Raw genomic sequence first — 60,948 nt, 5'->3', positions numbered from 1 at the left:
GTAAGGGTGCATAAAGTCCACTCAGCCTTCCAGCTGACCTTCCCGCTTCTTGGCCTTTCACCATCCACAAGTAAGAACAGCCAAGGCTTGCAAGCAGAACAATCGCACATCAGGCTCGCTTCTCTGTCCCTTCTCCTGTGTGGGACCAGGCTTTTGCAATCACAGCTGCTGACAAACCCCCTCACTTCAACTGTCACCAGCTCAGGCCTACAGGGCTGCCCGGAGCTCCTCCTCTGCCTCAGTTGGCCACCCTCGGCCGAGGGGCTTAACTTCCGCCTGCAGTGCCGAGGGCCGTCAGGCAGCCTTCAGGATGTCGCACTGTCTTCCTGCAATCCCTTGCTCTCCAGCATCTTGACCCTGGCTGTCTCCCTGGCTCTCTGAAAACTTCACACGTGTCGCTTTCTATGAACACTCCACTCACTATCTGGAAACAGAATTCCTCGTTTCTCCTTTCATTTCATGACTCTATGCCCCTTCACCTTAGAGATACATCATTTGTGGTTTTAGTCAACCAGCTCTCTAGATCTGGCCTGTTTTGCACAGCTAAGGCCAGAGTGAACAGTCCTCTGTGTATGGCTACACACACGTCACTCACTGTTGACATGCACTCCTACAAGTGGGATAGCTCGCCAGATCGGAGGGTTAATGCATACGGAATTTTGCCAGGTACTGCCAATTTCTCTTCATGGAAACTATTACATTGCGCCTTCAGCTGCTGTGTAATAAATGCCATTTCCCAGAGTCTGACCGAAAATTTCCATTGTCAAACTTTAGGAATCTGGTCGGTCCAAAAGTACAAAAGAATGTCTCATAGTCTTGGCCTGTATCTCTCTTTTTATAAATTCTCTGTGCATCCCCTTGCCTTCTGTGGGAGAAAGGGAAGGGGCCTTTATTTCCAATCTTTTTAAGTTTTTTTTTTTTTTCCTTATTTATTTGGAAGGCAGATTTTACAGAGAAAAGGAGAGAAAGAGAGATCTTCCATCCACTGGTTCACTCCCCACATGGTCACAATGACCAAAGCGGAACTGATCCAAAGCCAGGAGCCAGGAGCTTCTTCCAGGTCTTCCACGTGACTGCAAAGGGCAACCTCTGCTCTGAGGAAGCTGGAAGGGAAGTGGAGCAACTGAGATCCGAACCAGCATCCACATGGGATTGCGGAGCCATCATGCCAGCACCGATTTCCAATTTTTAATAAGCCCTACATACATTAGCATGTTAATTCCTTGCAATGCAAGTTGCAAAACATTTCCCAGCTTGTGATTATCTTACGACTTTACTCATTTTGGGTTTTTTTTTAAATATTGTCAAACTTACTCGTCTTGCTTTATCAAATCTAAATCTTTTAAAATCGTAGCAAAAAGTTGCCATTCAGGTTATAAACATAAGATGCATCTGTTTTCTCCCAGTATTTGTACATATTTGGGCAATATTTTTACTTTTGCTTTGGAACTCTAATACATTTGCAGTTTATCATGGACTACATTATTGGAAAAATATTCCGTTTTCTCTTTTGCTTTACAGCTAACGCCGCAGCCCTGCCACTGCCGCCCAGCGCTCACTTCACTGCTTCGGGGTTCCTGTTGTGGTACCCCAGCATTTCCTCCACTCATGCAGGGCCCTGACACCCAAGGTCCTTACTGCTTCAGTCCAGAACAGGGCCAGTGTCTCATCAATCAATCCTGGTTTTCCTGGGCATTCTCAATTACACGCTCACCCATATGAACTTTTCAATTAAAATGTCTAGTTCTAGGAAAAAAAAACAAACTTTGAAAGCAATTTTGATGGAGTCTGCATTAAATTTATAATTAGCATATTCATAACATTTTCTTACCTGAAAATAGTATCATTTTTCATTTGCTCAAAATTATTTTTAAGTTTTTCTGGAGTGTTTTCTACTATCTTCATGTATTTCTCATTGGGATTTTATCTGTGTATCTAAATCTAATACTTAAAATATTACAAATGCATTTGAAGTAGTCTATTCAAAGTATTGCAGTTTATGTATTTGCATATTAATGAAGGCTGCTGATTGCTGTATGTTAATTTTATCAGCTGTTACTTCATTATCATGGTTGATAGTATTTTTCCATTGATTCTTTCATGGTTTTCAAATCTACACCTGTATTTTCTACAAATATAGCTTACTTCTTCCTTTTTACTCTTTTAGTATTGATTTGTTCATGGAGCAGAGAGGAGAGGGGAGAGAGAGAGAGAAAGAGAGAGAGAGAAAGATTTCACCACTGACTCCCTCCCTAAATGTCCACAACAGCCCCAGATGGAGCCAGAGTCTAGAGCTCCAACCAGGTCTCCCACGTGGGTGGCCGGGGCCCACCTGCTGGCGTCCGCACCAGTTGGCTCCCACAAGACGCATCAGCAAGAAGCTGGACGTGAAGGCTGGACCAGGACTTGAATTCAGGCTCTCGGCTATGGGATGCTACATCCCAATGCACATCTTCACCACCAGACCAAAGCCTGCTCCCTCCCCGACTCTGACTAGCTCCAATGCAATGCTGAACATTGCACCGAGTGGGCGTCCTCACCACGGCGTTTGACATTGGAATGTTGAATAAGACGCTGGCTCTTTGGACTGTTATCACACACACACACACTTCACTAGGTGAAAGAAGCACCACCATGTTATTCTTTCAGTTGGAGCCAGATAAGCATTTGTGGCTTTTTTTTGTGGTTTTTTTTTTTTTTTTTGAAGTGCTGCTTGAGGGCAAGGACAACATACCTTGCTTACACAAGAGAGAAATCTTGCAGCGTACATAAAAGTCCTGGGCACTATTTGCAGTCCACACTGATGCTCTTGTAGCGTTAGCGTGTCAGAATTCCTGGCCTACTGAATCACCGGAGGAGAGGCTATGGCACTCAGTTCCAGTGCACGCTTACGTCAATGGGCCACACCCGAGAGTGCCAATCCCAAGGGGGCTGGGCAGCCTGACAGCGTTGGTAGATCCTGGTCCATAACCAATGTCAATCTCTTGGACACTGGTTCTATTTCCTCACAGCCCCACTTCCCATCCAGCTCCCTGCCTGTGGCCTGGGAAGGCAGTCAAGGACGGCCCAAGGGCTTGGGACCCTGCACCAGCTCCAGGCTTCAGGTCAGCGCAGCTCTGGCCGTTGCAGTCGCTTGCAGGGTGAATCAGCAGACAATCTGTCTCTCCTCTTCTCTGTATGTCTAACTTTCTAATGAAAATAAATATCAGCAAATAAGTACATAAATAGAAACAGAAGTTTTTAGGGTTAGAGTTGTGTTCTGGCAAGTAAAGCTGTTTCCTGGAATGCCAGCATCTCCATGAGCATGGGTTCGAGTCGCTGTTGCTCCACTTTGCATCTAGTTCCCTGCTAATGAGCCTGAGGAAGCAGCAGATGATGGGCCAAGTGCGTGGGCCCCTGTGCCCACGTGGGAGACCCAGATGAAGGTCCTGGCTCCTGGCTTTGCTCTGACTCAGCCCTGGCTAGCGCAGCCACATGGGAGGTGAACCAGCAGATGGAAGAGCTTTCCATCTTTCCCATTTTTTCCTCTCTCTCTGTAACTTTGTCTTTCAAATATAAAACAAGGGCCCAGCAGTGTGGCCTAGTGGCTAAGGTCCTCACCTTGAATGCGCTGGGGTCCCATATGGGCACTGGTTCTAATCCCGGCAGTTCCACTTCCCATCCAGCTTCCTGCTTGTGGCCTGGTAAAGCAGTCGAGGAGGCCCAATGCTTTGGAACCCTGCACCTGTATGGGAGACTGGGAAGGAAGGTCCTGGCTCCTGGCTTGGGATCAGTGCAACACCGGCCGTTGCACTCACTTGGGGAGTGAACCATCGGACGGAAGATCTTCCTCTCTGTCTCTCTTCCTCTCTGTAGATCTGACTTTGTAATAAAAATAAATAAATCTTTTTAAAAAATCAAATATAAAACAAAACAAAAAATAGAAACACACAAATAAAAACCAAACCACATTTCTTTACAAACAGCTAACAGTATCACGTTTATATGCGAAGAAATAACAATATTTGCTTTCATAAGTGTCTTTTGGAGTGGCATAATTTTATAGTCAAATCTTGCCTTTTGCCCAACAGACGTGTCACCTAGACTCCTCTTTGGCTTATCTTCTGACTCAGAAACATGTTATTCTTTAAGAAATAAACATAGCTCTCTCCTTAGAAAATGTGAAGCCATTTTCTAAATTGGTTTGCTACACGATTGTTCGCCTTAAAAAACAAGAGCATTAGAAAAAAAGGAAAACAAAGAAAGGGAGGGAAGTAAGGAGAAGTGGGGGAGGTACGGAAAAGAGGAAGGAAGGATACAACGCAGCAAGAGCAAGCCAAAGGCCGTTCTAACAAACGCGACCGTGGCTCTGAGCAGACTCTATATTTTCCTGGAACTTTAGCCTTTGATTTCTCAACCTCATTTCTTGCATGCACACTAAGTTCTCTCAAAAGCATGCCTCAACGGTTTAATGACTCCACTTAAGAATTTGACCCAAGGACTTTTGTTCCAGTTTAAAATACAGCCACTTCAAAGCTGCCGAGTCCCTCGGGCAGGTGGTTGGGTAATATCACTGGAACGGGATCTGACATTGAATGGGAACTGCCCGTGTCGACACAGCCCCTGGGGCGAGGAGGCAGACAGGGACTCGGTGTATGCAGGGCCCCGAGGTGCTGCACATTAGGTTTACCAGTGTTCACAGTATATGCCTGTAATTGGCAACCTCTTGGGCCAATGTCATAGAATACAGAACGCACAGCAGCCATCACTTCTACCGCAAACTCGCAGAAGAGCAGCCGGAAGTCATGCACTTCTGTGATGGGGCAGTATTCGTAAGGCAGCTTAGACACAAACCAAAACAGATAAGAGGAAAAGCCTGGGAGATGACCAGGAGCCAGGAAGACAGAAATCAGATCCCGCATGCTAAGAGCACCTTGCTGCAGCCTGGTGCCCGTTGTCACCAAGGTCACACCGGCTGGGCCATGGAGCCACGTGCTGTAAGAGCCCTCATGGACAGGGCGTTCAGGAGACAGAGAAATTGGAACCAAGCTGGAAGGAATCTGGAAGGAATCACTTAACTTGGTCTATGGAAGGAGGTCTAGAAAATTCTGCCCCTAGATTCAGAAAAGAGGCAAGAAGTTTGGTCAACATCGCAGGGACTAGGTTGGCGGAGGGTGGAGGAGGGAAACATCTCTTGATTAAAATTAAAAGGTCAGGGATCTGCCTTATGTACATCATATAAAAAATAAACCCAAAATGGATGAAAGATAACTATGAAGTTTAAAAGTCTCCACTAAAATACAGGCAACTATTGGCAAAAGAATAAACTCTAACAACTGAGTTAAAGACTTTAATTGGCTGCTTTTTTTTCCAACTCTAGAATCAGGCATTCATTGTCTGAACGATATCAAGTGTTTGGGGCTGACATTGTGGGGTATCAGGTAAAGCTGCTGCCTGCAATGCCAGCATGCCATACGGGCGCTGGTTCAAGTCCCAGCTGTTCTACTTCTGCTCCAGAAAGATGGTCTAAGAATGCACTCCTGCACGCATGAAGAAAATCCAGAGCCTCCTGGCTCCCATCTTCACCCAGGCCCAGCCCCAGCCACTGCAGCCATTGCAAATAAAGAAAGAAATCTTTCCCAAAAAAAGGCTTCTTTCTTTTTTTTTTTTTTTAAGATGCTTTTATTTTTATTGGAAAGTCAGATTTACAGAGAGAGGAGAGACAGAGAGGCAGATCTTCTATCCACTAGTTTGACGCCCCAAATGACAGCAAGGACAGCAGCTCAGGTGATCCGAAGCCAGGAGCCTCCTCTGCGTCTCCCACAAAGGCCCGGGGTCCCAAGGCTTAGGACCAGCCTCCACTGCTTTCCCAGGCCTCACGCAGGGAACTGGATAGGGAATGGTGCAGCAGGGACACAAAGCAGCACCAGAATGGGATGCCCGTTCCCGCAAAGGGAGGATTCGACAATTGAGCCATCACCCCAGGCCCTATGAGAGGGGGCACTCGGGGCTTGTTTTCAGTGAATGTGACCACTAACAAGCATGAATTAACTGCATACCACTCAGTGCGAGATTCGGATTTGGTTTGTGTCTAAGCCAGGGGAAGTGAGACTGAGTCTACTCAGCAGGAATGGTGAGACAGTCAGTGTCAGCCCTTCCCAGCAAGACTCTCTGTCTCGCTAGCACTCAATCCAGCAAACTCAGTGAAAGCCTTTGTTCTCAGGCCATCTGAGCTCCCAGGGAGGTGCTCATGAGACATGCCCATGAGGTCCCTGCTGCTCTCAGCATCACTCCCCAGGCCCACGGAAACCATAGAAAAATTAGTCTGCAGTTTCTAGAGCCAGAGCTTAGGGTTAGACGCCAAGTATCTTCAAGCCATCCCACCCGAGTTGTGCCACTGCCCAGGGCCAGCTGAGCTCAGCTGCTCTCAGTCCTTGGGAGTCCCCTGCACATGCCTCTTCCTGCTCAACCCTTGGCTCCTGCTATGGCGTCACGCAGAGGCATATTCTGCCACGTGACTATGCTGGAAGGGGTGGGAGCCTTGGGAAATGCCACCTGGTGGAAAGCAACCTGAGCAGGGTCACCACGTTGCCCACCACCTCCCAGAAGTGGATTAGATCCCGTGGCACTGGGTGAGTGACCACAAGAGCAGGTTGTTGACAAATGAGGCCACCTCATGTGCGTAGTCACCGCTATACGTTTCACTTTCTCTTCCATCTCTCCACCACATTGTGACACAGCCTGGGAGCCGTCGTCAGATGCTGGCACCACGCTGCTTGGACTTTCCAGCCATCAGAAGGATGAGCCAAATAGACCAATTTTTGGGCCCAGCGTGGTGGCCTAGCAGCTAACGTCCTAGCCTTAAACACAACCGGATCCCACTTGCCTGTCGGTTCTAATCCCGGCAACCCCACTTCCCATCCAGCTCCCTGCTTGTGGCCTGGGAAAGTAGTCAAGGATGGCCCAAAGCCTCGGGATCCTGCACCTGTGTGGGAAACCTGGAGGAAGTTCCTGGCTCGTGGCTTTGGATCAGCACAGCACCGACCACTGCAGTCACCTGGGAAGTGAATCATCGGACGGAAGATCTTCCTCTCCTTCTCTCCTCCTCTCTGCATATCTGACTTGGCGATAAAAATAAACAAATCTTTAAAAAAAAATAGACCAATTTTCTTTATTACCTGGCAACACAACAGGGACCAAGACACAAGTCCTCCATCTGTGTTGGATCACCTCCATCCCAGAAGTCCATACCTGTTGAGTCCCAGCAGAGGGTGGAAGGCAGCACCGGGGTCTATAAGGCTGCGAGCTCTGCTGGAGGAGTGGGGCGGAAACGGACGGCAGCAAACAGCCCAACTGTCTCCATGAGTTACTCTGCCACGCGCTCTCACACAGCTCCAGTTTTCATCTTTGGCTGCATCCAAATATGTTTGTGCTGTTTTAAACTAAATGGCATAAACTGGCTTGAAGGTTTCCCAAAAAAGGAAAAACGCATTTCCCTTCTCTATGCAATAAAGCAACCCCCACCCCGAGTTTGGCATTTATCCTGTCTATGGTCAAGCTTCTTCATTTTTGGGTGGGGGGAAAAACGGATATTGAGAAATGGGTAGCGAGAACAGCAGGTGGATCTCCACTCATGGGCTCTCCCACTCTCCAAGCACCTAGAGCGGCCGATGGCAAGTGGTTGGAGCCAGGAACCAGGAGCTCAATCCACAGTCCCCAGATAGGCGACAGGAACCCAGCTCCTCAACCTATCACCGCTGCCTCTCAGGGTCTGTTTGGCAGGAAGCTGGAATCAGAAGGGAAGCCAGGACCTGAACCCACACACTTTGATGAGGGAACCAGGCATTTCAACCACTAGGTCGAACTGAACCTCAAAGTCTTGACCCGTGTCTCAGCCACGATGGTCCTTCTTCCGCCCTCTCAGAGCTGTGGCATTTGATGAAGGCAGCATAAGGTTGGCTCAAGAGATCCTGGGAAACAAAATTGAAAGATATTCTTGTTGCAAAAAAAAAAAAAAGTTTTGAGGTCTACACATCTGGTTTTCCAAATCCGAGCTTTCTTTGAATCTTGCTGAGGACTCCTTAGATATAGAAAGTGGACTTTACAAGGCGAAGTCTCTACGCGCCAGAAATCCCTTGAATTTCCACAGGAGCTCTGCACTAAGGCAAGATTCCCCTGGCTCCCAACAGTAACCATGTGGGCTCTGAAGCACCATCTTTGCAGCTCTATTCTTCTGAAACGATTCATTTTCTGAAGTCCTACACTGGGAAGTGGAGCGAAAATCCTATTTAGGAGTGAGGGGAGAGAGGAGCGCATTTTTATCTGATTTTTATCTGATTTTTTATCTGATTTTTTATCTCTTCCTAGGGAGGCAGAGGGACTATAAACCTCGCCCACCTTGGCCTTAGAAGGAGTGAAAGGATATCTTTATACGGCCAACACAAATTCGGTTCACACCTGTCATCCTAGCCCAGTGACTAAGCGAGCTGCCTTCCTCCCCTTCACTCTCCAAAATCTTTCAGTTTGATCAACAATTTTGCATGCCCACCCTGGCTGCTTTCTCTGTCATTAAACAGGATGCTATACAATCACCCAACCCCACCCTATCAAAACTCTTTGAAAGGAACACACCTCTCATTTGACCTGAAAGGAAATTGACTTCACCTGTTAACACTTGAAAACTGTCGCCATCTTGTGGTCAAAAGCTGCTGTTTTGCCTGCATGGGACAGGACCCTTTGGCCTTTTTCAGAATAGGTGGAAGAATAAAAGGGACATGGAAAATGCAGAAAGGACCAGAGAGCTGTAAAATGCACATCTCATTAGCATGCCCTCTTGAATTTGTTGATGAAAGAAAATGAGAATCATTTTAGGAGATACTAATGAGGCAGGAATCAGGCCTCTGCTTTTAGATGCTCTGATTTCAACAAAGAGATTAAATATAGGCAGCTGGCAGGTGAAATTGTCTAATGTTTAATTCATTCAGTCTAGCGGCGATGATGGTATTTAATTACAATAAATCCATTAACAGATATTTAATTCGTGTTTGGGATCAGAGCCCTGAAGGAACGCAAGCCTACTGAAGGAGAAGCAAAGGACAGGGTGGGGGCATTCAAGGAAGCTTCCTTAAGAAAGGGACTTGTAAGCGGAAATCAGAAACGTGACTAGACAATCAGGAGCGGAGGGCGACTCTGGGTCAGGGACGGAGGCGTTAGCCACGTTTGAAGAACTGGGTGACTCACAGCTGTCGTTGTAGGGAGACGGGTGATGGGTCAGCGCTGAGAAGGTGGCAAGTGCAACCTGGCAGAGTGTCACAAGGTGCTCAGGCTTTCTTCTAGGATCAATGGGCAATCTCTCACATGTGACGAGCCGAGATGACACACTGCAGTTTGGAAAACATTGTCCTGGTGGCAATGAAAGGCTTGCAGAGACAGCGCTGCTTCCGGAGTCTGACTGAACGTCGTGATGGTAAGAAACGAGCACAATTCTCTCTTTCCCTCTGCAAATCTGCCTCTTAAAAATGTAAATAATTAACTTAAAAGCAGACAGGGAAATAGAGAAGGAAACATAGCCCTGATTGTGGAATGATAATGGTTGAAGACACAGTCCTAAGTGCCCTGTGTATTGACTCATTTCATCCTTGCAAGACTGCTGTGAGATGGATACTAACAGACTCAGAAATGAGGTGCACAGGAGACAAACACCAGAGGCCATCCCTGTGACCCCGACACTGCACTGCCAGCGGACAGAAATAAGAAAACGGAGAAAGTGTGTGGTTCTCAGAGCTGTCCCGGAGGTCAAATCCGCAACCTGACGACGCGCTGACACAGGGCACTAGAGATGCGCCAAGGATGATCACCAAGCTGCCAGCGTTAGGACCCTGGAGGCCCGCTGGCTTGAGAGCCATCCGTTTGGCTCTGCAGATGTTGCCTTGAAGCAGTAATTAAGACGGCCAAGAGCAAATACGGAGAAGGCAGTGGCTCAAGAGACAGGGCAGCCGTGTGGACAATCACTGTAGCACTTAGAAAGCCCTCATGTCATAGTAGGGTGTCCAGGGTCAAGTCCTGGCTCTGCTCAATCCCAGCCACCTGCTAACTCAAACCCCGGGGGGCAGCAAGGTGACACCTCAAGTCCTTGGGACAAACCTCCCAAAGGGGACACCCAGTGAGTCCGTGCCTCCTGGCCTCATCGGTGGATAAGTCCTCTCCCTCCTTTTCTTTTCTCTTCCAAATAAAGAACGTGAGGTTGGCACAATGGCTCAACTGGCTAATCCTCTATCTGCAAGCACTGCAATCCCATATGGGTGCTGGTGAATGTCCCGGCTGCTCCACTTCCCATCCAGCTCCCTGCTTATGTCTTGGGAAAGCAGCAGAGGATGGCCCAAAATCTTGGGACTCTGCACCTGCATGGGGGACCCAGAAGAAACTTGGGCTTGGCTTGGCTCTGGCCACTGAAGCCATTCGGGCAGTGAACCAGCAGATGGAAGATCCTTCTCTGTCTCTCTTTCTTTCCACAAATCAGCCTTTTAAAAAATGCAAACAACTAACTTAAAAGAAGATAGGGAAATAGGGAAAGAAACGCAGCCCCTCATTGTAGAGAGACAGTAAGATTAGGAGACAGTAAAAGGAGATTAGAACTTAGCAGGGGGCAAGGGGATGCTGGCATTTATTTGAAAGATAAGCCTATGTAAATAAGATGACGATGTGATCAGATAGAAATAAAGTCAGCAACTCCAAGAGATGCTTCCAGAAGCAATGAAGAACCACGATGGGTGATGCGTGCTGTGGGGTGATTGCGTGAAGTGGAGAATTGGAAAATGTGTGTGGCATCCCAGAGTAAGCAGTGAGGGAGGTGTGGTGGCAAGGCCTGGAGGGGGAAGGAGCTGGCAGCAGAGAGCAGGGAAGGACAGTCTCCTGAGCATATCCGACTCAAATTTTTGAGAGGCTAGTGTTGTGGCAAAGTGGATTAAGCTGGTGCTTACATTAACATCCCACAGTGGAGCACCAGTTCATGCTACTGGCTGCCCCACTTACCACCCACTTACCACCCAGTCCCTGCCCATGCACGCGGGGACAGGAGACACGTCCTTGGGCTCGTACTGCCCACATGCAGTTGCTGCCTCCTGGCTTTGACTCAGTGCAAACCTGCTGTTGCAGTCACTCAGGCAGTAAACCAATAATAGCTAGCTAGCAAAACTTGTCGAGGGCCTGGCATTGTGGCATAGCAGCTTATGGGCACCAATTTGATTCCTACCTGCTCTCTGATGTGGATCTCTTCTGATCCAGCTCTGCTAACGCAGCTGGGAAAGCAGCAGTAGACAGCCCACACCCCTCTGCTCCTGCACCCATGTGAGACCCAGACGAAGCTCCTGGCCCAGTCCTGGCTACGGCAGCCAACTGGGGAGTGAACCATCTCTCCCTCTCTTTCCTTCTTTGTAACTTTACCTTTTAAATAAAATTTAGTTTTTTTTTTTCTTAAATAGCTGAATGCTTTGGGAAAAACTGATACAGGCAAAAATGCTACACTTCCTGTCCATTTAGGGACAAGAGGCATACATACATATAATAACCTTGCACTAAACAACTACCACACACTGCATGTACGGCAAAATATAGGACAAATGTAGTAATAGATTAGTGCCTAAAGTGCAACTCTGTACTGTGCTTAGTAACTATAGGAAAAATCTGTTATGCAAGATTACATTTGTGCTCCAATTTTAAGAAAACTAAACCATAAATCACAGATGTCTGACTTGTACAAAGAGAGTAACAGGCAATTCCAGAGAACCCACGGTCAGTGACTAAACCATTGGCCTTATCTTGAGATCGGGATGGATGAGAGCGCATTTTTGGTGACTCCTCATTTCAACTGCTTTCTTCATTGATGGAGGACATCTGGACCAAGGTGCCATCAGCAGGCAGCCATCCTGACAAAAGCGGCCCTCCTGATGCCTTTCCCAGTTCCTTGGCTAAATGGGTTTCTACTAGACCCTTGGAGACCTTCACCTGCTGTATGCAGCTACAACAGAATGCCCAAGAAGCGGTAAACAGATTCTCTCAGTCGTGCAGGCCAGAAGTCCACGGCTGAGGCACTGGCAGGTTCCTTCTCTGATGCCAAGATGACACCTGCTTGCTACATCCTCTGGAGACTCGAGAGAAGCCTCTCCTCACTCCCATGAGCCCTCTGTGTATTGGTGATAATCTGCTTGTCCTAGCAGGGCTCTCACAGACCCAATCACCTCCCCAGAGGCCCACCTGCCCAACACCACTGCGCTGGGGATTCCGTTGCCAACACGTGGATTTTGGAGACAAAAACGTCTTCGTAAGAGCAGTGCCACCTGCTCCATCCCCTCTCCCAAGGAATCCTATTTTTGCCTACTTCCTCAACTGCATCCATACGTACTGATGAACACCTAGTCTGTTTTACTATTCTCTCAAAATACTCCTCTTCCACATGGAAGAAATTCCTTGCAAGGGCCACTGGATATTTCAGATCCGCACCAGAGGACACTACGGGGCCCTGCAGTAGGATCTTTTAAGCATAACTTGGAAGGAGAATGGCAGCTAAGCATCAGAGAGCAGGGACAAAACCCACCAGGGGCCCAGAATTAAAATCCTATCTGATCTGCTCTTCAGACAAAACAAAAAAAAACCCCATCAGAATGGTGGATATAGGCAACTTCTGTTTTTCTATTCTGATAAAAACAGAGACTCCAAATGGGGCCCACACAGTTGGCTTGCTGAAGGCAGTTTCTGGGGAGAATGACTCGGATCTAACACTGGATGTCCTTTGGTCGTTCCTGGCACTAAAGCACTGATTGCCGTTTTCTTGGTTCTACGAGAAATGAGGTAATGTGTGGATCATTCATAAAAAGAGTCATAGCCATCATAATCAAAGAGACACAAACAACTTTTGCTTTCATTTTAATTTATTCTGTGCATTTTCAAGTTAAAACATTATAAATCACAAAAGCTCTAGCTAGGGTACTGACCAGTCATCATGTTACACGTGGGTACTAGTAACACATTAATAACACACAGTTCTAAATCCTCACAAATCTACTTGTCCAGCAGCAGCAGCGTGCCAATGCCTCAGAGCACAGGACTCTTCCTTTAAGAAACCACAGCCGCAGTATCTGGTGACCAGTTATGCATAGAACCGACTTGGAGGGCAATGGTACACATCGCTCATCCAACAGTAGTATGTGTGCACCAACACACGGTACAGGGAACTTATATTAATCTAAGATAAAATATTACTTTCCATGCTTTAAGTTAAGAACTCTAGGACGCTTAGGGGACAGACACTGGGTGCTTGAATGCTATCCTCCGCGGCAGAGCACCAGCTCCAGCGTCTGTAACCATGGTAGACCGCTCCGTAGCTTTTAAAGCCAACTTCAACTGGGAAAGCACCACAAACTCATCAGTCCATTCCTAAAGTTACACTGCAGGCTACACTTTACATTGAAACACACCTTTTGAAAACAAAACAAAACAAAACTGGCTTTTAAAAAGATGATATCTTTACTTTCAAAAGTTGTTACTTCACAAGTAAAAATAAACTTTTCAATACTGCAAGATGTCATAGTTTGTGAATCTATCAACCCTACGTTTTCCAAACTTTCAAATATTTGAAAACTGTTTTTAAACCTAGTAACATCAAAGAAATGGGTCAGTGTGCCTTTAAACGGCTGTCTGGTGTCCAACTTGTGTTTGCACTATGAAAATGTCATTACAAAACTGAGTTCTACATCTATATGAGCATTAAAAACTTCATTCAACAGTGCTATACAATATTTTAGTGGCTTTGGCATTTAAATTTGATCAATGTCACTATACAGGTAATTTCTACAAAGAAAGTTTAGCCTAGAGGAGGACTGGGCAGCGGGCAGCCGGGATGGAAATGAAACCATCTCCCGAAGCCCGCGAGGCAGCCTACTCCATGACCACCACGTTCTGTGAGCACTGTAACAAGACTTGATGCTTGCATGCGTTTTAACTGCTGGTAACCTTTGAAACCTCCAAGCCAACCACAGACGAGGCTAGTCTACCTTCTACTGAGAGACTGAAATGCAGTTGCGCTGTAGGCCTGGTAAATCCACTTACCTCCCCCACAAAACTTAAAAACAGCAAAAAGAACAAATACACAATACCACACAAATAATTCTGCATCGTCTGTCTTTCCTTAGTGGCTGTAGAAATATCCATCACGACTAAGTGTGCAATAGAATGCACAAAACAAAGATTAGTTTGTAGGCTCCTTATACTGGCATTAATTTCTCCTTACTCTCCCTAAGGGCTTGTTAAAACAAGGCAAGTATGAGTTATTAATATACAATTAGGTCTATTTCAAGTAACTTACACAGGAAATTTCTTAAAATTCTATAAAATGAGGCATGCTTTGAGGCATAAATGTTAACAGGTAATGCTAACCTCAAATGGGTTCACTGACGTCAACGTAGGCTTGAGCCCTGCGACTTCCACCAGCCATCTCTCTCTAACACTGACATGACCGAAGCTGGCCAGCTGCTTATAGTTTTTCAGCAACCATAAAGCAGAATCCACAGTTTCAAACAAAACTTTAAATAACTTCCTAGGACCTAGATATCTAGGGGGCATCTCTCCCTTAAGTGACAGTCACTTCGATGTGACTCTAGGAACCGTCATAACGAAAATACAACACTGCTTCCAACAAGGAAATGAAGGGCACTGAACTCCCAGTTGCTGGAGTTCTCCCTGCACAAACACACAAACACTAAAGTTCTGTTCTGTGAATTCCCTTTCTATAGCGCCAAAGAGCTATACTGTGACCAAGGAGGTGTCTGTCAGGAATACAACTTAGGGCAGGGCCAGCACACTGTTCAACCACCCGAGCAAACCATCGGCGTGAAGTATGAGGTATCAGGCACAATCACACACTGTCGTAAAAGAGGTATGATGGGTTGTCGAGACAAAGGCTGAAAACATTAAAAACTTGGGTTGACTACATGAATTGGCTTGGCATCTCATTTCTGCACACAGCAAGTGTAACACTCCACAGGCAGACTCCTTCACCCCAATTCCTCTCCCCTTGTAAACACTCCTTCCGAAGTTCACTTCAGACAAACACAGAAACCCTGGCAAGTCATTTCCGAGTTCAGAGGGTGTTTTTACCCATTGTTTGTCCCTCAGTATGCTGCATACCTCTGAGGCCTTGTCACTGAATTGCTGTTGTCACCTCCGGCAACACGCATGGGGCGTAGTTCTCCCATGCAAAGGGAGGAGCCACTCCTACTCTTCTTAAAGAAGACAGTTCTTACGCTTCTAAGCTTCTGCTCTTAGTCGTGGAATACGTTCAGCCAAAAACATATTTCACAGGCGAGAACTATTCTCCAATAAAAACTGGCTATCTTGGGAGGGCAGGAAAATTACCACTACTCTTTTATTAACCGAGGATTCCAGCAATAGTTAGATGCACCAGACGGGATCATTAGGAAAAAAATCATTGCCCGTTCAAGTGCGACACAAAGCTTTCCCATCACAGAAAATGTTTATTTCACACGTCTTGAAATCGCTTTGAGGAGTTACAGATTTTTATCACATCGCCCTGTGAATATGTAATGAAATGTGTGGAATAATTTGGTTCATATTCTGAGTCCGGTTCTTTGGAATCACTTTTCATATTGCAGTCGACACAGGCATCTTCCCACGCCCAGCCCAGAGGCTCAGCAGGAGCGACAGGGCCGCAGCGCTTCCTGGCACCAAGCTCCCCCACTGCACTCCGCCTCACGGCAGCGGGAAGTCTGGACAAGGCCATGCTTGCTGCCTTAGACAGTTCCACTCCAGCACGAATCAGTCACTGCGGCCTCTTGCTGCTCTGAACTTGGCTTCATGGATGTCAGGGGTTTTGGCAATTTCTCCTGCCTTTAGTTACACCACTTGGCGTGTGACACATGATCCTTTGGTACGTGCCTCATTCACAAAAATGCAGTAAAGCTTCATCTACTTTGGGCTATCTTCATTTCTTAGGCCCTGTAGAGCATTCTGTTGTTGTCGTGCAAGAAAATACGGGATTCGCTCATTCCTCCAGCAGCAAATATTTGCTTCACTAACATCAGATATTCGCCCAACTGCTCTGTTTCCATGCTTTCCTGCACACACAATAACCTTTCTCTTCAACACTAAATCATCGTATAATCTTTTTGGAGACATCTTTAAATGCCAATTAAACCTGACACATTTGCTACCAATGACACACACGTTGCTTAGGGTGATGACATCATGACAGCCGATTCACACATGCACCAGCCTGCGTGACAGTAATCAGATGCGTTCCAATGTCAGGCATGTTAAAAATGCAAAAAGCGTACATTTTAGGACTCAGAAAACACAGGTTTTCAAGCCTGTCACACCAAAGCAAAGAATAAATAAGCCCAGGAGCCAAAAAATGAATAAGTAAAAAGCTAGTGAAGCAAAAGGTTATCTAGAAGATGAAACTTGCAAGGGTCCAACTGGGTTTAATTCCCTTTATTTTCATATGGCTTACATAGACATCTTCTCATGGATAAAATCCAAGTACATGTGTTCTTCAGCCATTCAGTATATTCCCAAGCCAAGTCACCAAGCAGAGGCTTGCAACTGCCCTTCTTCGGGTGCTATTCCAGGGCGGCGTGGGGGTGGTGGCCTTCGTCGGCGGGTGCCCTGCGCTGGCGAGCAGATCGGATCCTGTGTGGAGATGCAGAGGCGTCCTCTTCCACTTCCGACCCTGGTGGCTCGTGATCTCCCTCCTGGGACCCCGTGTCTCCCACCAGCTCTCGCAGAAACTTGAATTTGGACAGAAACAAGTGCCATACAAAATACCAACCTAAAGAAAGATGGAAACATTAAGAAACGTGATTATAATGTAATCAAATCAAAACATTATGGTTAGTTCATGGGGAGAGGGTTAAATCACAAAACAGTATACGTTAATAACGTAATAGCTACTATATATTTTTAACACTAAAGCAACTTAAGCATTCCCAATGTACAATGCACAAGCCATTATGAATAACGAATGAACTGCCTTGCACTGAGTAGTAAGCAATTTGTAAAATGTTCAACTGACGAAAGCTACTGTTAATTCTTTGCCAATGGGATCTGAGGTGACTTCCATTGTGTTTAATTTGTCATATATATATGTAATTGACATATCACAAATCCAGTATTTTCAGTATTGTCAGAAGGCTATGCAACATCACCAGTAAGTATGGAACATTTTTATCAAGCCCCGAAGAAAACCATAGTCACTTTATTTCACACAGGAGAATTTGCCACCAGGCAGTTATAATCCTGTTCAAAGATGCTGGTTTTGATCTAACACCCAGGAGTCCACCTGTCGCTACAAGGTGTACAATGGTCATAAGGAAGAGGGAGGGTGGCTAGTGCCACGGCTCAGCATCCTAACCCTCTGCTGGCAAGTGCTGGCATCCCATATGGGTGCCAGTTCGCATCCTGGCTGCTCCACTACCCATTCATCTCCCTGCCTGTAGTCTGGGAAAGCAGTAGAAGAAAGGCCCAAAGCCTTGGCAGCCTGCACCTGCATGGGAGACCTGGAAGAAGCTCCTGATTCTGGCCATTGTGGCCACGCAGGGGGTGAACCAGTGGATGGAAGATCTTTCTGTCTCTTTCTCTCTCTATAAATCTGACTTCCAAATATAAATAAATAAATCTGAAGAAGAGAAGGAAGAGCAGGAGGGGGAGGAGGAGGGAGAAGAGTGAGGGAGGGTGACAGTGTATGAGCCAAAGAGACCACGGTGAGCTCATCCAGCACTGGGGCAGTTACCATGAAACACTCCCCTCTCTCTGGACCGGTACACAGTCTCCCAGAAGAGAAATCTACAATAGGCAAACAAGGATAGCTATGGCTGCCAAAGCCTTGAGATGCCAGAGCAATTCTATTAGACTCTCTCTTTCCCAATTTTAATAAACTAAGACCTTTCCTTCTTCTTCTTTTTTTTTAAATCACTGCTAGTAATCAAACAATGTTTAAGAGCCTCAGTACCAAGTCAACAATCAGAACCTGAGGTTCGACGTTGTGGGATAATCTGTCAAGACCTCACGTGTAATGGCTGCACCCTGCACCACCAGAGTGCCAGGGCCTGAGTCGGATCTGCCTCGCGTGCAGCTTCCGGCTATGCACCTGCGGGCAGCCCGGGAGCTCCCAAGCACTCACGTCTCTGCCACCTGGCTCCTGACTTCAGCAATGTTTGACCCCAAATGTTGTGGGCATTTGGGTCATGAAAAGCAAATGGGAGATCTCTCTCCCTGTGTTTATCTCTCAAATAAAAATCAATGAACATTTTTAAAACAAAATAGAAAATCTTCAAGTCAAAAACGTCAGCATGTGGTGCCAAGAAGAGAACTCCAGAGTCGCAGCGGCAGAGCTCTAGTTCCTTTGTCTACCTGCTCCAGGTAAACCGAGACTCCGCAACTCCAACTGTGCTTCCAAGATTTAGTTCTTTTCACATCAAAGTCAGATATACAGAGAGGAGGAGAGACAGAGAAAAGGATCTTCCACCCACTGATTCATCCCCCAAGTGACCACTGGAGCTGAGCTGAGCCGAAGCCAGGAGCCTCTTCCAGGTCTCCCACACGGGTGCAGGGTCCCAAGGCTTTAGGCCGTCCTTGACTGCTTTCCCAGGACACAGGCAGGGAGCTGGATGGGAAGCAGGGCTGCCGGAATCAGATCTGACAGGCAAATAGGATCCCAGCAAGTTCAAGGCAAGGACTTTAGCTGCTAGAGTTGGGCCCCACCACTGACTTTTATCTCCAGATCTGAAGATATGCAAACTTGAAAAGTGGGTCTAGTTCTCCCTACTCTAGCTGGGCTTAGTCTGTGTGAGGGTTAGGAGGAAGCAAGAGATAAAGATAACCACACCCCACAAAAGCCTGTGAAGTTGAGAATTCCATTCATGGAAAAGGAACAGACGTGGACCACACTGTTTACAGTGACTCTGTAACAACACGGTGGATGTGCAAGAAAAAGAGAGAAAACTGCAGTGGTAGGAGGAACGGTGGAGGAACTCACTAAACTGAGGGAAGCTCAACAAAGTGGCCTCTAAGTAAAACGACTGACTCCTTACACAGTGCAGAGCTGAGGCAGAGGCGGCAGGCAAGCCTCCAAACCACAGTACACAGGATGGGCAAGATCTGAGGCCGCTAGGGACGCAGACAGAGCAAAAACTGCACCAGCCAGAACCAAGGCTGAGACTATCAATGCCAGGTGGTTTCTTGCAAAAACTATACACATTTACTTCGGAAAAAGGAACTATGATTAATACATCAGGAAAACTTATGCCTTAGAAAATGAGAAACTAAAAGGCACTACCATGTCAGATAAGCAGGTAATATTGAATGGTCATGGTAATTAGATCCGAGCATAACTGCTTGGCTGAGCATGGTGGCACAGCCACACCCACAGCCCTGTCAGCGTGCCAGCTGAATCCTGGCTGCCCTACTCCTGATTCAGCTCCCTGGAAGAGCAGGTGATGGTTCCAGCACACAGTGGGAAACCGGATGTTCTTGGCTCCTGGCTCCAGCCTGGTCTAGCCCCAGCTCTGTAATCATTTGGTGCTGTGACTCAGTAGACAGAAGATCTTTCTCTGTCACTCTGCCATTCTCATAAATAAAACCTTTAAAAAAGAGAGAAAATGCTTTGCATACATCTAATAGCCAATGTATTCTATTAACTGCACTGCCACATCATATATTTCTAGTATGTCACATTCCTTTTAGCTGATTAGTAGAACTCTGGTACATCAGTGGTAATTAAACTTCTTAACCTGAGTCGTTCCGTTGGATAATAAATTCTATTGAACTTAACCTTATGTTTAAAGGCATACTTTTCCCCTAAAAGGAAATGACTCCTAACCTCATCTGACCCCAGCTAGCCCCACTCCACTCTGTTCTGTGCTCCAGAGGTCAAGGACCTATCAGAGTGGACAGCGATCAGGTTGTGTTACCTCTTAAAGCAAGCAAGGCAGATCCCAGGAAGATGGAGAGTTTGGCCAAGAACTGTGTGGCTGCTGCAGTGGGGACCACCCATATCCCTTAATAATGGTCAAGGAGACAAGTGCACTAGGGGTTTTTGTCCAGGCTGACAACCATGCCTGCTCAAACTCTGAAAGCACCATGCAGGAGTGGGCCCTGCAGCCAGCTCAGAGTGCCTCCTCCCAGCCCCAAGCAACGAATGCATACTGGTCCTAGGGCCCACACTGACTTAATCTGAGACAGAATCTAGACTGGGGTTGAGGATAGGGGCAGAACGATCTTAGAAAGCTGGGGAAGGAGCCACAGTGTGCAGACATGTAGGAGGGGAAAGCAGGGAAGAAAAGGAGACAGAGGATGGCCTCTGCTTGACAGCCTTCTCTTCTTCAGTGCCTGGGAAGCCTGCTGTCCCGGCCGCTCCGCTTCCCATCCAGCTCTCTCCTGTCCCAGCCGCTCCACTTCCCACCCAACTCTCTGCTGTCCCGGCCGCTCCACTTCCCATCCAGCTCTCTGCTATCCCAGCTGCTCCACTTCCCACCCAGCTCTCTGCTGTCCCGGCCGCTCCACTTCCCACCCAACTCTCTGCTGTCCCGGCCGCTCCACTTCCCACCCAGCTCTCTGCTGTCCCGGCCGCTCCACTTCCCACCCAGCTCTCTCTGCTGTCCTGGCCGCTCTACTTCCCATCCAGCTCTCTGCTTGTGGCCTGGAAAAGCAGCAGAGGATGACCCAAAACGTTATATCTCTTGGAGACACCAAAGAAGCTCCTGGCTCCTGACTTCTGATCAACTTAGCTCCGGCTGCTCTGGTCAGTGAGGAATGGACCAGCAGATGGAGGGTCTTTCTATCCTTCTCTCTATAACCTTCTCTGCCCCAGGAGCACACATGCCACAGCAGGTCCTGAGATGCAGGAAATGAGAAACGGGGGTGGGGGGGCATGGAGGACAGAGATATGACACGCAAGGGACCGTCCACAAGGACACAGACCCATCAGCAGACACGGACTGTTAAACCAAGTATTGACTGCGGTTTGTTGAAAAGCCACGTCCACGCCTTGCTGCAGTCTTACACCACGCGAGCGTGTGTGCTCAGATAAACCAGCACCACTAACGTGTGCACCAGTCACGAAGCACTAGGCCAACGCTGAATTCCATGGACCACAAGTACGCTGCTTCTCTGCGCAAGCCCAGCGTGCGGGCAGAAGGCAGGGGATGGCAGATGAACACCGCCCTCAAGCACACCGCAAACTCAGGAGTCCAGTGTGACATCTCCTTCAGCGACACAGTTCTCAGATCAAAAGCACTATGACATTCAACCTTTCACTTAACGCTCACAATCCCTCAGAATGAATGAGACTGGCCACCATTATGCTCATTCTCAAGATAAGAAAAGACAAGCTCAAAATGACACACAGCTACAAAAGAGCCAGAGCAATAGATTTTAACAGTGTATTAAGTGTCTTGGCTATTCAAGTTGAGACCACGGCCAGCTGTTAGGACTATCATATTTGCATTCCCTCCAATTGACAGACCACTCTCTTCAGTCACAGGAGCTAAGATCTCTCTCTCACCTCTCCCACCCTGCTACACTACCTTCCAAATCAATAAGGACAAACTTTATTTTTTAAAAGGTCAATAGTTTGATATTTGCAGTTCTTTCATAACTTGTTTTCCGTGAACTTTTTGATAATCTCTTGTATGCACAGATTTCAAAATCTTTTGCAGCAAAATAAGCCTCGCTTTAATTCCACTTTCCCATGAACTTTTTGAAAGATCCCCAGAGATAAGCAAAACGTAACTAATCTTCAACATTTTCAGCTGCTCTGCTTCCCACCCAGATCCCTGTCTGTAGCCTGGGAAAGCAGTACAGGATGGCTGACCGCCCTGGGACCCTGCACCGCATGGGAGATCCAGAGGTGGCTCCTGGCTTCAGATCAGCTCAGCTCTGGCTGTTTTGGTCATTTGGGGAGTAAACCCGTGGATGGGAGATTTTTCTCTGTCTCTCCTTCTCTCTGTAAATCCACTTTTTCAATCAAACCTAAATGAATCTTAGAATGCTGAGCTACCCACTGGTGAGCTCTTACAGCCCAGTCTCCAGTCCCCCGCCTCCCTGGAATAAACTTGAATGCGGTTGCGTCCTAATAAAAGCCTCTCCTTTCACTCAAGCTAGTCCAAGATACGGGGTTTTGTGCCAGAAACCAGGGACAAACGCCAATGACATCCACTCTTTACTGCATCACCACAGACACGCACTCATGGCTGGGTGCTCCAGGAGGCCGGAGCTAAAGAGAAGGCTTGCCTCAGAAAGGAGGTGGCACTTGCAGGCCTCTCAGCGGACAGAGCTCTGCAGCTCCTGCAGCTGGCTGCTCAGGATCAGCTAAGCTGGAGTCCTCCTTTAGAGCTGGACAGAGCCAGATTTTTCTTTCTCAGGCCAGGCTTGCAAGAGACGCCCAAATATTCATGGTGACTGGGTATGTGACATGAGACCCAGTGAACGGGAATGGATGAGAAATGTAAAATAATCCTGAAGGGTTTGTACATCAAGAAGAAATGAGATGAGACGAGCGAGTTTTAGGGGAAGACTGTGAGACAAGAGAGAAGGAGGGTTTACCAGATGGCTTGTACCGTGGGCGTGTGCTCTGAGTAGCCAGGCCTCAAGGACAGACACAGGGCTGTATTCCACTTGGGACACCTGAGACCACTACCTACAGCAACTCGCCAGAGCTCAGCAAGAACACTTTACCAGAACATTATTGTCAGGGTTATCCATTTTGAAACAACCCTGGTTTGGACCATACTTTACACTGTGATAAGAACTTAATAATTAACACTGAACTCTCTCTTCAATTTATACTTGCAACTCATGAGGGTCTACCAGGTGCCAGGCCCTTGATCCCAGGGTCTAGGGAGTGAGCAGCGAGCAGCTCAGATGGTGTCCCAGAATTCCTGGTGCTTACGTTCTTACCGGAGGTGCTGACGAAAGCTACGAGATCCCACACAGAACAGCTTCACTCACACCAAAGTTCTAGGTCACCTAGCTGTTTAGCTGACCTTCTAAAAACTCAGCATGAGAGAACAGTCAGATACCCCAAACACACTGGTTTCAATTGGCAGGATCCACCTCAATCCTAATAAAAGGGAAACGCAGGGTAGCCTGATGTCAGCTACTCAGTTATTCTTCTACTGTCCTGACCCCCCTGTACCTGCCTTCAAGGAAAGCCACTTGGAAACGACCAGATCCCAAGGGACGGAGGTCCATGATCAGTTCTTTGGCGTCCGCTTCCTTCAGCCTTTCTCCGGCTATCAAAACAGCCCCTTTTAGGATAGTCAGCACAGTTATTCAGTTTCAGGGAATGAGGCACTGCCCAATTCTAGAACTGAAAATAACGCCAGGGAAGGCCCTTGCATTGTTCTGATTTTGTCCTTTCCCGGGGTGGGGGGGGGGGGGGGACAAACGGTCCAATTCAAACACTGCTAAGTGCCCTGAAAACTCAACTTTAAAGGTAAGCGAGATAAGGTCGAGTAAGTAGGTGTCCAGGGAGATGACAGCCCGCAGGAAGCTGAATGCGGAGGAAGAGCCACAGGAGGGGCTGCAGGGGACCGAGCCCTAGAAGGTTGGTGCTGGGGCCACAGAGGTGATGTCACAGAGGGGGCCTACATCACTGAGCTCAGTCAGTCAGAAGTCCAAGGTGCACAATAAGAGAAATGTGGGGCTTTGAAAGAAAGCTGGAGATGTGTCCCTACAGATGACTCTGGTGGCTGGTCTAGCAAAGCAAATGAAAAAAGATGCAGCACGTGAATTGGAGCCAGTTCAGCATCCAGGGCAAGACAGCAGAGGAAGCAGAAAAGACTGGTTGAGAAATCTACTGCAAAGGCAACCGAATTACAATAGCCAAGGAGAAAACAGAAGTGCTGTAAACAAATGATACTAAAAACCGGGAATGCCTGGGGAGAAAGACAGCACGCTGGACTCGGCATGGAGTGGGGAGCCCAGACCTGACCCAGCAGACTTATCATCTATTACCACATCCATCATTACACCATAGATCACATCTATCACTACTGAAACAAACAGAACAGATGACTAGACGTTCATGAGAAGCATCCAATCAGGGGCCACTATGACACTTGTATCCTATAGATGCTGGTTGGTGCCCCCATTGCGCCACTTCCAATCCAGCTCCCTGACAATGCAGCTCGGAAAGCAGCTGAAGACGGTTCCAGTCCTTGGGCCTTTGCCACCAGGTGGAAGACCTGGCTGGAGTTCCGGGCTCCTGGCTTCAGCCTGGCCCAGCCCTGACTGTTACAGCCACTTGAGGAACGAGCTAGCAGCCAGATCGCTCTCCCCGTGTCTAACTCTGCCTTTCAAACAAATAAAATTTTCTTTAAATATTCAATCCAGAGACGACCAAAGCAAATAGGCACTTCGAAATAAACACCTTTATTAAAGTGGAAGACAGACCCCCTCCCCTCCCTTCTCCTGCCTCTCTCCTGTCCGCCATCCTGCCCCTTCCCCTGCCCTGGCAAAAGCAGCAATAAAAAACAAACAAAATAAAGTAGAAGACAGAAAAGTAGTCCCTCCAACTCGTCCAGCGTCAAACTTGAGGACTTTCAGAAAATTGAGGGGGAAAATTATCAAAAATCCAGCAGAAAAATTTCCCAGAAATGAAGAGGGAAAAAAGTTCACACACAGAGCCTAGAAAAATGAAAGAGGAAGCGACAGAGATATACATGGAATATCAAAATATTCCAGAATACCAAGAAAAAAGGCTACCCATAAGCCATCAAGGAAGCAAATCCAAGTCACGCACAAGAACAAGAAAACAGAGGTGTTACATTTCTGGAAATCAGATATGGAAGCTAGAAATCAACAGAGAAAACTTTTCAGGCGTACACAAAACACGCCTGCCTCCCCAGATCCAATCAAGTAAGCAAATGTTTAGGCAGAAACAGACATTTTCAGATGTAAGCCTAAAACCACCCTCTAGAAAATGCTACAAAATGTGCTCCAATAGGACAAGAATGAACACTGACAAAGGCGACGGCGTGAGACCCAGAGAACGGGCTGCAGAAGAGGGCAGCGGAGAAGGCACAGCTCTCTCCTGGGGCAGAAGAGCCGTGTCCTCGAGGAGGGAGGACTCTAAGCCTGGGAGGGGAAGACCGGGAGGAGGCTTTGCTTTGAAAACACGGAAAACAGCACGCACGGCTGTGTGGAAGAGGTACTGGAGCAACTGGGAGGAATAAACAGGTACGTATCCGAAAAAGTAATAGTAGGTAGATATAAAAACCAACAGTGAACTTCCAGAACGTGGAAAACCACGAAGGAAAGATGTCAGCAAATTCTATATTCACAAAGTCCAAATACTATTAAGAGAGCCAAAAGCTGCTTTATTAATGGCAAGAAATACTCTATCATACTAAATGTTTAAAGTTGTAACATCAAAAAGTGATTTGTGTATTATTTAGAAACATGAAAATAAATAGAGTTGAAGAAAACCACCTTCTGTAAGTGCCAGTCATTTGGAAGCACATTTTTTGTTTATTTTAGATTTTTAATAAAATATTTGCTTAGGGCCCCAGCAATGTTTCAGTGGCTAAATCCTCACCTTGCAAGCACCGGGATCCCATACAGGCACCAGTTCAGGTCCCAGCTGCCCACTTCCCATCCAGCTCCCTGCCTGTGGCCTGGGAAAGCAGTCAAGGATGGCCCAAAGTCTTGGGACCCTGCACCCACATGGAAAACCCAGAGGAGGCTTCTGGCTCCTGGCTTCAGATTGGCTCAGCTCTGGCCACTGTGGCCACTTAAGGAGTGAACCAGCAGATGGAAAATCTGTCTCTTGTTCTCTCTGTGAATCTGCCTTTCCAATAAAAACAAATCTTTAAAAATAAGCAATAGAAAGCTAAGGAAAATAAAAATTCTTGGGGACTGGGTTTCCTGGTCCAGGTCAGTTGGCCTTCCTGCACAGTGGGAGTTGGGCCCGTGAGATCCAGGGGGCAGGGGCTCCGGCGGGGACCAGGTGATCTGGCCTGAGTCCTTTGACCCATGTGCAAGGAGGGAGCCAGGCGGGTTTGCTCTGGAGAGCCCCCCAGCCAACACTGGCCCAGGTCTCCTAGCCTGGGGTGCCAATGTTGCTGGGTGAAGGTCACAGGCCACCCTGTGGCATGCTTATGGTGGCTTGGGGCTGTGGGCTTGCCAGGGGTCTGAAGGACAGCACGGGTGCGAGGCGTGAAGGGACATGAGGGTGGGGGGGCTCAAGTCCAGGGTTGGTGGACTGACGAAGTGTATGTGTCAGAACTGTGCCTTTACAGTGGAAAAGATGGAGAAGTGGATGCAGGCTCAGGTGCACATGAAGGATATGGTGGTCCACTGAGACTTACAGAGGACATTTGGTACCAAAGCAGAGGAAGGAGAGCAGAACAAATTGGACAACTACACCAGCCAAATGATGACAGCAAATCTCTGGGCAAATGGAGACCGTAAGGTGGACTGTGTCAGCCAATGGCCCTTGGAAGGATTTCCTCATCCTTGGATTAGCGAGATTAATAGCATTCCAGAACTATCGAAACCACTTAAGCAGAACCCTCAGAGCATGCTCCACATGGCGAACCCTGGGTACTGGGGCAGTTGGGAGCTGGGTATGGCTTCTCCCCTTATTTCTTCCCTTCCCCCAGATACAGGAGGAAGAAAAGAAAATTTGGAAACAATGGTCTCATTCACTTTCCCCCTTTCCCCTAACCCTTGATCCGTCCCACTCCAATCAATTATGTTTATGCAAAAAAACCAAAAAAAAAGTAAAAAATATTTTTTCCCTTAACTTTAGTCTGGTTACCACGTGAAATGTGAATACAGGGTTGTCACAGTAGTGCTGCATGGTAAGCTGCCACCTGTGACATGGACATCCACAATGAAGTGGACAGAATGCTGCTCCCAGTCCTGGCTGCTCTGCTCTGAAACCTCTGCTTCCTGCTGATGCCGCTGTGAAGACAACAGAAGATGCCCCAAGTCCTTGGGGCTCCAGTCATCCTCACGGGTGATCTGGACACAAATCCCGGTTCTGGGGATGTCGTGATGGCTCCATGGGCTAACCCTCCACCGGCAAGCTTGGGCATCTCATGTGGGCACTGCTCAACTTCCCATTCAGCTCCCTCCTTGTGGCCTGAAAATCAGCAGAAGATGGCCAAAATCTTTGGGACCCTTCACCCACGTGAGAGAGCCAGAGGAGGCTCCTGGCTCCTAGTTTCGGATCAGCTCAGTCCAGCTGTTGAAGCCATTTGGGGAGTGAACCGGTGGATGGAAGATCTTTCCTTCTCTCTACAAATCTGCCTCTCAAATATATAAAGACATAGATAGACAGACAAGTATAAAGGATTAAAAAATAAAACTGGAGTCAGTACCGAGGCAAGTGGGTTGTCATCTCGTGTGATACTGGCATCCCATGAGCACCTGTTGAGCCTCTGCTGCTCCACTTGTAATCCAGCTCCCTGATAACAGGCCTAGGAAAGCAGCTGTGCTTGGTCCCCTGCCAAGGTGGGAGACCCAGATGGAGTTCCAGTCTCCCGGCTGGTGAGGCCAGCAGGTAGGTGGCCTCTTCTCTCTTTCATCTGCTTTCCATAAAGGCAAATACAGTAAAGCAAAGATTAGAGTGGTGCTGTTCATGGAGGACAAATCATTTTTAAAAATTTTAAAGAGTTAACTTGCAAATATTTGCACAGGGAGTTGCTGTGCCGAGAAGGACAGGGGGAAGGCAAGAAGGCCCCAAATCACAGATGTCCAAGTCCTTGGCTTGAATCTCTGAGTGGAAGCAGGTAACACTCCAGACGGGACACAATGGAGGAAGAGTCCTGCTTCTCATGCATTCAGTTTCAGATGTTTGTTCTATCTCCATTGGGGGGATGACAATGAGGAACTTGGATGCAGGACGCTGGGACTCAGAAACGGACAGTTGGAGACATAAATCTTACGAGAGCCAGTACCTATAGTATTGAAATCTCCGTAACCAGCTGCCATGAGGAAAGAATGGGCAGAAGAAAGTAAAAGCAGAAATACAGCTGTATTCTAGAAAAACACGTAAGCATTACAGTTCGCAAACACACAAAGTGACACACGTGATTCCTGTACTTACGGAGCCACTGGGAATAATCTCTCTACTCAGTTGTGGTTGAAAAACAGTTCTGGGAGATGCACAACCAAGACTGTAGTCCTTACAATAAAAGAACACGGTGGAAGCACAGTGTACCACAGGCAAAGGAAACACTTGGACAGAAAAGACTCAACTTCCAAAACGAGTATGACAGGTTAAGGTCGCTGAGTACGGACAAGCAACCACCAGCTAGGTACTACCGAAGCCATCAATGACTGCCTTGTTCAGCGCCAGAGTTGAGAAAGCATTTTCGAATGACTGAAGAGTGAGGAGGCAGGTGTAATAAGATCCTGAAATGTGACAAGCGGGATTCACTAAGTGAAGGAGTCTGGCAGAGTACAAGGAAGCTATTAGTTAATCCCTTGAGGCACATCCCAGCCGGCGCCCAGCAGGCAGCACTGAATGAAGGCAGTGAAGGGCACAGGCTCTCCGACAAGCGCGCTGCCCTGCAGGCTGAAGGAAGCGGAGTCTATGAGACCTCTGAAATAAGGCTGGGGGAGGAGTGTAGAAGTGCTGTGCCATCTTTTAAAAACAGGGCTCCGACCCTCCAAAAGGCCTGGGACCCTGAGGAAGAGAACAGCAGTCCTTTGAAGGACCCCAGCTGAGGACTGAACCGTGCAGCCCCCACTCCCTCCCAAGCCTACTATGCTTCCCCACCCCCATCTCCAGGGAATGGGATTCTGAGATGAGACTTCCAAAGACAGAATTAAGTTCAATGAGGTCATCAAAGGGAGGGTCTAAGCCAATGACAGGTGGAGGGAGATTAGGACAGAAGAAAAACCACGGGAAGAACACAGGCTCCCTCTGGCACCTTAACATCAGCCTTGAACCCCCAGGAATGGTGGGGAAAGTACTGCTTAAGCACCTAGTCTAGAGTGCCCAGCACGGCAGCCCTAGCAAAGCCTGGTACCAATCTTACATCCCTCTCCCCTGCTCCATCCCCAGTCTAACCAAAACCCAAGGCTGCCGCACAAGCTCTCAGTTCCCAGCCAATCTCAACCACAACACAACCCCTTCCTCCACATATCCCACCTTTTATCCCACAATGAAGGGATGGCATTTTAAGAAAAACGTGTTAAAACAGCTATAGAGAGGTGAGGGGAACCAGGCATCCTGACACCCCTAGGTTAAGTTTGGCAAACATTTTATCCAACATACAGCGTGGTCTGTCCGGCTCACTCCCACGCCCAGGTCATTCAGGCCGCTCCGGGTTCGAATCAGAAAGGATAACACATGTCTTCCTCCTTCCCCACACCCACGCAAGTCAGCAAGTCACCAAGAATCCGGTTCTTGTTACTTAATGCTAGACACAGACAATTACCCTAAGACGCTGACATCACAAGCAGGAAACGGAGATTATTCGATAATTGCTTTATGTCATCAGAAAAAACTATGAGAAGCTTTACCCGTGGTGTCACGCAGTAAGCCAAAAAAAAAAAAAAAAGTCAAACAAATTTACAAGTATATAAATACCTATACAAGTCCATGCACAGGCTGTGTGCGAATCAGCACACGAATTGTGTAACAGCAAGCTCTTCACCGTTTATGAATTCAACCCACACTTCCGTGTTGTCCATCCAAATAAACCCCCTGACGTTTTTCAGATTTTCACGACTGTTCGGCCTCTTTGTCGGGAGGTCAGGTCAGACATATATATATATATACATATACATATTTCCCAACAATGCCCACACACGGCCTTCAGAAGGAAGTTTTAACACCTTTTCATTCCAAGAAAGGAAATACCCGTAAGACACAGAACACAGGTGGGTTACCTGACCCTGCCAGTTTAATATAGCTGGTGTTTCTGAACCTTCTGCCTGGCCTCAACATCTCTGCTTGGCATTCCGTTTCCCCCTGAGCTCGAAGTAAACAAACAACTTCATGTGTACTGCCAGGAAAAAAATTTTTTAAAACGACTCTGCTCCGATCCCTGATCCAGTGAAGGGAACTAAAACCTTACCGTTTAAGGTCCAAAAAGAAAAAAGAAAAAATAGGAGGAAGCAATCGCTTCACCTTCTCATACAGGCCAAGGTTAAAATCTCGGCAGCCAGTGGTGGTGAAGAGGGCGGCCGCGGAGGCGCTCGCTGTCCGGGCATGACCCACCGGCGGTCGGGATGCCCAGCGGGGGACCCAGTCCTTCCCTCTCCGCCAGGCCCACGGGCCGGGGGTTCGGGGCCACCCTCTCCTCCCGGCCCACCCCCGACAGGTCCGGGCACTGCAGGTGGCCCTCGGGGGTGGCCGTGCCTCCATGCCCCGTGCGCCCGGCTCGTCCGGAGCCAGAGCGGAGCGGAGCCAGGGCTCGGGGCTGGGGGAGACGGGGCGAGGCACCCCACTCACCGCACACCATCAGCAGCAGCACGATGAGCAGCGTGGCCACGAACACCAGCAGCGTCAGCCCCACGTTGTGCCACATCTCGGCGGGGAGGACGGCGGCGGAGTCAGGACGGAGGGGCGCGCGGGAGGACGGGCGGCCGCGCTGTTAGCAGCGCTTTTAGCGGCATGGGGGGCGGGCGCCCCCAGGGACGGGGCGGCGGGGAGGCGAGGCCCGACCCTCCGACCCTCCGGAGCGGCAGCCCCCCGGGGCGATCTGGGCGTGGGACGGAGGTGGGCCGCGGGAGGCGTCCCCTCCTTTATCCCATCACCGCTCCGGGGAGCCGGGGCCGCGGCGCCTGGAGACGCCGACTGTGGCCGGATGCGCTTCCATGGAGGACGCTGCGCGCCCGCAGAGAGGACGGCCGCTGAGCACCAGGGCACTCGGAGGCCGCAGGGCCTTCCTCGCCAGCCGCCCGAGGGTCTCCCGGTCACCCCACACCGGGGCACCGAGGTCAGCGTCTCTCGGCGGCCGCCACAGCTGCCCCTCGGCCCCAGTGCCCTCCCCCTGCGGCAGCTCATCAGCGAGCGCCGCCTCCATTCGCCGGCTCTGCGGCGCGGGGATGCCTGGGAAATGGAGTGCGGCGCCAAGCGGAGATGGCAGGGCGCCGTGGGTCGCAGGACTACAACTCCCAGAAGGCACCGCCCGCTCGAGGGCAGTGCTGTGCCCACCCGCTTGTGTCTGTCTCAACCCTCGCTTGTGGGCTGGTGTTCTGGGAACCCGCGCCGCGGATTTAGTTCTGGGGCCCTGAGCCAGGCGCCCAGCGGGGTTTCAACCAGGTGTTTCTCCACACACGAAGTCGTTTGTTTGAAGCCGAGGTCCACAGCCTCCCTGGGCTGGAAAGGGGGATCCCATGCCTGAAAACTGGTTGCACGTGGACCCAGCCGACTTGCGGGCGGCGGCGTAGGTTAAGTGCTGGGGGCTTGGGAAGGAGTACTGGAGCGCCTGCCCGCGTTTCCGGCTGGGCTGCTTCATCTCATTTTTCCTATAACGAATGCTGTGTGCTGCGTTTTCGTAGGTAACGCATCCCAGAAATGGCCCAGGGTGAATTCCCTGCTAAGCCCTCGTTCTCCCTCCTGAGTTATAAGTTTGCAGCAGCCGGTTCCTGGACACCAGGCAGCACGTGGTTGCGCTGGCTCAGACGTTTCTCTGAAACAGCAGTGCGCCTCAGGATGAAATGGAAACTCCCCAACTTCCCCCCGATGGCATTCATTCCTTAAAGAGGCGCCCTGGAAGACAACGGTATAAATCAGTCCCTTCTTTTCGTGAGGAATCAGCCTTTCCGTTTTCCTGTGACTCCTTGAAATTCTTTTTTACTCCCCTACAAATTCTTGTTCACTGTTCACTTCAGTCTGCAAAAACAAAACTTAAGCGGGTGTGCCTTTTGCCCGATGAACCTTGAAGACCCCCAGCTGCCCTGACTGTATGGTCTACGTTTCCAGAGAAAAGCCTTTATGAACAAATACGGTGTTGAAAACCCATGAAGAGATAATTACTGACATTGCAGATTATTATTTTTTTAACATTTGTTTATTATTTTTATTGGAAAGATATATAGAGAGGAAGATCTTCAGTCCACTGATTCACTCCCCAAGTGACCGCAATGGCAGAAGATGAACCAATCCAAAGCAGAGAGCCTGGAGTTTCTTCGTGTCTCCCATGCAAGTGCAGGGTCCCAAGGCTTTGGGCCGTCCTCAACAGCTTCCCCAAGCCACAAGCAAGGAGCTGGATGGGAAGCGGACCTCTGGGATTAGAACCAGAGCCCATGTGGGATACCAGGGCATGCAAGGCGAGGACTTTAGCCATTAGCCACTACGCCAGGTCCCGTTGCAGACAATTTAATATAGAGTTCCTGGGAAGAGTGAAGAAAGCTGGTACAACCAGCAGATGGTTACCAAAAAACAAACTATTTATGCTTTTTTTCATGGACAGATCAATTCTATTTCCAAAATCAGATGTACTTTATTGAAATCTAGTTGAGAAGAACAGAAAGCTTTCTTTTAAAAATGTTTTACTGACTTATTTTCAAAATCAGAGCGACACAGCCCTTCCATTTGCTGGCTCATGTTCCAGATTGGCAGCAATGGGACAGGCCAAAGCCAAGAGCAAAGAAGAGCTGCATCCCAGTTACCCACATGGGTAGCAGGGGCCCAAACACTTGGGCCTTCTTTATTTAAAAAAAATCATGATATGATATATTTACCTGAAAGTATTTAGAGAAAGATCTTCCATTCGCTGTAAACCACAATGGCCAGATCTGAGCCGGTCAGAAGCTGGGAGCCAGGAGCTTCTTCTGGATCTCCCATGTGGGTGCTAGGTCCCAAGAACTTGAGCCATCATCTACTGCTCTCTGGCACATTAGCATGAAGCTTAGTTGGAAGTGGGAGCAGCCAGGACTTGAGCTGGCAGCGGTATACTTGATACTGGCATAGCAGACATGGTTTCATTCTCTTTGCCACAATATCATCCTGAAAGCATCTTTTTTAGAACCTTTTTAGAACTTCACTCATGAAAAAAAAAAAAAATTGAATACCCATAAGTACCAGGTGCGCAGTTCCAGGACTCTAGCACTGAAGAAGATGAATAAGTGCTTACAGGTGGAGATGGAAACAATAAGCATCAACAGGAAAACAGATTAGCAGAGAGGAGAGGCCAAGAGAGAGCTCTTCCATCCTCTGTCCACTTCCCGAATGCCCGCAACAGCCGGAGATAAGCCCGTCTAAAGACAGAAGCTTCTTCCATGGGTGGCGGGGCCCACAGACTTTAGCCGTTCTTCTCTGCTTTCCCAGGCCACAAGCAAAGAGCTGGATTGGAAGTGGAACAGCTGGGGCTGTCTTTTAGTTGAAAGACAGAAACAGAGAGAGGTAAGAACTTGTAGATTCTTAAATCCTGCTGGTGAGATCAAAATGGGGGTGTTGGTTCAGGGTGAGGAGATCAGGGAAGACCTATCTGAGGGCATGACAGTTTAGCCTGAAGGACAAGAAAGATAAAGGGAAGATCTCATGGGCGCGCATATCACTGTACCTGGAGCAGTGAGTGGAGACGTTGTGGGAAGTCATTCCTCTGAAGTGTGGGCAGTGCTCTCAGCCCTGAGGGCACAGTGAAAATCACCAAGGGCAAACGTAACACTGCAAAAGGCAAGACCCTACCCCCACACCGGGTGATCCTGAAACTGCAGGTGGGGCCCAAGCCAAGATTTAAAAGCTAGATGGTAGTTCTGACGTGCATTCAGATGCATTCCACAACGGTGGTGCACAAAGATAGGTCACAGGACCAACACCATCAGCACCACTTGGAGGCTTATTAAGAATGTGAATTCCCATGGCCAACACCATGGAGTAGTAGATTAAACTTCCCTCTGTGGTGCCAACATCCCATGTGGATGCTGGTTCGAATCCCAGGCTGCACTCCGAACCAGCTCCAAGCTTATGGCCTAGGAAAACAGCATAATATGGCTCAGGTCCTTGGACCCTTGGATCTACATGGGATTCCAGAAGAAGCTGTTGGCTGCAGACCAACCCAGCTCTGGCCATTGCAGACATTTGGGGAGTAAACCAACAGATGGAAGATACAGGAAAAAGAGAAAAGACGGAAGGGAGGAACATGGACTCCTAGATCCTATGCAACCTCTGTGGTTCTAAATGAAAGTGGTTCTTTGGATGGTGATACTGATCATGGACCTGGTGAAATGAAAAGTGGACAGCTAACAGGATACATTGTGGAAGGCGGAATCTTTTGGGTTAGCTGATGGGTGAGATGTGTGAGGGCCCGTGAGGAAGAAAGAAGATGTGGAGAAAAAGGCACATTTATGTATTATTGTGAGAATGTAAACTAGTAGAGCATCTATGGAAATAATTAGGGGATTCCCTAAAATATTAACAACTTGGGTATACGCATGCGTGTGTTAGAGATGTGACATACACTCAAAGAAAGTGAAAATGCAACCTTTAAGAAAAGTTTAAGAACGAATGAAATCCAGTCATTTGGAACAAGATATATAAACCCAGGGGCATCATGTAATGTGAAACAAGCCAGGCTGGAAAGACAAAGACTGCGTGACCTCATTCCTACATGGAACTGAAATCTGGAAATAGTGTCATGGTGGTTATCATGGACTGGGGAGCGCAGGGTGGGAAAGTGATCCATGGATGGTGAGAGGCTAGTCCAAGGATACGTGGATACAGTCAGGAGTAAGTTCAGAGACCTTATGCTATATGGTGTGGCTACTGTACAGCTAATGATAGCATCTCGCATCCCTGAAAGCACAAGTAAAATGGGTGCTAAGTGTTCTTGCCATAAAAACGCAGAATGGGCGCTGTTGAGTCGGACTGCTGCTTGGAATGCCAGTATCCCATATTGGAATACAATTAAAGTCTTGGCCACTCCACTTTTAAAATTTATTATAGAAATTTGTAAATTTTTATTGAAAAGGTAGATCAACAGAGAAGGATAAAAAGATTTTCCATCCGTGGCTTCACTCCCCCCCCCCCCCAAATGACTACAACAGCCAGAACTATGCTAATCAAGCGTCGGGAGCTTCTTCCAAGCCTCCCAAGCAGGTGCAAGGACCCAAGGCTTTGAGCCATCTTCCACTGCTTTCCCCAGGCCACAAGCAGAGAGCGTGAAGTAGAGCAGCCAGGATTCGAACCAGTGCCTATGTGGGATCCTGGCGGTTGCCAGGCAAGGATTTAGCTGCTAGGCTATCGTGCCTGGCCCTAAATGTTTCTATTTTTTCTTCTGTGTCTTTGTAGGAGGAAGGAGAGGGGACCACTCCTTGCTTTCAAACCACATCTTTCACCTGTGTGTTGCTGGACAGTTACTTGATGACACCTTAGAGACCCAAATGTGGGGAAGAGTGTTCCAAGGATGTTACTTAAGTAGTTTTAGTGGTTCTGAGACATCAATGGCTTTGTTGCAGAGTTGAGAAAAATATCTCAAAGTCTGTTGACTAACCAAGTCCACCTTAGTGCATCCACAGGCCCAGGAACATGTTGCAATATTTGGCCAGGAGACTGGTGTAACCTGTTCTACTTTTCATCCTGTGACAAGGCAGTCAATGTCCCTTGCTGGCCTAGATGAGCTGGCTGTCATATCACCTGTGTACATCTGGGCATGCTGTCTACTGCACAGGCACCAGCAACTGAGGAGGCCCAATCCTGACGCATGTTCTCTAAAGTTAGACCACAGTACATACTGATTTTTCCTGTGGCTGGGTTTTGAGTCCAGCCATCTAGTTGGGGAGTGAGTCCCCCAAGAAACCTTGCCTGGGGTGACTTCAGACTTGTGTGTGTGTCAACCAGTGCAGGGTCAGGTGTGGCCCACTCCCAGTCTTAGCTCTTGCCAGCTGGTAAAGCACCCTAGCCCAGTCTGTTCCACCTCCAGCACTCAATGTGAACTGGCAGGTATTGTGAGCCAATCTGGCCTGGCCTGAACCCCATCCTGGTTCTCGCTCATGCCGGTGTGTGCTGTGGACTGGCCTAGTTCAGCCCGCCCCCAGACCTGGCATACAAAAATGCTGATACTTGCTGCAGCCTTGCCTGGACTGGTCTGCTTCCAGATCCAGCTCTTGTGCTCCCTGATAGGGGCTGTCACCTAATAAAGGAGTTCCCCCAGTTCCTCTACTGGCCCACTCCCGGCCCTAGATCTCATGCGTGTCAGTAAGTGTCATGGCCCTATTTGGCATGATCTGCCTCAGTCCTGGCCTTTGCCTGTGCCAGCAGATCATGCTACATCCTGGCCTAGCCTAGTCCTCTGTCAAGTGAGTTCCGCAATCCAGCCTGACTCATGCTGTCACCAACCCCAGCTCTCCACAAACTGCCAGGTGCCACAATCCCACAGAGGCAAGTCCACAAGTCCTCCACAGAATCTTCCCCAAGATGCAGTTCTCTGACTTGGCCCAACCCTGCTTGCGTGTAGATAACTAAGCTAGCCAGGGCCCTAGCTTTTGCATGGGCCAGCAGGAGGCGGGTGATGCTATTTAGCCTAGCCTGATTTCCTGCCTTTTAACTGCTAGATCCCAGCTCTCTTGCCCACTTACAAGTCCTTGAAAGACCCCAGAAGTCATTCCTACCTTGTCAAACTTGCCCTCAGCTGCTCCCACTCCTATACATCTCTAAACACCTTCCCCCAGGGCCAATCTGTGGCCCCTCCCTGGCCTGAGGTCAGGGGTAGCCTGTCCACTTGGCATTCCCTGCCTTCCCCACAAATCTTTTTTCTTTTTTAGTTTTTGTACCCCACATATTGAAATGAATGAATAAACAGAATAGGCAACAGTGCTGGCACACTGGTATAATTAACATAATGCCTGCCAGCTATTGGCTACTTTTCTCTCAATAGCTTTTAACACTTGTCTCAGCTGTGATGGACACTCCACTTCGGGTCCAGATTTCTGCTAATGCCTCCTCGAAGGCAGTAAATGATGTCCCTAGTACCTGGGCCCCTGCCATCCAGATGGGAAAACCGGATGGAGTTCTTGGCTCCTGATTGGCCTACCCCCTGGCTGTTGTGTGAGAATTCAGGGGTTACAGCAATTGATAAAAATCCCTCACTATCTCTATCTGACTTAGCTCTCAAGTAGATGAAAATAAACTCTTTTTAAAAATCAAAACTATGTGTGACAACACACTAGTTAATTAGCTAGATTTAAGTACTCCACCATGTGCATATATTTCAACACATCATAAAGTTCAGCAGGGTCAATATGTACAATTTCAATTTCATCCATCAATTGGGATAAAAAAAAAGATTCCCAGGGTTTTTGGTTGACCCTCTTCAGTAAACAGTTGTGCAATTTCCTAGCTAGGAAAAATGCAACCACAGCGATCTGGGAACTCCCATCTTTATAAAGGCTGATCTGTAACAGAGAGTCTTATAGGCTGAAATGAAGGATGTTGTGAGTGGGGCCAAGTCACACAGCCATGAGCCAAAGTCTTCCTGAGACTGGAAAGTCCCATGACATGCTGTGCTGGGTCTTCTCATTTGCTGTGGCAGCATAGGATGTTTTCCCAAGGATTGATTGCGTAGAGGTATTTCTGAGATGACTGGAGATTGCTATTTGAGCTGCAGCTGTTTCTGGATCCTCTCTCCTAAGTGCTCAGCCGCCTCCTCTGTCATCTGCACCTCTGGGCGTCTGGTCACGTTCCTCCCTGGCAGACCACTCCAATGACTGCTCATGTGTTGCACTGGAGTGACCCAGAGACCTTTAAAGCCAGTTTCCCAGATTCCAGGTCAGCCATGCTGAAGGTGGGGAACAGGGCAATTTTAAAATGTTCTCCAGGTTCTAACAAACAGTAGTGTGAACTAAAGGCAGCAAATATGAACCTGAGCTGTGATGGTCCCTGGACTGGTTTAAACACTGTGTAGCATTTCATCTATATCTCTGTAAACACAGAAGCTGTTAGTCAGTCTGGGCTGTTAAACAGGATACTCAGGACTGGGTAATTTGTACAGAGCAGCAGTGTGTCGTTCACACTGCTGGAGGCTGGGAAACCTGAAGCCAACAGATTAGTAGCCTGTGCTTGGTCAGTGGTGCCTCCCCTGATGCTGTGATGCAAGGGAGATCCTGCCAGGTAAGTGTGGGGTCCATGAAGGGTGCGAGGAAGATCACACCACACAAGTCCAAGGTGCATTAAGGAGTCTTTATTAACCAAGCTTGGCAATGGCAGTGCCCACTAGAAATTAGCAGGTGACAAGCCCATGTGGCAGTCCAGTCTGATTCAGATCCCTGAGGGGGACTGCCATCTAGTTGGTGCATTTGGGAACAATAACCCAGGCTGGCTGAGCTCCACCCTGTTGGCATTGGTCCTCAGGCCTTACCTACAGAGGCCATCAGCAGGCAGCAGGAGGCCCACCCTGATCTTCACCCTGGGGTTTGATTAACAGGCCTGACCGGCTCTTGAGAGTTATCATGAGTCCCCTGGCATGGCCTTTATTGTTAACAGAGGTGCTAATTTTGCTCTGCAAATGTCTCACCCCCTTTTAGAATTTCTCAGATGAGTAACCTCGTTCTCTTATTCCCTCTTGCAATTCCAGGCTGCCTTTAAGGCAATGAAGAGAAGGAGTTGTGAATTGAACATTTGTGTTACTGCCACATGGGAGAAGCTTGTCAAATGCTGGTCTCTGCAACTTGACAATAAGCCTGAATTTTAGCCATTTGATCACTAACTACTGTGGGAAGAACGGCAGCAAGTACAGGGTGAATACAAGGTAGGCAACATTCTTTCCTTCAAGAAAAAGTCAATCCTACAGCAGGTGCTCTTCAAATGCCTCCTTTGGGACAGGCCGTGTGTTGATCTATAACAACGCAAAAACAAAATCTTACAGCACATAGCCCAGTGTGGATCAGTGTGTGTCAAGGCTGACCCACCTGTAATTTTAAAAGATCGGTTAATGCTTCAGGTTGAGCACTGTATCATAAGGGATAAAATACAAAAATCGCTGTGTGTCACAAGCAGTGAAGCAACTACTAACCATGAAACTTTTGTTTGAGTTATCGTTGGTAGAGGAGGATTATTTTTGAATATAACTTTTTTTTTTAACTTGAAAAACATTTACAGGAGGAGAAGGAGAGACAGAAAAAAAAACTGGTTCACGCTCTTGTTTTTTTTGTTTGTTTTGTTTTTCTGGTTCACTCGCCAAATGGCCACAATAGCTAAACCTGGGCCAAGCTGAAGCTAGGGGGCAGAGCTTCTTCTGGGTCTCCCAAGTGGGCACAGGAGCCCAAACTCTTGGGGCATCCTCCACTGTTTCTGCCAGGTGCATTAGCAAAGAGTGTTATGGAGTGTGAGTGAGATCACACTGGACCCAAGTGTAGGATGTTAGTCTTTATTTCCCAAGTTTGGTGACAGCAGCCCCTACTACACTGCAGGAGCCACTGCGCTGAGTGGCAAAAGTCAGGGGTTTTTAAGCTCTGTCCTCCAGTCAGACTGAAAGCCACACAGTACAGAGTTTCAGGCAGCAAGGCAGTTATCAGAGCCCAAAGTTTTCCTATAGTTCTCTGACCTAACTTAGCCCAACAGGCAGCAGGATGAGCCAGGTGCATGGAGCCTCGGGAATCATTTCCACCCTGTCAGTTGTGAATGGTGGGGAAGGCAGGAGGGGCAGGGTGCGCTTTTCGCACCTTCAGTTAACTTGAATGGCACGAGAGGAGGCAGGAAGGGCGGGGTGCGGGATGCATCCTATCCGCTGTCACTGAACCTGACCAGCGGTTGCGAGCCATCAATGGCTGCACCCATTACAAGAGCTGAGTTGGAAATAGAATTGCCAGGACTCAAACTGGCACTCGTATGGGATGGCAGCACCAAAGGCCATGATTTAACATGCTGCAACAATGGCCCCAGCCCAAGGATACTTTCTGAAGTTTGTGGAGTTGCTGGTAATGTGGCATAATGCATTAAGTCTTTGCTTGCAATGCCAATGTTGCATAACAGAGTGCTGGTTTAAGTCTCAGCTGCTCTGCTGCTGATTCTGCTCCCTGCTACCATGCCTAGGAAGACAGTGTGTGATGGCTCAAGTGCTTGGGTCCCTGCTGTCTTATGGGAAATAACAGTGCAATTACTGGCTCCTGACCTCAGCCCTAGCTATCATGGCCATTTGAGAAACAAACTTCTCTCTCATACTCTGCCTTTCAAATAAACAACATATATATTTTTTAATTATGAAAAAAGAAATTAAAAGATAAGTTTATTTTGATGCAAAAAAGTAAGTTTATATAGTTTTTAATAGTCTGCATTTTCTATAATTTTTAAAGATCCCTATTTACATGAACTTTAAAAATGGTGTTCCATAATGTCTTAATTTCATTTTCCATGAACTGTGAAGTTCCTTTACTTGTATTTGTTTTTTTTCTTTTTGTTTGTTTATATTTTTAGATTGTATTATTTTTATTGGAAAGGTAGATTTACAGAGAAGGAGAGACAGAGAAGTACCTACCATATGCTGGTTCACTCTCCAAATGGTTGCGGTGGCTATAGCTGAACTGATCTGAAGCCACGAGCTTCTTCCAGGTCTCCGGTGTTGGTGCAGTTCCAAGAATCTGGGCCATCCTCTGCTTTCCCAGGCCATACACAGGGAGCTGGATGAGAAGTGGAGCAGCCGGGGCATGAAACAATGCCATGTGGGGTGGGAATGTCAGCACTCACAGGTGGCAGATCAGCCTGTTAAGCCACTGTGCCAACCCACATAGTTGTATTTGGAAGATGTGTATGTGTGTGACTGTGAATTGAGTTGCAATGTAAAATATACTCTTGCTGTAGAATATAGTTCTTCTGCAATTGAAAACCCATGGTTTTCAGGATGAAGCACAGGTCATGCCGAGCTAGGCTCTTGCACCTACGGGTCTGCATGAGCCAGAGATGCTGAGCCACAGAGTCAAAGGCAGGGGTCGGGACAGGTGAGAGGCTGTGCCAAGCTGAGTCAGAGCAACCACTGGCATGGCTGGGAACAGGCCCGGTTGGAGAGCTAAGGGGACACCCTAGCTGTGTTGAGGTTCTCACCAAGGGGCGCGTGGCCTGGAATGGGAGCTGTGTTCTCATCAGGATACGGTTGTAGTCTCCCTTGGCACAAGTGTGGACTGGGACTGGATGCACCAAGCCAAGCTAGACTCCAACACTATCTGGTGTCCTGGAGGACCAGGGTGGATGTGGGACGGACTAGGCTAGGTCTCAACCCCTCCTGAGCCATGTGTGAGCTGTATGTGGGTATGGACGAGCCATGGCTGGGCTGAAACATCCAACAGCAAGAACTAGTTTGAGTTGAAGGCCAGTCAGGAAAAGCCACTGTCCCTGCTAGGACAGGAGGTGAACTGAGTAGTGCTGGCTCATGAACCCACTAGTATGTGCAAAATCTGGCAGTGGGAGAGGTTCTGGTGGAGGAGCCTGGGCAAACTCCTCTGGCAGGACACAGACCTGGCAGGTAAGTGCAAGAAACATGATAGGAGACAACTCAGAACAGGCCATGGAAAGTTTCTCATTGGCACACAATTGGCAGGGGTCAGGGATAGACCAGGCTCAATCAGTTCATGTCATTCACTACCAAATCCAAGCACCAAAACAAAGTGGGTCGAACCAGGTTCAGTCGTGACAAACACCAGTGCACATTATGGAATGCCAAGGTGAAGTTACCTGTACCGGATGTGACCACAGTGCCCAACCAGCACATGTGAGAACCAGGAAGGGAGGGGGCGGAACCAGCAGAGGGAATATAGGGGGGTTCCCTTGTTGGACAGCTACTCCCTCTGGAGAGCATGAGCTGGGATGGGGGCAGACCAGACTAAGCAGGGCTACAACACCTATGTGCCTCATGTGGACTGCTAGATCAGGGAAAAGCCAGGCTGGGCTGATTGTTCCTACTGGTACAAACAAAATTAGAGTGGGTGAGGGTTGTTTGGGCTTAGCCACAGTATCAGCTGGTAGAAGCTGGCACTAGGGGCTAGTTCTGTCAAGTTAAACCACAGAACCACCTGGAGAGTGCATAATCCATGAGTGGGAGAGGCCTGGGAGGGAAATAGTGGGCTCCTCCCTCTTGGGTTACCGCTCCCATGCGTGGTAAGACAGGGCCTGGGGTGGCTAGACAGAAAGGCACCCAACAACATCTGTGTGGGCTGGATAGTTGAGCTGGTTAGATGGAACTAGGCTTCAATGCCCATTGACATGTATGAGAGCTGAATGGGATGTGGGACAGACTGGACTAGTCTGCTGGCAAAGCAAGGTAGGAGGCAGGTCTGGTGGGGGTTAATGAGGGTCGCTCCAACTAGGCTGCAGCTCCCACCGGTTTATGTGAGGGCCAAGTGTGTGCTGGGCAGAACCAGGCTGGACTGCAACACCCATTGGTTCCTGTGGAAATCAGGACTGAAAATAGAACCAACCCAGCAATTGCAACTACCAGCTGATCAGGGCGATGGACTGAGCCGGGCCCTGTACTTGCTAGCACATACAAGAACCTGGTCTGGGATTATCTCAGACAAAGTCTCTTTGGGGATCTCCCCAATCGAACTGACGGACTCAGAACCCTAAACCATGAAATGACAGAGGACAGAATAAGTCAATCAACCACCTCAGCTATATGTTGGCAGTGAAAAACTGGGCAGAGACTCTATGATGGACTTTGTCAATCAGTGGATTCTTCAAAGACCTCATCGTGCTTGGAGTGGCAAGATTGGCAGCAACTCATAATTGTTGAACTATCAAAACCATTTGAGCCAGACCCTCGGAGCATGCCCTACATCGGAGACCTGGGGTGGGTGGGAGACTGGGTGGGGCTTCTCCCTTAATATCCCCCTTTACCTCAGATACATGAAGGAAACAATATGGAAATAATAGTCTTACCCACTTTCCTGTAGCCCTTGAACCTTTTTACCCTAATTAACTATGTAAAGATTGTCAAAAGTATAATAAAAAATGGAAAAAGTTTAAAAAAAATATCCATGATTTTGCAGAAGATCTGGATATGTATGTAAGTGATTGTGTTAAAAAAAAAAAGTGTTTGGTTCCAGCGTGGTAGCCTAGTGGCTAAAGTCCTCACCTTGCATACACTGGGATATTAGTGCCGGTTCATATCCTGGCTGCTCCACTTCCCTTCAAGCTCCCTGCTTGTGGCTCAGAAAAGCAGTAGAGGATGGCTCAAAATCTTGGGATCCTGCACCTGTGTAGAGACCTAGAGGAGGCTTCTGGCTCCTGGCTTAGGATCAGCTCAGTTCAGGCCATTGTAGCCACTTGGGGAGTGAATCAGCAGGTGGAAGATCTTCCTTTCTGTCTCTCCTTCTCTTTGTAAATCTGACTTTCCAATAAAAATAATTCTTTTTAAAAAAGTGTTCTACTTTAATAGTATACGATTTTGACAAAGGACAGAACAAATTGATCAACTACCCCAGCCAAGTGTTGACAGTGAAAATCTGAGCAAATGGAGACTCTAAGGTGGACTATGTCAGCCAGTAGGTTCTGGAGAGATTTCATCATGTTTGGAATGGCGAGACAGGCAGCAATTCAGAACAGTTGAACTATCAGAACCACTTTAGCAGTGCCCTCAGAGCAGGCTCCATGTCAGGGACCCTGGGATGGGTGGGAGGCTGGGTGGGGCTTCTCCCTTCCCCCAGATACAGGAAGGAAAAAGAGAATGTGGGAACAATGGTCTTACCCACTTTCCCGTAGCCCTTGACCCTTTGAGCCCTAATTAACTACATAAAGATCATCAAAATAAAATTATATATATGTATATGGGGGAAAAAAAGAATTGCCCTCCAGAGTCAAGTCCTAGTGAACAAAGAAAATTAAAGGACAGGCAAAGGATGGGTGGATGCTGAAGGTACACTTCTTGCTAGTCAAGCACAGCCCTTTCAATAAGTGATGCAAAGAATAAGGGTTAACCGGAAAGGAAGTCTTCCTACCAAAATGACTAGCACCTGTTCTCAATTGATTATCTGGGATATGGGAAGTAATATTAATGATAAGCAACAATTACAAGTGAAAAAACATACTCTAAGTATTTGAAATGAAACCAGGTAAAGATGTATGTATTCATTAATCTATAAATGCAATTTTTTTCCCCGTGAAAATTATTTTGCTGGTTGTTAGTCCTTTTGGATTAAGCCACATCCGTCATGTATGTTCCAAAATTTTCATGATTTATGTCAATAACACGAAAATTTCAGACAAGAAACTAAAATAAAAATCCTAGGACTTTGTGCTTACCAAAACACAAACAAACAAGCAAAAACCAAAAAAAGGACGGGCATAGGCAAAATCTTGAAGTCAGCAGCAGACTTGGAGGAAGGGAGATAATGGTCCGTAAGATCCCAGGGGAAGACACAATTCTTTGGACTTCTAAGAAATTGGGGGATAGAATCTGGTCATTGAGAGTTGCATCCTGTATTTAACTCTGGGTTTAGATGTACACTGAGTTGCATCACTTCACTTCTCTCACCCTCTTTTACCTACGTTTGTAAAACAGGTATAATGATGGTACGTTCTCCAAGGGTTGTTTTGAGTTCAACGGGTGAAAATTGTATGTACAGAGTTTATTTAGCATAACACACTGTACTTAGCAGACCTTCCACAAAGGCCCACAATCCGTCTTTATTCCATATATTCTTTTACGGTTTGGGAAGACAGAGCGATATGGATCTCCTATCTCGTGGCCCACAGCTAAGGCTGGGTCAGGTCAAAGCCACAAACCCTAAACAGATATCCACTGTGAGCAGGCAGCGACCCAACTTCTTAGCCATCACCTGCCGCCTCCCAATGCTGCACATTAGCAAGAAGCTGGAATCTGGAGTGGAGCAGGGACTTGGATCCAGGCACTCCATTATAGGATGTGAGTGTCCAAAGAGGTGTCTTAACCACCAGGCAAAATGCCCATGACCCCTCCCACTCCAATATCCCACTGTCATATAGTGGAAAGAACTGGGTGGCAATATTGGTTTCCTTTAGTTCATTTTTACTGAATTTTAAAATGAGTCTGGCAAGAGTAATGAGAGCAGCAGAATCACCCGGATGGTATGAAATAAGAGAGGAGAGCAGTGAAGCCTTAGGCAGTTAGACAAACAGGTGGAGCAGCCCACACAGGCCGAGCTTCTGTCTAGTGTTGAGCCTACAGCTGCCCCATCAGCTGTGGACGAGTAAAGTGGGTTGTGGACCAGGACAAGAACAACCTGGAAATTGCAATGGTGAAGGAGCTTCAGCGAAGATGACTGACCCTGCACAGAAGAGTTGCCAAATGCAGAAAAAGAACCTGCTGGAGCACATTTCTTTCTCCAGGCGGCCACAGCAAAGTGCCACAAGCGATGGCTTTCAACAACAGAAAATAAATCTCTGCCTTTGAGGCTAGACGTCTGCCATGGAGATACTGGGAGGGCAAGCTCACTCGGAAGGCTCTAGGGAGTCCACTCCAGCTTTCGGTGGCTGCTGGCCACTCCTTGGCATTCCTTGGCCAAGCTGCATCGTGCAGCCTCTGCCCTTGCCTCTTTGTGGACCAGTGTCTTCACATGGACTTACAAAGGCAACCACTGGATTCCAGGCCCACCCTCACCCAGGTGACCGGTGACCTCATAGTGATGCAACTCCAGATAATTCCATTTGAACAGACCCCGTTCCCTGTAAGGTCACATTCTGAGGTTGTGCGAGGATGTGAATTTTAGGCGAGAAACAGTGCTCAGCTTAATACATGGAGAAGCTGTAGTTTTAGATGTGTTCTCATGCCAATTAGGTGAGCTGGCTGCAGATCGGAGACAATGTGCCTGGCACCCTTCACCGTCCATCAAAGCATTTAAAAGGAATGACAACTACTTCTTCTTTCAAAATATGCATTTGTTTGGGGGCCTGCGTCATAATTCAACACGCACATCAACCTTCAAGTGCCAGCATGCCGTGTGGGTGATGGTTGTGTCCTGGCTGCTCCACTTCTGCTCCAGCTCCCAGCTTATGGCCTGGGAGGGCTGTTGAGGATGGCCTGGTCCTTGGGACCCTGTGCTTATGTGGGGGGACCCCCAGGTGTCTCCTCGCTCCTGGCTTCAGATCAACTCAGTTTCAGAGGTTGCAGCCATTTGGGGAGTAAACTAGCAAAATGGGAGATCTTTGTCTCTCTGTAAATCTTTCAAATAAGAATAAATCGTTAAAGATCTGGCGGCTGGGTGAGTTTGGGAGGAGTTCGGGCCTTGGGCGTGGGGGCCTCTGACGCTCCCTGCAGTGTGGCGACTGTGGGGGGTGCCCCTGCCAGGTCAGACTCAATGCTGGGGACTCACGCCAAAGACACTGCCACAAGGCAATGAGTGAGTCCTCAGCCTCCCCTAGGGCAGCCAGTACACCAAGTGGTGCCAGGCTTTGGTTGCTGGCCGCCTGGCAGGGCAAACTCTGGAGTTTTCAAGATACGTAGTTGCTGCCTGTGGTCACTCATGACTAAGACTAGTTTGAGTGTAGGTGCGAAGTGAATTTTCGGCTATTCTCAGTGACAGGGTCATGAAAGATTTAAGCATCAAGGGGACCAAGACCTGGTGGATTGGAGTGAAGTATCCAGAAGATAATATTAGAAAGACAGATGCAACAGCTCAATTATGAATACAGAGATGGGATATTAGTATAGAACATCACTGATTGCCACACACTAGCCCACACCAAAGCTATGGATGGGGGCCTCTTTGGCAGTGTTGGGTACCATTGCCCGACTGAGTGTTGGAGTTGTAGAGTGGTCACATTTGGTAGGATCAAGACACTATCCAGCATGCAAGAGAACTTGGGCTGGAGGTAGACTCTGTGGGGTTGTGTGGGCCCAACCCTTTGGAATACAAGTCCCCCGGGTTAGCTCACAAGATGGGGTTGCAATGGTCTAAGCTAGGTGTGACCATGTTACCTGCCATCACTCATGGGTAAAGGAACCCACAACAGTCAGGGTAGGTCAAGGCAGCAGCACCCAAATACGCATCTTTACACAGGATGTGGGGTGGGCCGGGCTGCCACTGGAAGGGGGCAGAATGGGCAGGGCTGAACAAACCTTAACTCACAAGAAACAACAGAAATCAGGTTGGAGCACAGCTCATGCCATGTAGGTCCTTGCATATACTGATCTGCGTGAGGCAGAGGCACTAAGCCACAGCATCCAAGGGGCCAGGACAAGTGAGGGGCTCTGTCAAGTGGAGACAGAACAACCACCGGCCTGCACCTGATCTAAGGCAGGGAAGAGGCCCGGTTGGGGAAATAACGGGACACCCTAGCTGGGTTGAGTTTCCCACCAAGGAGCGCATGGGCTGGAACTGAGGCTGCATTCTGATCAGGATACGATTGTAATCTCACTTGGCACAAGTGTGTACTGGGACTGGAAGCACCAAGCCAGGCCAGATTCCGACACCATCTGGTGTTCTGGAGGACCGGGGAAAGATGTGTGACAGACTAGGCTAGGTCTCAGCCCCTACTGAACCATGTGTGAGCTGTGTGGGGGTATGGAAGAGCCGTGGCTGGGTTGAAATATCCAACAACAAGAACCAGCTTGGGTCGAAGGCCAGTCAGGAAAAACCACTGTTCCTCTTAGGACAGGAGGTGAACTGAGTAGTGCTGGCTCATGGATCCACTGGTATGCGTAAAAACTGGCAGTGGGAGAGGTTCTGGTGGAGGAGCCTGGGCAACTTCTCTGGCAGGACACAGTCCCCTGCTTGCGGGCAAGTGCAAGAAGCACAATAGGGAACAACCCAGAACAGGCAATGGAAATTATCCCACTGGCATACACATGGCATGGGTTGGGGGCAGACCACACTGAACCTGTTCACATTACCTTCTGGTGAATCCAAGCACCAGAACAGAGTGTGGGTCGAGCCAGGTTCGGTTGCAACACATACCAGCACACAACAAGTAATGCCAAGGTGAGATGAGCCATACCAGATGTAGCGCATAAACAGCACATGTGACAATCAGGGAGGAGGCAAAGCCGGCAGGGGGACGTGGGCGCCCCTGCTGGATAACTGCTTCCATTGGAAAGCGTGAATTGGGATGGGGGAAGTTCAGACTAGGCAGGGCTATAGCACCTGTGGGCCTCACGGTGAGCTGACTGTTCTGAGTTGTGCAAGTAAAATTAGAGTGGGTTGAGGGGTATTTGGGCTTAGCCACAGCATTAGCTGGCAGAGGCTGGTCCTGGGAGCTAATTCTGTCAAGTCAAATGCCAGAACCACCTGGAGACTGCATAATCTGGGAGTGGGTGTGGCCTAGTAGGGAAATAGTGGGCACCTCCCTCAGGGTTACCACCCCCACTGGACAGCACGAAAACCAGGATAGGGGCAGGGGTGGCTAGACAGAAAGGCACCTGCCAGTAGGTGTATGGGCTGGATAATAGGTTGGTTGGGTTGAACTAGGCTTCAATGTCCATTGACGTGTGCGAGAGCTAAATGGGATGTGGGACAGACTGGACAAGCCTGTGGTACATACTGGCAAGCATGGGAACCATGGTAGGGGGCAGATCTGGTAGGGGTTCTGGGGAGTCGCCCCAACTAGGCTGCAGCTCCAACTGGTTTGCATGAAGACCGAGTATGAAATGGGTAGGATCGAGCTGGACTACAACACCCATTGGTTCACGAGGAAGACAGGGCTGGAAACCGAACGGACCCAGCAATCACAACAACTGGCATGTGCATAAGCTGATTGGTGTGACGAACGGTGTTGGAATCTGTACTAGCAAACTCACTCAAGAATCAGATCTGGGATCAACTCAGATGAAGTTTCTTTGGATATCTCTCCAACTGAACTGCTGATCTTGGAACCCCAACCATCAAGAGACTGTCAGCCAGTGGACTCTGAATAGGTTTCATTGCGGTTGGGACGGTGAGATTGGCAGCAATCCAGCACTGATGAACTATCAAAATTGTTTGAGCAGGACCCTTGGAGCGCACCTCATGTTGGGGATGGGTGGGAAGTTGGGTGGGGCTTTTCCCTTTGCTACTCCCCTAACCCCAGATACAGGGCAAAATGATTGTATTAGTGTGGAAACAATGATATTACCCACTTTCAAAAAAAAAAAAAAAGAAAAAAAAGAATAAATCTTTTAAAGTGTTTTTTTTTTGTTTGTTTTAAAGATAAAGAGAAAAAAGAGACAGTCTTCAACCCATTGAAGTAGCTCTTCAGTCTCAGCTACTCCACTTCCGCTACAGCCAATGCATCTGGGAGAGCAGCAGAAAGGGCTCAGGGGTTTGAGCCACTGTTGCTCACGTAGGACCTGGCTGGAGTCCCAGGCTCTTGGTTTGAGCTTGTCCTTGCCCCAAGCTGCTGTGAGCATTTGAAAGTGAAGCCGCAGATGGAAGATCTGTGTGTGTGTGTTGGTCTCTCTCCTCTCTTTGTCTCACTCTTTCAAACAGTATAGAGCTACCTCAAAACAGAAAGGGAACTTTGACATGCTCCAGCCTCCTGCATCCAGGTCTGTGTGCACACGGACTAAAGTCAGTATGCTGAAGTGTCGTTTGCACTCCTGTGTTGCTGCATCGCTGCGTTCCATGGATGGTAGCTAAGGTGTGGATTCACCAAGGTGCTCAACAGTGGATGAACTGGGTAAAAAAACGCGTAGATTGTGCTACACAGTAAAATACTACTGAGTTACGCAAAGGGAAAAACCATGTGAGTGGGTGAACTTGGAAGACATGATGTTCCATGAAATGGGCCTGCACTGAAAAACCAGCTCTTCAGGACCTCGGTCACGGTTGGAGTTCAAGAAGGCTGGTGTCCTGAAGCTGGAAGTAGAACAGGCTGAGGAGAGCAGGAAGGAGTTGAAATGGGATTCAGTTACAGTGAAATAAGAAAAAGATCTGGTGTCTCATGGCACGGCAGGATGACTATAGTTAGCAGTAATGTGTATTTCAAAATAGAAAAAAGAGTTTTTTAACATCATTGCAAAAATGATAAAGTAGCATCTGTGTCCATCAACCTGACTTGATTGCAACACAGTGTACGCATGCATCAGCCAGTTACATGGAACTCAAGAAACATGTACAATTATTACCTTGTTAATTAAAAATGCAACTGAGCTGTTGACAATGTGAAGGAGAGACTAGGGGTGAGAAAGGATTGGAGGAGAGCTAAGAGATAGAGATACTGTGGGAGAGCTGCCTGTAAACGCGCTTAACTATGCTTTTGGTAATGATAGAGTGTCCGGCCACGGTTTAAAATCCGGATTAGGGGGCCTACGCTGTGGCACAGCACGTTAGGCTGCCACTTGCAATTCTAGCATCCCATGTTGGAGTGCAGGTTTATAAGCCCCAGCAGCTTAGCTTGCAGAGCAGCTCTGTGTTACTGCTCCTGGGACAGCATAGGAAGATGGCCCTAGCTGGGTCTCTGCCACCCACGTGGGAGGCCTGAATGAAGTGCCAGACTCCGGGCTTCAACCCAGCCTGCTCCCAACATTGTGGCCTTTTGGGGAGTGAGTCAACAGACAGAAGATCTCTCTCAGTTTTTCTTTCTCTCTGTCACTTTTTCAAATAAATTTTGTTTGTTTTTGTAAGTCAGGATTAAAAGCGTTAATAAGATAAAGAGAAAGCTGGGCCTGGAGCCATGGGTCAATGGCTACATCCTCAGTTTATAAGCACCAATATCCCATATGGGCTGCTCCCTGCTCCACTTCCCAATCCAGCTCCCTGCTTGTGGCCTGGGAAAGCAGTACAGGATGGCCCAGAGCCTTGGGACCCTGCACCTGCATGGGAGACCTGAATGAGGCTCCTGGATCCCAGCTTCGGATCAGCTCAGCTCTGGCCATTGTGGCCATTTAGAGAGTGAACCAATGGGTGGAAAATTTTTCTCTCTGTGTCTCTCCTCTTTAATAAGAATAAATAAAATTTTTAAAAAATAATAAGATGATGAACAATTGGACCAAATGGGGGCAAAAATAGAAATGGAATCAGAAATGAGAACCATGTTTGGTAGTCTAACTTGGAGGCCGCTCGCTGCAAGGCCTTGAGACTAAGTAGAACTTTGCCCTGCTCTGGAAAGCCAGGGGAGGACAAAGCTAGGATCCAGGCTTGGGGCACTGGACGATGCCCACACACATAGGGCTGACACATCCAAGGGCAACACTCCAGGAGCAAGTGGACTTGAAGAATACTCGCATCATGTGTTGCCTCTAGCCGGGCTGGCTGACCCAGAAAAGTTCAGATTCTGAAACTGGATTAAGGGGATCCTGGATTAGTCCAGCCCCGTGACCTGGCAGAAGCTAATGAAGCAGCTCATTGTCCTGGGCCTCATGTTATCTCTGCAAATGATGTTTCAACCACAGTTCCCAGCACACACACAGGCATTGCTTTAGTTGGATGCCATTCTGAAGACAGAGCGCACATGCAAAAAGAAAAATGATTCATACTTAACAAATGTTTGCAAATGATCATCACTTTACATTATGAAATGCACCAAAATAGAAATATGGAAGGTTGAGATGAAGAGAAAATAGCTGTGTCTTTTTAACTTTATGCTCTTTGGTGCAAGAAAATTGCTATATGCCTGAATCAGTTTGCTAGAACAAAAAGCAAAAAGTACTTAAAACAGTCAAGCAGTCTGCGGTCTACAGCTATCCAAGCTCATGCTGGGCTCATGTTTCGGAGGGTACAAGCTGAAGCTAAAGGTGCTGGCAGGGCCATGGTTCCCCTGAGGCTTCTAAGCTGGAAGAACCCTTCTTTACCTCCTTTAGCTGCTGTAATCCTAGAAAGTCCTAGCTTGATTCTTCACAACATAAATGAATTCTTTGCCTGCCCTTCCTCGGGTGTCTGTCTTCTCTTGTGGGGACACTAGCAAGATGAGTTTAGATATAGGTCCACTATTAAGATGTAATCTCCTTGTAGCTCATGACACATCTGCATCACTGTTTTTGAACAAGGTCATTCATTGGTCCTAAGCGATGGGGGAGTGAGGATTTTTTTTTTTAAGCATTTAGTATTTTTTTTAAGGAGATTTATTTTTATTTGAAAGGCAGATTTACAGAGAGAAGGAGATACAGAGAAAAAGATCTGTCTGCCAGTTTATTCCCAAAGTGGCCACAGTGACCAGAGCTGAGCTGACCAGAGCAGAGCCAGGAGCTTCTTCCAGGTCGGCCACGCAGGTGCAGGGTCCCAAGGCTTTGGCCCATCCTCCACTGCTTTCCCAGGCCACAAGCAGGGAGCTGGATGGGAAGTGGAGCAGCTGGGACATGAACCAGTGCCTATATGAGGTGCCAGTGCTTATGGGTGGAAGATTAGACAATTGAGCTGTTGCCCCGGCAGGGGTGAGGATTTCAAATACCTATTTCTGGGACACCATTCAACCCCAAACAAACCAAATAATTTCCATTCCATTACCTCAAAAAAAGGGAAAAAAAAAAACCTGGGGAGGAAAAGCATGGGGGAGAGGGAATATTTTATAAACGATCAGTGTTTTCTCAGCAGTTCTTTTTTTTTTAAATTTTTTATTTATTTTTTTTATTAGTACTTTTTTTTTTTAATTTATTTTTTTTTTAATTTATTTTTTTTATTACATTGCATCATGAGACACAGTTTTACAGGCACTGGGATTCCCCCCTCCCCTCCCCAAAACCCGCTCCCCCCCCCCTATGGTGGATTCTTCCATCTTGTTTCATTACCACAGATCAAATTCAGTTGAGATTTTTTTTCCTTGCAAGCATCTACAAAACATAGAGTCCAGCATCTTATTGTGCAGATAAGTTCGACAGTTTCATGGGGAGACAGTCTCTGGTCTGAAGGTACAGCCGAAAGAGCATCATCCCAATCAATTGAAAGCCTCGACATTACATCAGTAACAATTTGTAACGTACCAGAATTAGTTGATATGATATTGTGTAACCAGCATTCAGCAGTTCTCATGTCTAAATTCATTTATTGATTTCAAAATATTGAAAGAAACCCGTGTCATGATAAGAAGGAGTCATTGCCTTTTCCTGTTGTGGAACAAGCATGTGAATCTGTTTTGGCTGTTAGTCTGGGTGGTGTCTAAGCCCTTTACTTCTCAGTTCCGGAGGCACTGGCAGATCCAGTGACAGGGCGTGGGGAGGGGGGACTTGTTTAGACCCTCAGTGTGACCTCGTGTGGTGGGAGGGGCACAAGGGCTCTTGTGGGGGGGGCCTCCTTTGTAAGGTGCTAATCCCATTCAGGACAGCCCTGCCTTGAGCAGGTGATCCAGTCACTTCCCAGAGGCCCTTGCTCCTCCGGGAGTTCAGAGAGGACTCAGCTGCAGCAGATGGATTTGGGATTGGGTGTGACACTCAAACCCCAGCAGCCAGCAAACATCACCCATTTATCTTCTGGAATGAACACTGGGACCCAGCACCCAGACAGGCACCCTCCTTTTGATGTGCATCTTGTTGCTTGCGCTGTAGGAAGTGCTGGTAACACTGCAGAGACAGTCCCGCCTGAAGTACTCCACATCTGGTGACAGACTCAGCCAAGATTGTAAACATCTGTCCATCTGGGGCCACCACTGTGGTATAGTGAGGAAAGCCCCTGTCTGCCAACAACCGGTATGTCATATGGGAGCTGCTTGATGACCTGGCAGCTCCACTTCTAATCCAGCTTCCTACAAAATATATGGGAAAGCACTGGAAGATGACCCAAGTGCCTGGGGCTGTGCATCCACATGGGAGACTTGGATGAAGCTCCTGGCTCCTGGCTTCAGCCTGGCCCAATGCTAGCTGCTACGGACACATCTAGGAAGCAAACTAGCAAATGGAAGATCTCTCTCATTGTCTTCACGTCTCTCTGTGTATTTCTGACATTCAAGTGAATAAATAAATCTTCAAAAAAGAAAGAAAAGGAAGGAAGGAAGAAAGGAGATAAGAAGAAGAAAAGAAAAGAAAGAAAGAAAGACCGACTGGCAGGAAGGAAGGAAGAAAGAAAGGAAGAGAGAGAGACCGGCATAATGGGTTGATGGCTGAATCCTCACCTTGCAAGTGCCAGGATCCCCAATGAGCATCAGTTCATGTTCCAGGCGCTCCACTTCCCATTGCATTCCCTCTTTATGGCCTGGGAAAGCAATGGAGGATGGCTCAAAGCCATGGGAGACCCAGAGGAAGCTTCCGGCTCCTGGCTTCGGATCGGCTCAGCTCTGGCTGTTGCAGCCATTCAGGGAGTGAACTACCAGATGGAAGATCTTTCTCTTTGTCTTTCCTCTCAGATCTGTATTTTCAATAAAAATAAAACAAATCTTTAAAATAAACAAGCCAACAAAAGAAGACCAAAACAAAGCAAAGAAGCCAGGAAACAGATCTGTCCATCTCTGGCTGACTCAGCTGTTATGTCTGCACAGCTGGGGTGGGGGACGGGGGGGGGGGGGGAAGCCCGGGTCTCCTGCTGGGAGCACACCTCGAGTCCTCCCTCTTCTCCGGCACTTCCTCCCTTTCTTTCCTGGCACAGATGGTGGAACCAGGGGCATACCCTAATTTCCACCCTGCAGAATGTGTCTGGGACTTTTCTTCCTAGAAACTCAACCTATAACGCCTTCATTTAGAAGGGAAAAAATAAAACAAGCTATACACATAGATATGGTTTGACCATATGCATACGACTTGCTTCTAAATACTTTCCCAAGGAAAAAAAAATCAGAAAACTCTTGCATATTACATATGGCTATTCTGGTGATGACCAGTTACTTTCAAGTTTTGTTTTCATAAAATGGGTCCCATCAGGCCAGCATTGTGGCCTGGAGGATACAACTGCCGCCTGCGACGCTAACGCCTCATAAAAGTGCTGGTTCAAGTCCCAGCTGCTCTACTTAAATCCAGCCCCCTGTTAATGTGTCTAGGAAAGCAGTGAAAGGTGGCCCAGGTCCTAGGACCCCTGTGCCCACATGGGCGACCAGGAAGAAGCTGTTGATTCCCAGCTTTGGTCTGGCACACTGCTGCCCATTGCTGCCCTCTGTGGGGTGGACGAGCAGGTGGAAGATCTCTGATTTTCCCCTCTCAGCACACTTGCTATAATTATTCTGACACATGAACTTGTAAAATGAGGATCAAGTGAGAATCCCAGTGTTAATAACATATAACAGAAAAAAGATATTTTTAATTATTATTTTTAATTAATTCTTATCTTTTTATGATACACTTGAAGTCTTTAAGTGAAGTTATTAAAATAATGTATTTTAGACACTAAAAGAAGAGAAAAAAGAAACTAGAAAAACATAAAACTTATAACTAAAAGGGAAGTTCACTGGTTGGCTTAGCGCTGGATTGAAAAGAAAACAATGGAACTTGAAGTTACATGGGGCGATAAGTCTTTATAGTGGACCACTCCGGAAAGCAGTCCTACTTACACGTCAAGTGTAGTTTCACTGGGAAATGCATGTTGCAGAGCAATGTCTAAAACTTTCTAAATTTTGTGAAAGACACCAATTCATAGATCCAAAATGGTTCAGTAACTTCTAATCATGATGGGCAGAAAGAAAACTTCTCCAAGCAAGGGACCAACTGCTGATACACGAAGGTAGAAGACCATCCCCAGGAGGCAGCCAAAAGAAAAACCCCCCGTGGCATGTTAGGTAGACCCAAGTGCACACACGCTGCTGTCAGCATGATGAAAAGGAAAAGTTGTACGCAAAACTGTAAAAGAAAATGACCTTCAATTTATGATTTTCTATCCAGTGGAATTCCATAGAATGAAGTTGTGGAGAGCGGAGCCACGCCTCAAAGATGGCACTTGCTGACCATTGCTTCGTGGCACAAAGGTGGTAAACAGATTTTGGGAAGTTACTGAGGATTGGGCCGAGCACGCAGGGAAACTACGTGACCTAAGTCATGATTGGTGTGCTTATCACATGATGTGAGGAACTGTGTATGGATTGGTTTGTGTAATGTAAAAAGGTCTGGGTGAAAAATAGTTAATGAGGAGATTCTCCCAGGCGCACTTCAAGGCTAGGCTAGAGCTAGAGCTATCACTTCAAGGCTATTGCTAGCTAGCACTAGGCTGCTTTTGCTTTACTGTAATAAATCTTACAAGTGCTGTAACTGCTTTCATTTTGCCACAACGCTTGAAGTCTTACCCAATAAACTTTTTTAAGACTCTTTACAGTATCGGGGTCTTGCTTGCGGGACGAGGGACCCCGATAGAAGTGGAAAGACATTTTAGGGTAAGCAAAGCTAACATAACTCCACTTACATGAACTTCCCAGGACAGACAAACTCACAGAGTCAAGTGGCAGAATCATGATTGCCAAAGACTGGGCTAGAGAAATGGATTTAGAATTTGTGGAGTTTTACGTGACATGAAAAAGATCCCGTAGATGGATAGTGGTGTCAGGGGCAAATACGTGAGGACGCATTTAAACCTACTCAAGTGCACACTTACAAACGGCTAACGGCAAATTTTACGTACATGTTACAATTTTAAGTACGTTTCTGTTCGTTTTAACAGTTCTTGTACACACACAGACATGACTGATGCACACATATTTAAAAAAAAAACTAGTTTTTAAATGAATGACTGAAATGAATTAAATACCATTTTTAGGAGTTTGAAAACACCACACATCACTGATGGCAGGAAGCATACAACTGTGAATTAATCAATACAAACTATCAAATCATCAGCGTACATATATATGACTAAAAGGTATACGTTATTAAAATACTTGATCCTTGCTTTTGCTCTGTGCATTGTTCCTGTTCCACAAGACTCAGTGATTTCCGAATGGCTTCTCTGTGCAGAGAAGCATGGCTTCGAGGGAGGGGCCCTCACCCGGAACAAACCGTTCCTGCAGGCTTTGGGGACAGTCACATTGTGGATGCAGCATCAACAGCTCCTCCCTGTGCACAGGGACTTGTACATGTCTCACTCTTCCTGGAAACACAGGGAGAACTCCGCAAGCATCCTTGGGAGACAAGGAGAACGGACCATAACCATGAGAACTGCTGTGGGATGCTTCCAGATGTTCCTGCTCAGAACTCTATACATGAGGAAACATTGGTCTCAGTCTTGCCCGTCGCTCAGATTTGACATGTCTGGAATGACACACAGACTCCAGCCCCAGGACCACCAGCAGCCCAGGCAGCCAGCAGGAAGATGGCGGGAGTGGGCGGTGCGGCTGTTGTTTCCCAATTCTTTCTCAGGAGTAGGGAAATTTTCCCATATTATTTCGTTGAATACACCTTTAATCCAAGTTTCTCTTTCTGCACCTTCTGGACTCCTGTAACTCTTATATTTGGCCTTTTAATAGTGTCTTTCAATTCTTGAATACTTTTTTTGGTCTGATCCAGCTCTGCTTCCAGCTTTTTGGTTTTTTTCCCCTGGTGACAGGAAATATCTTCTAATTTTGAGATTCTTTCTTCTGCTTCCATCATTCTATTTTGGAAATTCTCCACTTTACTTTTAACTTGCTTCACTGTATTTTTTTTTAAGATTTATTTATGTTTATTACAAAGTCAGATATACAGAGAGGAGGAGAGACAGAGAGGAAGATCTTCCGTCCGATGATTCACTCCCCAAGTGAGCGCAATGGCTCGTACTTCACCAATCCGAATCCGGGGACCAGAAACCTCTTCTGGGTCTCCCACGCGGGTGCAGGGTCCCAAGGCTTTGAGCCATCCTCAACTGCTTTCCCAGGCCACAAGCAGGGAGCTGGATGGGAAGCTGGGCTGCTAGGATTAGAACTGGTGCCCATATGGGATCTTGGTGGGTTCAAGGCAAGGACTTTAGCCACTAGGCCACCGTGCCAGGCCCAACTTGCTCCCCTGTATTCTTCATTTCTGATATATCAGCTTTCATTTGATTCATTTCCAGTGTGACATATTCCTTAAATTCCTTCAATGCATGCTTTACGTGCTTCTCGTTGTTGATAAGATTCAAAACAAACGTTTTGATTTCTGTATCCCCCATTTTCTCAATATCTTCCTCAGTGAGCTCTGAGGTTGGCAAAAGGTTTTGCTCCTTTGCAGCGGAGTCTTCATTGTGCCTCTGTCTCTTCTTTCGCTCTTGGTCTCTGTACTTCGGGTTAGTAGATTCTTCTCCTTGGGGCAGGTTTCTAAGCTGTGTCACCCACAGGTCTACAGTTTGATTTTACTTATTGCAGTTGGTACCCGGCTCTTTGTTTGCAGTCACTTGTGCCACTCCCTCCAGTGAGTTCCAGGTCTGGGTTGTAATTTTAGATTTCCACCACAGTCTCAGTAGCTCCAGCTCCTGGCTCACCACTCTCCACCCCCTGAGATACCATGCTGAGGTTGCACCATTGTCTGTACAACCTTTCTCTCACTTCCGGTTGGAGTAATTCCCAGGATTAGCGAGACACCACATGGCCTGCAAAGCTAGGTGGTTGTTGGTGGTAATCTTGCTGGAACTTGTTGGCCATTAGGTCTGAGAGTTACTCAGCCCTGTTTTCACCCATACGATGCCATAGTCGGTATTATTTTCCCCGTGGGATCGATGCAGTGCACTGAGCTCGGTGAGTTTTTGCTAAGCTCAGCTCATGCGCAGCTCACTGTTGTCCCTGCAATCTTAAATTGTTTTGCCATACTGAAAGAAATGACGCCTGATGTGCCACTACTAGAGCTCTTGATCTGCTGGCTGTCAGATCTGAGTGCTACCCAGAACTATCCTGGGTGGAACCCGTAGGATGCCATGTTGTTGCAGTTCACTGAGTCAGAATTGAGTTCACTCCCAGCTCTGTGCATACACAGTCCTGCCCCATAGCCCTTGCCTCCTTACACAATATGGATCTAGGAGGTGGACTGGGCTAAGAAATCCACCCTGTTCCCACACTTCCTGTCTGGGACCTGCCACTCTGTCTCTGCTTCTGGTCAAATCAAACAGACCAGTAGGACGAGCAGTTTTTTGGGTTCCTCTCTGGAGCTCCCGGAAACGTCCCTTCCCACCTTGTTGCTGGTGGAGTTCCGGCTGCCAGTGGAGTTCAGATCACTGCTGGCTGAGTGTTGCTGGGGTATCAGTTACTGCAACACCACGCCATTGTGTCCGCTGCTTTCCTGTGTCTGACAATCTCCAGGTGCCTTCTGCTGTTGTTTTGTCCCCTTGTATTTCCCAGAATGCACCCTCTGCTTCCCACTGCCTAATATTTCTCCATCTGTTTAAACGTGTCCTTACCATATTCCGTCCTCTTGATTCTCCCCATCATCCAGTATTTATTGATCAGTTATAAGGGAAGGTCATATAGTTTATGTTAATGATTATCTTATAAATGTAGAACCTCATACACATACAGGAACTCGATACGAACAATAGGAAATGTACATGACAGGTTTGTTTGTTAGACCTGGTATGTACTCATCAAGACTACAGGTGCCAAGCAATTTAGTTCTCGTGTCATGACCCTCCTCATTCATTCACCTGCAACCTCCCACATCAAGAGTTCCCATAGAAACCAGCCCTTGCACGGCCACCCGTTGGTCTGTTCCCGCAGCTTGCTTGCAAGAGTCTGATGGAGCGTGGTGGGAGACATGCTCAATGGTGGTTTCACTGGGCAACTCCTGATAAGCAGAAAAACATAAGGACAATGATCAGCTTCAGGTCCGTTCCAGGGAAGCTGCAATGGCCCAACAGGGACTTGGTTAAGAAAGACCCCAACAGTCTGTGAACACAACCTAAAAGACAGTTCTTAGTGTGGGTCATAGTGAAAGACTTGACTATCTACTGATGCACTGTTGTGGGAGAGAGGAGGAACTCGCTTGCACTTGGCAATGGCCTGTTGCTTTTCTCTGCACCTTAACGCAGGCCTAGCACCTATCCTTTACTTTGAACATTTCTGTTGCCTTAAGAAGAAACTGGAGGGCCCTGGAGCAATGGCTCAATTGTCCAATCCCGTGTAACCACTGGGATCCCATATAGGCATCGGTTCATGTCCTGGCTGCTCCACGTTCCATCTGGTGCCCTCCTTGTGGGCTGGGAAAGTGGTGGAGGACGGCCCAAAGCTTCTGGAGGAAGCTCCTGGCCTCAGACCGGCTCAGCCCTGGCTGTTGAAGCCATCTGGGGAGTGAATCAGCAGATGGAAAGTCTTCTTGTTTGTCCTTTTCTCTGTGAATCTTCATTTCCAATAACAATACACATCTTTAAGGGAGAAGAAACAACCCTACAGTCTCTGTAAGCCTGTGCTTAGCATTTCGGTTCCTTACGTTGTAGTGCTCTATTTCGTTTTCATCTGAAAACTCTAGATGAAGTGACCACTGCTTGAAAGGCAGATCGCTCCAAAATTGGCCCACCAAAGCAATGAGCTGAGAGCTGGTAGCGATGACCTAGCCTTTAGCTACTCAAAGTGGGGCTAGCGGTACATGGGAAAGGATCTCAAGCTCACCGCTCCCCCAGACCTCAGCAGTTGGAAGCCGTCCCAGGTGCTGCTGGCTGCTGCGCTCAGAATGAACAAGGGCACAGCATCCGTCCGCTGAGGCTCAGGAGACCCGCTTGCTGAGCCCGTCAGGCTAAGCCTCTGCATCCAGTGCCAGCATCCTGTGTGTCTCTGCTTTTGGCCTGGAAAAGCAACAGAAGATGGCCAAGAGCTTGGGCCCTTGCATCCACATAGGAAACGCAAAGGAAGCTTCAGCCTGCCTCGGCCCTGGCTTGCAGCCATTTAGAGTGAATCTGCAGTTAGAAGTGCACACGCTAACCCTGATTCAATATATATATATTCAATATATATATATATATATACATAATTTGATTGAAATATTGATTGTCTCATGCTGAAACAGAGATCCGCTCTTCCTGGCTTACTCAACAAATGCCTGCGTCAGCCAGGCTGAAGCCAGGACTAACTCTGAGTCTCTCCCGCGGGTGGCAGAGGCCCACGTGCCAGAGCCACGCCCTTGCTGCCTCCCTGGTACACATGAGCAGGAAGCCGAAGCAGAGAGCAGAGCAGAGTCTGGAACCTGGCACTTGGTCCCAGGTGGCACATCTGGATCTGTTAAGAGTGCCCAGCATTTCCACAGCTGGAAAAAGGAGAGGGGAGGGAAAAGGGGGCACAGGAAGTGAGCATGGTGAGAGCCCTGAGGACATGATAGGTGCTCCGAGAGAAAGCTTCTAGAAGGATGG

At 47.8% G+C, this 60,948-nt stretch overlaps 1 protein-coding gene and 1 long non-coding RNA gene across 2 annotated transcripts; one reads left to right on the top strand and one right to left on the bottom strand.

The window, feature by feature from the left end:
• Positions 1-12,887: 12,887 nt before the first annotated feature.
• SMIM13 (small integral membrane protein 13) lies at positions 12,888-30,976 on the bottom strand. Its single transcript, XM_040984140.1, has 2 exons — positions 30,461-30,976; positions 12,888-16,819 (listed from the first exon to the last, which is right to left on the bottom strand). The coding sequence occupies exons 1-2, from the start codon at positions 30,534-30,536 to the stop codon at positions 16,611-16,613; spliced, it is 285 nt and encodes a 94-aa protein (XP_040840074.1). The 5' UTR covers positions 30,537-30,976; the 3' UTR covers positions 12,888-16,610.
• Positions 30,977-42,171: 11,195 nt separating this feature from the next.
• LOC121159013 lies at positions 42,172-55,676 on the top strand. Its single transcript, XR_005884290.1, has 3 exons — positions 42,172-42,182; positions 48,049-48,053; positions 55,583-55,676. It is a non-coding gene; the product is annotated as an uncharacterized LOC121159013 (long non-coding RNA).
• Positions 55,677-60,948: the final 5,272 nt, after the last annotated feature.

The sequence above is a fragment of the Ochotona curzoniae genome, unplaced genomic scaffold (genome assembly GCF_017591425.1).
Source record: "Ochotona curzoniae isolate NIBS_2020 unplaced genomic scaffold, NIBS_Ocur_1.0 contig_4064, whole genome shotgun sequence".
Classification (NCBI taxonomy): domain Eukaryota; kingdom Metazoa; phylum Chordata; class Mammalia; order Lagomorpha; family Ochotonidae; genus Ochotona; species Ochotona curzoniae.
The sequence above is the reverse complement of the archived record's forward strand: the minus strand, read 5'-3'. Positions and strand labels throughout refer to the sequence as shown.

Bases quoted from the DNA above. Each gene is read 5' to 3' on its own strand.
- SMIM13 (XM_040984140.1), bottom strand. From the start codon at position 30,536: ATGTGGCACAACGTGGGGCTGACGCTGCTGGTGTTCGTGGCCACGCTG. The intron at 16,820-30,460 runs GTGAGTGGGGTG...ATCTTTCTTTAG, and splicing joins GCTGCTGCTGATGGTGTGCG to GTTGGTATTTTGTATGGCAC.